The sequence below is a fragment of the Lethenteron reissneri genome, chromosome 35, assembly GCF_015708825.2.
Source record: "Lethenteron reissneri isolate LAM-NWPU_2019-01 chromosome 35, ASM1570882v1, whole genome shotgun sequence".
Classification (NCBI taxonomy): Eukaryota; Metazoa; Chordata; class Hyperoartia; order Petromyzontiformes; family Petromyzontidae; genus Lethenteron; species Lethenteron reissneri.
This window is the reverse complement of record NC_083813.1, coordinates 9,998,580-10,059,527: the sequence shown is the minus strand read 5'-3', so window position 1 is coordinate 10,059,527 and position 60,948 is coordinate 9,998,580. Positions and strand designations below refer to the sequence as shown.

General features: G+C 44.9%; 2 protein-coding genes across 3 annotated transcripts; both read left to right on the top strand.

Moving 5' to 3' along the window:
* The first annotated feature begins 405 nt into the window (after positions 1-405).
* On the top strand, positions 406-17,634 carry LOC133350920 (DNA topoisomerase I, mitochondrial-like). The gene is made up of 21 exons (XM_061565761.1): positions 406-519; positions 907-934; positions 4,073-4,472; positions 4,771-4,840; positions 5,030-5,073; positions 5,666-5,839; positions 6,504-6,579; positions 6,698-6,777; positions 8,319-8,434; positions 8,873-8,994; positions 9,979-10,101; positions 10,773-10,960; positions 11,093-11,237; positions 11,738-11,881; positions 12,346-12,531; positions 12,794-12,862; positions 13,061-13,175; positions 13,606-13,733; positions 14,540-14,634; positions 15,200-15,349; positions 15,880-17,634. Exons 1-21 carry the CDS (start codon positions 490-492, stop codon positions 15,980-15,982), a joined length of 2,586 nt encoding a protein of 861 aa, XP_061421745.1. The 5' UTR covers positions 406-489; the 3' UTR covers positions 15,983-17,634.
* A 6,519-nt stretch (positions 17,635-24,153) lies between these two features.
* On the top strand, positions 24,154-51,580 carry LOC133350918 (receptor-interacting serine/threonine-protein kinase 1-like). 2 transcript variants are annotated; one of them, XM_061565760.1, is made up of 14 exons: positions 24,154-24,311; positions 30,110-30,294; positions 30,690-30,846; positions 31,121-31,261; positions 32,121-32,355; positions 32,728-32,892; positions 33,489-33,571; positions 37,130-37,199; positions 37,799-37,925; positions 39,339-39,877; positions 41,821-41,919; positions 42,382-42,552; positions 44,320-44,522; positions 45,683-51,580. In XM_061565760.1, the coding sequence occupies exons 2-14, from the start codon at positions 30,131-30,133 to the stop codon at positions 45,821-45,823; spliced, it is 2,295 nt and encodes a 764-aa protein (XP_061421744.1). In that variant the 5' UTR covers positions 24,154-24,311; positions 30,110-30,130; the 3' UTR covers positions 45,824-51,580. The 2 variants fall into 2 exon arrangements, with proteins under 2 accessions (XP_061421744.1, XP_061421743.1); XM_061565759.1 differs by having other exon boundaries at positions 24,154-24,330; positions 44,320-51,580.
* The last annotated feature ends 9,368 nt before the right edge of the window (positions 51,581-60,948 follow it).

Genomic DNA, 60,948 nt, shown 5'->3' with positions numbered 1-60,948 from the left:
CCCCCGGCTCCATCCCCAGCTCCATGCCCAGCTCCACCTCCAGCTCCACCTCCAGCCCCCCAGACTCCATCCCCCCCGGCTCCATCCCCAGCTCCATGCCCAGCTCCACCTCCAGCTCCACCTCCACCCCCCCAGACTCCATCCCCCCCGGCTCCATCCCCAGCTCCATGCCCAGCTCCACCTCCAGCTCCACCTCCAGCCCCCCAGACTCCATCCCCCCCGGCCCCATCCCCCCCGGCTCCATGCCCAGCTCCACCTCCAGCTCCACCTCCAGCCCCCCAGACTCCATCCCCCCCGGCCCCATCCCCCCCGGCTCCATTCACAGCTCCACCCCCAGCCCCCCCAGCCCGCGCATGCGCAGTGTCGGCGCCGCCGCGGCCCCTGTGGAGCCCCGCGCCCCCCCCACCTCCACCAGCCCCGGCCTGCGCATGCGCAGTGCCGTCGCCGCGCCCCCCCCAAACCATTGTCGGTGCCAGGCTGAGCTGGGATATGAGTGCGCTCTTCTTCCCCGACATTCCGGTAAATCGACTCTCGCTTATTTTCCCCGCGCTCAACGTTTATTCGTCTCGCTTCGCGGCGCGAAACACTCTTCGCCTTTGTTTTACGTTTCGTTTAACTTTGACGGCGCTCGCACCGCGGTGCGTTGCGGTGCGGCCTAGCTCGCTCGGGGCATCCTCGGCCTGGCCTGAGTCGCCTCTGCGGGCGAGGCTGCGCCTACCCCCGGCCGGGTTGGGTCCCGGCGTACCGCTGTTTAAATGGTGATGGCGGTGTGAGGGTGGTGGTTGGGGGGGGGAGTCGGTAATGGTTGTAGCGGGCGACGCGGACCATCGCCACACACACGAATCGACGTCGCGTCTCTCGGCGCCCCGGTCTAACGGATGGATTGTCTTTGTCTCTTTGTTTCAGGCCAAGTCCTTGTCCAAGTCGGCCGCCGGTAAGTGGCGTCTAGACGCGGCACCGTGAGCTCCCCCTCCCGAGGAAGGAGGCCATTTTCTCACCGCTGTCTAATGGCGCAGAGACTAAGTCCCAAAGCACAAACAGCCTCGCGCCGGCCCCGATTTAGCGGCGATTTAGCGGCCGCGGGGTCGGATGAACGCGGGGTTCGGATCCCCGGTACTCCGGGAGGGGGATGCCGCCGCGAGAGGGGCTGTGCGCTGCTCGTATGACGAGATAGGCGGCCTCAAAGAGATGGCATTTGTGCCGCCGCCTGAGAGATTCTGACTTAGCCTCCAGCGCCATTTTCTGCGCCTGGTTCACCTTGGAAGAGGCGTCTCGAGGCCCTCTCTGGCCACGTTTGTGACCCCCACGGCCCCGTTTTGGCCTTTTTTTTCAAGCGGCGTGTCTCGCGACGCGGTCCTCGGCTTTGATTCGTGTCCAGTGGCCACGTTTCAGTCGTGGCAGATGAGCGGCGGTGCGGTTTGTGGGAATGGTGCTTGCTCTCTGTGTGTGCTCCCCGTGTGTGGGGGGTTTTTGTTCACCCGAATGGAAATGTGCTCGTTTATCTTGAAAGTTTTCATTTGGTCGGGTTATATCATTTTGTTGTTGTTGGCAAATGTGTAATGTAGTTAATTGGATATTAAATTTATTTTGTAAGTTTTTAGCAGTTTTTTTAAAATATTTTGAGTTATTATTGTCAACCCACAGCAAACTTCATGCTTGTGTTTAGCCGGCTTTACACTTTTATACAATTACACAAGTTTTGAGCATCTCGTGCAATCTATTATCACATTTTGACCTAGTTTGTGGTGAAGTACGTGGGGTTTTCTGCCACGTGTTTGTCTCGTGTGTGAACGCGGCCCTTTCGCAGGAGATTCGCGCAATTTCACTGCCCTTCTCGCTAGTTGTTATATAAGCAACTAGACAATGCAGGACTGGTCTGCATTGACAGATCAGGTTAATATGCGTCTGCACATTAATCTTTACATTTAACCATTTGTTTTATACACCGCACCTCGTATAATTATAGTGCATATTGTGGAGTAAATTTTTTACTTTAAATGTCCACATCGATACAATTTAAAGGTACAGCTTTCGTTTACTGCAGACTAAAAAGTTTGTGCCTCTACATCTGTTGGTAGGTAATGTTTTCACTTTTAATAAAGTTAGGTTATTTTAATGTTCATGGAATTTTCTTTGTAATCTGTTGCAATTTTTAGGATTAACGTAATTGGTCCTTTACTTGGGTACTTCCAGTAGACCAGCTATCGATAAGTGACGTGTCTAATGTGAGAAAAACATAGCAGTAGAAGTTGCGAGCTCCTTCCTCTCGCACAAACCACCCAGTCCTTTTATCTGGACAAAGGTATTTATTTCCACGTGACAGTAATGATAAGAACACTTATTACTCATGTCGCTTTACCACCTGTCCATGGGCTAAGTTTACGTCGTAATTTCCAATAATGCTGCAATTCTTTTTTCTCTTTACCATTGTTTTAGCATTTTTTTTTCAATGTGGTAGATTGGTCAATGTTAAATTTTACCATCATTTGTACATTATCGGAAGTGATTCTGGATAAACAATTTCATGAGCCGCTTGGCACGCTGAGTTTTGAGGCTGATTATATTGCCATTGTAGTCCAGACATATAAGCTATAGGGAGGGGCTATTAATAAATTGGGATTTCATGTTTCAGACGTTTTAAATCATAAGCATAATTTACTGGTTTGTGAGAATCTCCTTTGGATAGTGTGTATTTAATTTGTCATTGTTAAAACATCTCGCGTGAAAGAGGTATTGGTGTGCACGGTTTATACTTAAAATTTAGGAACATGTTGGAGCGCATGGAAAATAATATTGCTTGGAATGTATGCGAGAAAGCACTTTCATTGACTTATTTGGTCCAAAGCCTGAAATTTACTTGTGTGTTTGTGTTCAATATTTCAAGTGGTTATTTACTTGGTCATAGTCAATCAAATTAACCAAAGTTTCAAGAAGCTTGGAGGTCACAGCACTGTGTTGGCACCTCTTAGATCCTGGGTTTAAATCCAAGAATCTGCTTGTGATTAAAGCAGCTTCTCAAGTGTAGTCGGTTGACGATCACAGCTGAGTCACCAATGACTGCACTTAAATAGCTTGTTTGAAAGTACTACCCCCTAGTGTGGATAATAGGTAACTTAAAGGGATCTCAGAAGTAGTTTTGCGATAACCACTTTCATGGGATGTTCTTGGCAGTTTGTACAGAGTTCTGAATGGATTGGTATTTTCGTGACATGACTAATTGTACAATTTAGATTAAATTAGGGAAAGACAATATATTTTAAAAATCTAAAGTTCTAATTGACAAACAAAACATTTAATGTTGATCATCAAAAAAGGGGAACAACCTATTCTTACATTTAATATTGATGTTTAAATATTCTCTTTACTTTTCCTAAAAGTTTAGATTTTATTTCATACAGAGGGCATAGCTGTAACCAAGTTGTGTTTTTTTTAAGGCACAGTAGTGTCATAAGTGGCTGGCCACGTGTGTTGACCTATTTGACGTAGTGCACCCTTGTTATTTTGAATTGAATCTCTGCGTTATAATTGTGACATGTTGGTAGATAAGAGAACCACAGTGCCACATTATAGCCTCTGTCCTGCGTTGTCACAGAAGGACATCGTGTACACAGTTAAAAACGGCGAGTAATGAGTTACATATGAACACTTAGTGACAAGGATGTTTTTAGGGTTTTGACAGCTTGCTGTTCCATTGTCAAATAAGCGCCTTGTGTATTAAGGACTTGGTGATATTTTTATTATATTGTATAGGCAGTGAATACCACATCAGTGGTGCAAAGAAAAAAGTACGTGTCAAAAACCCTACACCATAGTGAATGGCAAAAGTGCTCGTACATATAACGGACACTTTGTCACGGGTATACTTTGCACAGTGATAATATGACAATAATAATTGGTCTATGATACGACATGTTGACATATATTTAAGCTAGGAGGAGGCCAGTTCTCATGAGGGGCTGTGCATCCAGCAACTATTAAAGCATTTTTAAAGATTGTCAGAATTCCGTGTTTTCTTTTTGTATGTTGGTAGCGTAATTACTGATTTAGATTTTTTTGCCTGTTTTTTAACTAGCTGGCCACAGGGACTCCCACAAGAGTCACAACCACGCATCGAATAAGCACAGGGACGTGGACAAATACAAGCACAAGTCCGAGCAAAAGACTGACAGTAAGGCTGACAGTAAGGCTGACAGTAAGGCTGACAGTAAAGTTGACAGTAAAGTTGACCGTAAGACTGACCATAGGTCTGACCACAAGTCTGAACACAAGTCTGAACACAAGTCTGAACAAAAGTTTGAACACAAATCTGACCACAAGTCTGAACACAAGTCTGAACACCGGTCTGAGCACCGGTCCGAGCACAAATCTAAACACAAAGACAAGGACAGAGAGAAGGAGCGCGATAAGGAGCACAAGTCCAAGCATGGTGGTGGTTCGATGGGTTCCAAGGAGCACAAGGAAACTTCCCATACGTAAGTTCTCACCGACACATTACGGCAGAGGTGTCTTGTTAGGCTGCATTGTAATTAAGCATTCATATTTTTGTTGGTAATGCAGAATGTAAGGAAGCAATAAAATAAAAGCACTTAAGTAAATAACTCAGCACCGGAGCAAGCCTTTTTTTCCATCTTCCATGTTGTCCCTCATATCACTGCACTGTCCCAGCATTGCTTTATCATGCGCTTCGTGGATAGCTTGTGAAAGAGTTGCCTGTGTGGGTTTATCGAGGGACACCGTACCTGCCTGTTAATTGTGGGTGTCCTGTTGCAGCAAGCATAAGGAACATTTGGACAAAGAAAGACAGAAGGACAAGGAACTGGACAAAATCAAAAAGGAAAAGGTAAGTTTGAATAGCGTTTATTTTGTCTTTAGCGACGTTTAAGTATGTTAAAGGAATTATTTACTTAATCTTTTGATAACTCGTTTTAGTCCATTGTCCTATTGGTTGTCCAGACCAATATTATTTAACAGTATTTGTTAAAGAAGGTAAACACTGTCTAATCAGGTGATGTGTGTATCTGTTTCGCAGCCTTTTGTAAATGATGTGAAGATAAAGAAGGAGAATGGCTTCAGGTAAGTAAAATTTTAGCGTATAGTACACGTGCATTTGTTATCTTTAGACTGCAAATCTCAAGTGCTTAAAAGTACTTGGTGTCATTGGTTTATTTCTAACCAATCACTGAATTTGGTGCTGTCCATTCTTCATCTACAATATAGGTTTCCCTCCCTTTGTGGATTTGTGCAACCTTTTTCAACCCAAAATTCGCTGTATGCGGTTCAAATTCACCCCTCCTGCAGCTTTGTGGTGTGATATGGGACAACATTGTGTGTGTACCTTAGGTGGTACTCGGCAGGCGACTGCCTCGTGTGGTTTTGCTTTCTGCGCCCTTTTCATGGAACGCAGTTACCGCGTACAACGAGGGAAACTTGCATATGCTGCACACAATTTGAATAATTTTCTCTGTCAAACACCCAAATTATTGGATAGTGTGCATAGGATGAGTGCGCTTAATGCAGTTGTAGATTGTGGGCATGATATGCTCGTGAGACAAGCTGAGATTATGAAACCGTATTAATTCTTAGTCATATCTGTGGCAATCAGTCTCGCACTTTATTGCTTTTTGGGGAGTTTGACTCATTTATTTTCCTGTGCCATCCCACGTAGTTCCCCAGTCATTAAGCTGGAGGAAGACGATGGCTATGGGTTTGGAGCCGCTGTGACGGCGCCAGCACGTGCCAAGCAGGAAGCGCGTGCTCGTGAAGATCGCATCAAGAAGGAGTCAAAACCGGAGAAGCGCTTTCGGGCCGACTCCGATGATGATCAGCCGCTGTCCAAAAAGTGAGTTGCTGAGTTTTTGTTCTTGCTGTAACTTTGTACCCTGAGCCACCGTAGTCGTCTTCATGGTATGGGTTCCTTGCCCCGCTGGTGTTGCAAGACATCCAATTTACCCCTTCACCTCTGGCACACCGTAACAAAGTCGGTGTGGAGCCATGACCAAATTGATACACCGGGCCACATTTAAATCTACATGGTAGCCTAGCAGGGTTGGGCTAATTACACTGTCCATTGTGTTTAACATCAGTCATTAACAACTTAACCACAGTATCACTACGTTATCTACGTGTCTCTGCATCACACGTTGTGTGCGACATTTCGCGGCACAGCTTTGATTTCTTTAAATGGAGAAACTGCTCGCAACGGCCTTGCTCTGCACGGCCCTGGCATAGCTCAGATGCACCAGTGGAAACCGGGTTTAGGTCTCAATGAGACTAATGAGCTCTTTCCAGTTTATTTGCCATGTGTCGGCAATTTAATTTATGAAAAAAATATCTGCGGACATTTTGTTTGTCCCCGAATTATGCAAATGCACTAATCTTTTTGTTTCCAGTATATTAACTTGAGAAAAGCTCTTGACCCATTCAGTATATGAGTAGAGGTTTTCCTTGAAAAAAAAATATATGCTTTTCATTCACCACTTTTCTCCTTTTCATTCTGCCCACAGGCTCCATATGGTCAAGCAGATAAAAACTGAGAAAACGGTTGACAGAAAATCCACAAAGAGGCCACATGACAGCCAGGTGAGTTCTCCGCTTTTTTGTGGACGTCATCTTGGCTGCCACTCGTTCGGGCACACACTTGAGAACTAAACCGCACTGACAGTTGCTGACCGCTGGTGCTTTTTGTGTTACGTGGCAGAGAAAGTCAACAAAGAGAGAAAAGGATGACATTCCAAGCAAGAGAAAGAAGAAGGATGAACCGGAAGAGAAATGGAAGTGGTAAGGAAACTGTTTGCTGAGACTGCTTCGTGGGTAGACTACATTGCGTTGCTCAACTCTATGGGAGCAAAACATTAACTCTGTTGCTTTTGGAGTAGTCTGATGTGAATTGTCCTTTATACCTAGATCATGTCCGTTCAGATTCTCCAGTGTGACGTCTGTGTTGTGAATGCTGCTGGATCAACACTCAATAGTCATAATTTAGAACCACTGGACCCACCCTCCCGTTCTCCTGGAAGTATATCTTTCAGACATGGGCCAGGAGGTGGGGGTGTGAGGTACACAGCGTAACATGCAAGTACCGTTAATTTTGACAGTCTGCAGGCGCACGTCGTCAAATGTGCTCGTTGAGTGCCTAGAGCATTGATCTCGGTTTAAAACCTTGGGTCGTCCACAGCAGCGTTCAACTCTGTTTAAAGTTCTCCCAGGCAGTGTTGTAAAAGACCCATCCCAGATGCTGACCTGCACCCTAAACACTGCAGTCCCATCCCACCTCCAAATCGGTGCCAGATCGCCGTGCACGTCACGCCCCATGCCTGTTGTGGGAGTCTCTTTGCCGCTCCGAAGCTCGTTCCTGTGCCCCTGGGGATTTTGGTGGAAAAGTGGCGTTTGTCACTCATTAATGCGTAATGAGCTGTTTCCTGCGCAGCAGGTTTGTTTCAGCTACACGGACCGCGTTCCCCTGGGCTTGTATTAGGTAGCGGGCGCGGTGGTTGTTGGTGATCACAGTGCCGGATTTAATTTTTTATTACTTTTCTGCCTTGCCGAACGGTGCGTTTCATTTATGACGCAAACAGCTATCCCTCGGCATATGAAGGCACGCGATGTTATGGAACGTTTTTGGCAACCTGCGGAACGATGCGTTTGGCAGAGTTGTGCACCCGTCGTGAGAAGTAAAAAAATATTTGCTTCAGGAAATTACGTTTTGCGGTCATGGGAACCATGTAAGATGCTGCGTTTAAAAATTACGCCAGGCTTGTGAAAATTGCCATTTCTAGCTGAATTGCACAGGTATCATGCGGAGGCCCAAAGCTGGTTGTTTTCCACCCTCTGTTTTTATTTGGAATGTTTTATTTTGTAATGTATACAGTCATATTGGGCCTCACATTTGTTTTAGAAGATATGCTTTGTAGGATTTTTGGGTTCAGCACTGTTATGTGTTTTGTGGCATTCCTTGCTGTCTGAACAAGTTGTCAGTGCACATTTAGAGAAAATTATTCTTAAATTCATGTAAAACGCTGCCTTTGGTTAAGTGTCCATACATGTGTATGGCGTAACATCTCTAGAAGGTTCGAGAGCTTGGCCTTGGAAGAGTTGCGACCGTGTCTTAATAGTGATGCCACTTTGGTGGAGATTACATCTACATTGGCCCCCAAACACGGGTCAGGCAGAGGGACCTCCAAGTGTGCCTCGGTTCACGCACATTCAGGAAAATAAAGCGATGCAATCCCTGAATGGGACGCCCGTTGCCAGCATGCGGTTGGGCTCAGCGCGGTTTTTGGACGCATGTGGGTGTGTATTGCTTGTGCCTGGCGCTCCAGGTGGGAGGAGGAGCGCTACACGGATGGCGTCCGATGGAAGTTCCTGGAGCACCAGGGCCCTGTGTTTGCACCGCCTTACGAACCGCTCCCAGACGATGTGCACTTCTACTACAATGGTTGGTCACACCGATTCTCATAACATCTTTTGGTAGATGCAGCAATATCGATGTGTTATTTACACTCGCAATACATGCATCAAGTTGTGTGTGCGAGATTAGGTTATAATTACATGGGCTTCGGCCCATGGGGTCAGGCAGAGGACCAACTGTGCCTCTTCTTTTGAGAATGACTTTTGAGCTATCTATTTGTTACAGAGCAGTGGTATTTAATAGCTTGACTACATGCTACAAAAAAAGTTGACTTTATTGTGAATGGAGAAGGTGGTGCTTAATGCCTTTTTGGAATGCGCAGCGCATGAACCAATTGCCAAAAATTATTTTGAGTTTGCTGTTGACACACTGCCTTTGGCATTATCTGCTGTCAATGGGTAGCAATGAAAGTAGCAAACATTTCCCCCCAAGGGGAGTACTAAAAGGCTGATGGTGTGGTCACAGGCAAGCCAATGAAACTGAGCGAGAAGTCAGAAGAGGTGGCTACCTTCTACGCCAAAATGCTGGACCACGAGTACACGAGCAAGGATATCTTTCGGAAGAACTTTTTCAAGGACTGGCGAAGGGTATGACCTCTAACTTGTATGATGTTATCTCTCCGCTTGCTTACCGCCTGTTTTTTAAAAATATACAGTGGTACCTCGGTATACGTCGTTAATTCGTTCCAGAAGGTAGGAGGACTTATCCCATAAGAAAGAGGGAAAGGAAATAATCCATTCCAGAGTATAATAAATGATATTGTATATGGCATATCATACATTAATGGGGTTGTATAAAATAATTTCGACACTAATTACTAAAATGCATACATAAATTAAAATAAATGCATAAATAAAAAAAAAATGTAACGTCAATTTACCTTGCTGAGAGGAGTTGAATGAATTTGCAAAAAATTCACGTTAAAATTACAAAAAACACGTGAAAATTCACAGATTATAGCAAGGGTTGTGCACTGAACGAGTTCTAGTGTACAGGCAGACTGAGGAGCGGCGCTTTGTTTCAGTCGTGAACGGGGTCTACGCGGTGACCCATCCTGATCATACAAGTTCTAGCAAGCGCGTCCTATCGCAAGCAAGACGTCGTATCCCAAGACTTTTTTCGCGTTAAAACACGACGTATACCAAATTCGACGTATTTCAAAGCGGTCGTATACCGTGGTATGACTGTATATTGAGCCTTTTTATCCCAATTATATTTAAACAGTTCTGTAAGTTTATTGTTTATTCCTGTATACAGAGGGCAGTGCAACAAAATACATGGTTGTACTGTGCTCTGCTCACGTCTATGCTGCCTGCCTTCAAACCCGTACCCACAAGCGTGTCGACGTATGATAACGATTAGGGTAACGCGGTTTTGAAAATGAATTGTTTTCTTGTGATGTGAGATAAGGGTAAATTATTACGCAAGGGCCCAGTTTGCTGTTTTTTTTAAGCAACGCACTATAATCCGTTGAGCAGAATGGGGGAGCGCTTGCGGTGGTTTTTGGTTTGACACTGCGTGCGTGTCTCTCTCCCTGCGTGCGTGTCTCCCCGCGTGTGTCGACATAACAGGAAATGACGTCAGAGGAGAGGAGCATTATCACCGACCTATCAAAGTGCAACTTCAACGAGATTGATGAATACTTCAAGGTCAAAACGGAGGAGCGCAAGAACATGTCCAAGGATGAGAAACAGGTGCAGTCATTGGTCCTCATCCCTTCAGCGCAAATGCTTGGCCACCAGCAGCTCCCAAATAAATAAAAATGTTTACAATTTTCAGGGTTGAAGGAAAGCAAGTTGCTTTCATTACTTGTGTGTTTTTTTACCGCATGCGTAACAATTGTGTCGGCAGTATTAATCACTTAAAAGTATCTGGGAATGGTGCGTTGGTCGTCGGTCTTTACACTTGTTTGAAACTAAGCTGATGGCATTATCGCTGTATGATAACACGGAGTGTTGAGTGTCTTTTCAGTCTCGTATGTTTATCAGGACGGTCCTATGAGTGTTTCAACAATATTTTTTAATGAGCATTTTATTTGTGGAAGAAAACCATAGGGTACCTGCAGAAAACACATTTATTCTAGGAAATAACACTCAAAATGCGTACACAGATCGGCCATGATACCTTTGGCTGTGCTGCCATTTTGCGATTACCTTGCAGCTTACCGATTAGTACGGTTGGCTACGTACTATGTGAAAGAAGTTCAACATATATGCATAGTGGGATTGGGAGTCTCCTCACTCTGCATGAATCCCTAACCTTTGGCTCAAAAGTGCTGGATTACAGGCATAATATCCAACCACTGAACCATTGTCCACATGGGTTCCTGGTTGCTTAGCCACTTGTGTGCGTGCACTATCGACAGATGCTCAAGGAAAAGAACGAGAAAATGACGCAGGATTTCGGCTTCTGCCTCATGGACTCACACAAGGAGCGAATCGGCAACTTCAGGATCGAACCTCCGGGCCTTTTCCGTGGTCGAGGTGACCACCCGAAGCAGGGCATGCTGAAGAGGCGTGTGTTGCCTCAAGACGTGATCATCAACTGCAGCAGGTGAGTGTCGCACAGCGCGCATATTGAGCAGCCGCACCTAATGATGTATGCCCGTCTCACGAGACATCTCGTGCCCCACACTGGTGGATTGTTACCAACGGGGTGCAATTGGCGCACGCTTCCTTTTTTAAGGGACTCCAAAATCCCAGTGCCGCCACCGGGCCACAAGTGGAAGGAGGTACGACACGACAACAAGGTGACGTGGCTCGCCTCCTGGACCGAGAACGTGCAGGGCCAGGTCAAGTACGTCATGCTCAACGCCACCTCTCGCATCAAGGTGAGAGACCCGTAGTCCTGTATTGACCACCCCCCCCCCTCCCCAACCTGTTACGACGAACCAAATTAATCTCAGCGCTTGGTTCCATCAGCCAAAAAGCCTCGAGTACCAATCGTTTTCAGCAGCAGGCTTTAAGCAAGGAAACCCTGGACTGGTTTTCAACTTTCTCATTCTCATCAGCATGGTTGTAGCCAGTAAAGCAATGCTTCGTGGCTATCCTCTGTTAAAGGCAAATGTCACGTGAACACTGAGCTCCTGTGAAAAGTACAACAACATTGTACAGATGAGAATGAATGTAATTCACAGTTCATACTCTTAGTTGTCATCATTGTGACACCACCACTGGCAGTGGTGTCCATATACCAGTGTATGAGAGCTTGACATTTTAGATTTGATAAAAATTGTGACTATATACATCAAACAACTTTGAATGTTTGCGATTTTTTTTAAATGTTACACGTGGTAAACGTGAAATCATGTGAATGTTTTGCGGTGAGCAGGGCGAGAAGGACTGGCAGAAGTACGAGGTGGCTCGTAAGCTGAAGACTTGCGTGGAGAAGATCCGGAGCCAGTACCGCGATGACTGGAAGTCAAAGGAGATGCGAATTCGCCAGCGAGCCGTCGCACTTTACTTCATTGACAAGGTATGTGCCGCTGATGGGTCATTGGCATTAATTGACCACACTTTGCCACATCAGTCGCTGCAGGTTGAAGCTGGGATGAATAAACCATGGAGCATGGAAGTACATTACAATAATACATTTTGCCTGCAATTTCTTGCACTGCCTGCAAAGTAAACCTGCAATCCCACCGCCATATAACAACACCTTTTATATGGTTGTTGCCCATCCAAGCACTGTACAGCCTTATCCTGCTGTGCTTCTGAGGTCTGATGAGATCGAGCACATGCCACCTGACTTTGACATAAGCTACAGAGGTGATAGATATAATAAATATTTAGTATATGATCTAGAAAGTAAAGACAGTAAAAAAGAGTGGGCAATACCGGTGTAAATTTTTACCTAATGTATTTTTAACAAACGTATTTTTCAAGTGTTATTAAGGGAGGGGGAGACACTCTGCTGATGATGGTGAACCTGTGTTGCAGTTGGCGCTGAGAGCAGGTAACGAGAAGGAGGAGGGCGAGACGGCGGACACGGTGGGCTGCTGCTCGCTGCGCGTGGAGCACATCAAGCTGCACGAGAAGATGGACGGCCAGGAGTACGTGGTGGAGTTCGACTTCCCTGGCAAGGACTCGATCCGCTACTACAATAAGGTCCCCGTCGAGAAGAGGGTACGTTGCGCGGGCGCTCGTGCAGTTGCGTCGCAGATATGGGAGAGAAATGTTTCTTTTTAACGTTTTGGCGATGTGGGATTTGGAGTGAGGTGCACAGAAAACTTGTGTTAAGTTCGATTTGGTTCTCCTTTGTGAAAACGCAAATAGAATTTGGACTTCGGCAAATTGTGAACGCTCGCTAGAGAATTTCTATGTCGTGTAACCAAAGATTGTTCAACGGCTTCTATATACGTGTGTCCTTTGTCTTGTGTGCGAATAGGTTTTCAAGAACCTGCAGCTCTTCATGGAGAATAAGCAGGGTGGGGATGATCTCTTCGACCGTCTTAATGTGAGTAATGTCCAGTTTAATTAGTTGAAAATATAAGGTTCCACTTGTGCAGTAGCGTTGCAGATATTATGCTATCTCGTAGTATTTGCTGCCACATTGAAAGCATGTTTTATTTTGTGAAGCAAGCTGCCATCTTTTTATTTTTGTGAAGAGGTGCTAAATCTGTAATTTTTTTCCCCACCACGCCATTCTCGACAGACGTCAATCCTGAACAAGCACCTTCAGGAGCTGATGGATGGACTGACTGCCAAGGTTTTCCGAACCTACAACGCCTCCATCACCCTGCAGTGGCAGCTGAAGGAGCTCACGAGCAGTACGTTCGATCCCTGCCCACTCCTCCCACTGCCCATTTCCTTTACTGCCCCCATCAATAAGGGATTGTGGGAAAATGCTAAGTTAGCAAAAAGATCTACATTTTTTAAACACAAGATCGCCGGCTTGACATCTCAAGTAAAGGCAGCAACCCTCCGTGTCAGCTACTCATGAATACATTTTTCGCAGCCGAGTAATTATCCTACCACCACTCGACTTAAGAGCATGTCCAGTTGGCTCATAATTTCTCATTGCTAGCAGGGATCCATATTGCCCTACTAAGTTGCACTTGTGCATATGTGACGGCTAGCCAAATTTTATTTTAAACGATTGGAGTATGGCTATGTTTGATTTGTGAGATTGCTCTGGAGAGTGAGATTTCCTCGATTATAATCGTGTGTGGGTGGTTGTTGTGTTGACGTGGTGTGCAGCGGATGAGAGTGTCCCTGCCAAGATCCTGTCCTACAACCGGGCGAACCGCGCGGTGGCCATCCTGTGCAACCATCAGCGTGCCGCGCCCAAAACATTTGAGAAGTCCATGGCCAACCTGCAGGGCAAGGTGAGCTACCATGGAGAGCAGGCAATTGTACTTTGGTACATTTGTGCTCTGAAGAGCATTTGAAGCATGGAATGGAGTGGCCCTCATTTAGCAGTTGATCGACAGATGGGCTCTGCGTGTACAGTAATAATATTGTTCACTGGAACTTTTAGGTGCCTTCAGCAAAATATAGCTTGATCATTCAAACTTGATGTTGATAGTTGTGCAAGGACAGTGAACCCTCCATTTAACGGACTAATAGGGGGGGGAAGGGGTGTCCGTCGAATCCGATTGTCCATCAATGGCCAAATGAGGTATTTTGAGCACTAAATCGCACCCTGCCACACGCACACTACTTAGTGATAGTTCAGTAATGATGATTATAAAATATCATCGTGCTTTTTTATGTATGCGATACTGTACTTTTAAAGACCAAAGTACTGTAAATGTATTGTAGAACTCATTTTCCACTTTTATCCTATTTTGACCTATTTTAAACAATAAAACACGTGTAGTGTAATAAATACTGTACCCATTAAGGGGACAAATCTAATATTGACTGGACTGATTTCCCCATTACTGGACTTAGTCCATTGTTTTGTTTGGGGCAAAGTCCGTTGTCTCATCTCTTTGGACAAAACTCTGGATTCAGCAGATTTTGTCCATTAAATCCGAGGTCCGTTAAATGGCGGTCCGTTAAACCGAGGGTTTACTGCAGTGACAAATATGATTTTAGAGCCTAACCGATAATGTTTCATGTCGTTGGGTGACTGCGAGTTTCAAGGAAACTGGACCCATTTTTGATAAAAGTTGCCCGTCTTGTACAGATCGACGGCAAGCGGGAGCAGCTGGCTCTCGCCAAACGCGAGCTCAAGTCGGCCAAGACTGATTTGAAGGTCCGCAAAGACATCAAAAGCAAGAAGTAAGTCAAGTGGCTCCACGGTACACACTGCTTCACAGGCTACCACAAGTTGTGGCGCATCTGGCTTCCTGAGGATCGAAACTCCCAATCCTCGTTTGCGTTGTGTTGAGTTGCTTTTAGTGGCTATCGGCACTTACACGTGTAGAGTCCCTCTGGGTCTTATTATGTATGGCTCATGCTGCTCTGGCCTGGTGTGCAAGTCTCATCATGGGGCAGCTGACGATTAGAATTAGGTTCTTCCACTTATTTCTCTGATCAAGGGTGTAATCCTTTTTATCTAAAGTCCTCCCTTTTACACTTAATTCACATCTTGTGTGAAAAGCCACATGGCAGTGCCAGGTACACTGATAGCAATCTGTTGGCCTCCATTCTTTGAGATTTTCTTTGTACATTCCGTTGACACTTGGGTGGCGTCGGTGTTCCACTTGGCGGTGTTTCACGTACGTGTGCGCTTTCGTTTTCGGCGTTCGTCTTTGTGCGTGTAGCTCGCATTCTCACCGTGTTCTGGCATATTGGTGGTGGATGTGCTGTGGTCACCGGTGACATTGTCGTGCGTTTATGACAGGGTTGTCGAGACCCGCAAAAAGGCAGTCGAGCGCATGGAGGAGCAGCTCATGAAGCTGGAGGTGACTGCTACTGACAAGGAGGAGAACAAGCAGATCGCACTCGGCACCTCCAAACTCAACTACCTGGATCCTCGCATCTCCGTCGCATGGTAATAAAACATGATAGTGATGCTAGTGTCACAAATTATTTCTATTCGTAGAATATATGAAGTAGAAGTGTTTAATCGAGCGTCTTTGGCCAATAAATACACTTGCATGGGAATACTGTCCCCTTTTGGGGTATTTGACTATACAGTAAAACCTTGGTTAGCGAGCATAATTCGCTCCGGAAACGTGTTTGTAATCCAAAGCGCTCGTATATCAGTTGTGATCACGTGACGCTCTACAGACAAAGCGTATACCTACTACTCGTATTGCAAGACCTCGCTCGTTTATCAAATTCATATTTATTTAAACAATTAGCTCGTCTTGCAAAACACTCGCAGACCAATTTACTCGCAATCCAAGGTTTTAAAGTACGTTCAAGTTTCCACTTCCCCAGCTGCCTTAGCCCACAATTAGGAACAGGGCTTCCTTACAAAATGACCAGATGTAGTTGAGTCGCCCTTGTGTGTGTGTGTGTGTGTACCTGTGGTGCGTGTTGCAAATGGTTTCGCATACCTGTTGCGTGCGAATGCAGGTGCAAGAAGTTTGGTGTGCCCTTGGAGAAGATTTACAACAAGACTCAGCGAGAGAAATTTGCCTGGGCCGTTGACATGGCCGAAAAAGATTTTGAGTTTTAGACGACATGGATTTTATGAAATGACAGCGGTTTTATTGATCGCACCGATCCGTTTTAAACCTTGAGCTTTTTATATATATATACACCCTGCTTCGTCTGGAGATGAATACTGCTCAACCCCATAATTGTACTTTTGCCACAGAACCAATTTTATGGGCTTGAGTGGTGTTTTTATAGATGTCACCTAGCCAAATTTAAAGACTCAAAATAGTCTGAAGTTAATGACTTTAAGAACAGCCACACACGTTAATTGCATTAACCTGTGTGACTTTTTAAAGGTCGCATAAATTAATTGCATTGTTTTTAATTTAGCACTGTTAGGAGAAGCTTTTGTTGCTTTTGAAAACAAAGTTGGATATACATTGGCATTAAAAACCTAAAAGTCATTTCATTTGAAAAACGCATTAAATAGTTCAAATTCATTTTTAACATTTACTATAAATTACAAAATCCACGGTAATTAATTTTTTCAAGCATGATTTAATTCAATAACCCTCTTAGCGATGTGTTAGTGCTATTTAAGTTTTTTTTTTTTCAGACTGTGAGCCCTATGCGAGTTTATGGAATATTAAATGTTTTATAGTTTGCCGAATATTGTACAGTTTAAACCTCGATTGTCCATAAACTGGGTCTGGGGGTTTGTTTGGATTGTGAACTTTCTTTGCAAATACAGCTTGTTAAACACTTTCAAGGATTTTGAAAACATTTTTTTCCTGTTTCTTTTCAAATCAATTGTGTTCAATCCACTTGATGCCGAACACGAACCGCCATTTTGGAGAGCACCAGTTTCTGCATGGATGTTCTCCTAAGACGTATTAAGTACGCCCGGCAGACGGACAATACTTGGAGCACCAGAGAGGAGCATCTTGTCCTGTGTTCACGAGATGTACAACAAGCTTAAAGCCCCCCCCCCCCACCGTGTATAGGCGCGACAGAAATCTGCCTTACTTCACTTGGAGATTATGCCTGCCGATTGCCGACTTGAAGCACAGGTGGCTGGTCTGGCTTTGCCTGGTGCTTGTTGAATATTAAAAAAGGCAGGTGTGGCCACAATGGTTTGGCGAGGAGCTTGCTACGTGTTGCTATGGTGCTGGTTATGCGAGTCGAAGCGTGCGTTTTGTGTGTTTGCCCATTTTGGCCAACCCAGCCGCAGCTAAATTGAGCAAACTTGGATTTGGGGAGATCATACACGCAATTAATTAATGTTGAACATAAATCCTCCCTAGCTCTGTAAATATTGCTGCAGGATCGAAACAACGGTACACAGAGACTGTCCTTTAGAGCTCAAGGAAGACATTAATGGTAATAGTGTGTTTTCTAAATTGTGTTCCACAAGATGAAAGTGCTATCGTGCTATACACATGAATGTTGGTCTCGTGGGGGGGTCTATACATTGGGCCTTTATCAATGAGTGTTGTCACTCCGGCTGAAGCTACATTAGCATCGCTTAAGAATTTGCTGTACCGTTTTCTCATTTTACAATTTTATAAAGTTTACGGTGGTCGCCATGTGCGTAAAAAATATGACGTGAATTTGACTGATGCCCGGTGTTCAGAACAGGCGGGGTTGGGTCACCGTATACATATATAAACATCACTGCTAAGATTATTTTACTGTCATTTTGCTTTGAATAAAAAAGCCAGTGCGAGCGAGTCATGCGTATGGCGTTGGTCGCATGAAACCACAATCTCAAGTATGGTTTTGGCGTGCGATAAAAAAAAGATTCTTGAGGTCCAAAAACAACCTACTTTCCTCTCACGAACCGTTTTAAAATACACGCCACTTATGAGTGGTGTTGTATGTTATTTTCGGTGGGGGTTTCTCATTGCTATTTTTTTGTGATGCTCCCCCACCCCCCAGATTGACAAGGCGCAGTTTTGTGGCAATCTGTCGCTGGTCGCAGAAAGCGTTTTTTCTACATTTGCCTTTTGGCGGGTCGAGAGAGTTTGGGCGGGTTTCATCTGCTGGGTCTCTTGGTCACTCGCAACGGTCGCAAATTTTGATCTCAAGTTGGACAAATTCGGGGTGGATACTAGACTGGCCGTCGCTGCAAAATTGCACGGAGGTGGGGGGAGGCCTGTTTTTTCGATTTTTTTCAGTCTGGATTAATAACCTTCAGGTATTCATGCGTGTGGACCCCCGTTTGCTCGTGTCTCTGGGATTGTGTGTGTGTGTGCTTGCCTATGAAGAAACGATGCCTTGTGTTCGCAAAAGATGCACGTTTTGGATGTGGGAAATAATATCCCCTTTTATTTATGAGATCGAATGAAGGTGGGCAAAATCGTCGGTGGCTGTTTTTCATTGATCATCTGTTTAATGAGTGCGTGGTTGCTCGTCCCCCTCATGTTCCCCAACCTAAGAGGTCTTGCTGTCCTGGGACGTGGCTGGATTTTTTTTGTAGTCCCTACTTACTGTCTTACGTTTTTGAACCATCGGAGTTTCGTGCGAGTCCCTTTTATGTTCCTGTATTTCTAAGAACATCCCCTCACCCCCCCCCCCCCTTTAGTTTGTGTGCCTGAATGATTGCAATGGCTCGGCACGATTGAACGGTGATGCGGTGTGGTTGTGATTTTTACAGCGAGAGGTTTGATACGAGATGACGATTCTGCCGCGAGAGTTTGGCCAACTTTTTGTTTGACGGGGTGGGGGGGTGGGTGTCGACAAGACAGGTCGACACATGGACGGGACTGAGCCAGTTGGCCAACTTTTATTTTTTTACAACCGGCTACACAGCTCATGAATTGGCCATATTGGCGCGCCATTGCAAGAGTAGTACGAGCTGCTTTGGTTGTCATTCACACGCCCCGAGCCCCTTTGCGACACAAAACCGACATTGTCGGACCGCTGTGGGCCATTGTTAATCCACTGCCGTCAGTCATGCTTGCCGTCGTTATGTATGTAGCTATGCAGCTCGTACGGAAAGCGTTGTGTGCGAGTGCCACGTGCTGCCGGCGATGATTCTGAAAACGTCTTAACGTCAATAATCACTTGCGTGTTTCACCACTTGCATTTTTTAAGCCCCCCCGCATGGACTTGTATGCAAACACGTTGCGCGCCAGGGTGCCCACACAGCTTTTACTTAACACTGGACCAATGTTAGTGAGAACATTGTTAATTCCAAAAGTTTGGCCCCTCTGCAGCGCGTTTTGACCGAGCTGTAACGGTGGGCACGTTGCGGCTGGATGAGTGTGGGATGGGTGGAGAGAGCGCCTCTGGTCACAGTGTGTGGTTTAAAGTGTGTTCCAATAGATGCTACCGAGAGAGGCACAGGCTAATTAAATACTGCATACTCTATAGGTGATGCGCGCATTTTTAATAAATAAGTACTGTGATCAAATCCTGCTGTTGTCCTTAACTGCTGGTGACATACACATTTCGGTAACAGCAAATACATCCATTGTTTCTCCAGGTTTGTGTCGGCCTGTCGCTTTTCCCGTTCCAATATCGAGCAGCAAGTCTGGACCGATTTCGACTTTCCGGGTCTCATTTGGGTCGTCATTGTCACCGTTTATCAATCCGCTGCTGGATTGAAGGCCTCACCACGCTGCGTCGGTCCATCGGGGTTGCTTGGCCATACCTCACCACGGTAGTCCGTGCGGGTTTGTGAAGCTGGAACTGTTGCAGATATCACTGGCCATAAATATTCCCCGTGGCTGGGATTTTATTACATTTTATTTACCCAGGAAAGCCTCATTCGAGTCCCAAGGCTTGTTTTAAGGAGACTCCTGCTTTAGTTTTTTTGTAGTTGCGGACGACAATCTAATTGTTTCCCAAAAAAATAATTGGCGAGTCATTTTTTAAACAAAATTTTTACCACGTTGACGACAATGGCTTGCTCCTCTTCGAATTGCGTCACGGGGCCGTTAATGTCCACCGTGAATCTAGTGGGACGCGGGTAGTGGTGAATACACCCACAGTGTTTTTGCCAATCTATTTTAAGCTGAAGGTTACTTCAATAAACATTGCAAGGTACCGGCGGCCAACTGGTTGTATATGTAGTAAGAAACAGGTCAAGCCTGGCTGACGTTCTGATGGATAGTGCTCTCACCGTAGAACCATTTTGGACAGATTGTAATGTTTGTGGTTTCTGTCGAGCAAAAACAAACTGAGAGGATCAGGCCCTGACGGTCGTGGCACGATACTGGATCAGAATGTCGTTTGATCATCACGTGCAAAATATAGTAAAGTCATGCAATTTTCATATCAGGGCTCTACTACACATTTCACCACTATTGAGTCGTGACATAGCCAACACGGCGTGTAGCGAAGTATCGACAAGGCTCTATTATTGCATCTCACTACGGGACGTCTGGCAAAAAAACATTACGTACCAAACTGCATGGTGTACACAGTTGTCTGGCACATGTGACGGGTGCTGCAAGATCTGACCATGTCCGTCCAGTGCTCGCCAAGCTGCATTGGTTTCCGGTTGCCAAGCAAACACATTATCAGGTCGCACTCGTTAACACACAGTGTTTGGCACAAATGAACCACAATACCGTGGTGATCTTGTCAAAGAGCATAAACCATCATGCGAACTCGCAGCGGCTTCTGGCTGGCCATCGAACAAAGACGGTCACTGCATCGCGCGCTCTCAAATGCGCTTCTGCAGCCGTCTGGAACGCTCTCCCGATGTTAGGAATCCACTGGAGCTATGCGCTTTTAAATCTAGATTTGAAACTCATTTCTTTCGAACTGCGTTCTGTGTGTTGGTTTGTGGTCCTGACCCGCACCTCCGATTAGCACTGGTGGCTACGTATGGTGCAACAGAAATTCAACATACATGCGTTTTTGAGCATTGTGCGCGATCAACTGGTGTAGAGGGTGGTAAGGGCTCTATGACAGGCAATGGACAGAGTCCTCGAGTGCTGGTGTCCTCATTGAAATTGTAAATTGTGATAACATCTGAGGTCAGGAATATGTTTTCTACACTTTTTAACTCTCGCTTTTGTAATGCTGTACTATGACTGCAACCCAAGCCTGGCTCCAGATATTCTCGGATTGGGGGGCAGTTGACCTGTTGTGTGTGGGGGAGGGGGGGCTCACCGTAACAGTGGCCAGGTCGCTTCTTAAAAATAAGTGAACATCTAAGTGGGCTTTACCTGGTAAGATAAATATAATTTAGTTTTACGTATATTTGGGTGATTGTTTTACCTTTCCTGCACTTCGTACTCCTATCATGTGTTTGTATTGTTTGTTGCTGCGATGTTCTTACCCTCCCCTTTCTGGACATCTGTCTAAAAGAGCTGTATATCTTGTTGGATTCCACGTGCAGTATAAATACATACTATGGACGGGATGATGTGTCGCTTAGGAGACTGAGTTTGGGTGGTGCCAAATCGACGTTTGGTGGTGCAGGCCCCACCCCCAGAACCCCCTCTCGTATTGGACCTGCTGCACCCTCGAATACAATACACCTAGGTGTTGAAATAAGCACAGACAATAAACAATTGTCCGTATCCTACGTCTAATTTTGCTCGAATTGTTATGTATATATTTTTTGCGATTAGATGGCGGGATATATTCATTGATAAACAACTGATCAAATTATGAAGCTGCAATGTGGTGACAACTGAATTGTGGCGATAGTTATAAATGGTTATAATTAATTTGGATTGCATAAAATTAAGGAGGCACATGTCTGTGGTTGTACCGATCACTGAAACTTGTTCATTAAATTTTGACTTAAAATTGTCGTGACTGTAGGAATTCATATTCTTTGGTTCTTTTTTTACTTTTATTATTATTATTTTATATATCTACGTGACTTTTCCGCAAGAACCAAAGAATATGTTTATTGAATAATCTGCGACAAGTGGAACTTTCGAAGCGTGCCAAAAATAAAAAAAAATAACACAAGTAGGATTCTTGTCTGCTCCACCTTTTAATCCAGATTCCTAAGCGAAGGCAATCATACACTTTTCTATCGCATCATCACAGCCAACGGAACTTGGATCCATAATTCTAACCGCTCGATTAAAATGAAAATCAACTTGGAAGCTTCTTCTGTAAGGGTAACGATGGCACTCCTTTTTTTGGGACATGCAAGGTCCGATAACAGCCGACTTACATCAAAATTAGCACTCGCAAGTGCTTTGTTTGGTAACTGGGATGGAGTCACGTTGCATTGATGATGCCATTGAATGGCTAGAAACCTGAAATTAATCAGGTGATTGTCAAGTGTCAGGCGAGTGTCAAGGGAGCGGGCGAGCGGTGAGTGGGGAGTCAGTGTTTGATATGCGGTGTTAGGTGAGTGCTAAATATGTCGAGCGGTGAGTGTGAGGAGGAGTTTCGGTTGTATCTGGTGAGTGTGAGTGGTGTCAGGTGAGTGTATGGAGAGCGGTAGTGCAGTGGTCAGCGCCCTGCGCTGCGAACTTGGCTATCCGGGTTCGATTCCCGCTCACGGTCAACTCACAGCGAGTGGGATGCAAGTCAAACAACAACCGCATGACAAGTTAGATTAAAGCCATCATTCTAACTCCGTACTACAACAAACAAACATGGCCAAACCAAAATTGTTTTTCGAAATCACCAAAATAAAGCCATAAAAGCAATGTAACAGTGATCATAGGAACTGTGACCGAAATTTCACAATAAACGACATAAACAACATGTACCACCAAAACCCTGTAGCCATAGCTGGCTGCATGCGTCACTCCACACCATGAGCATCAAGGCTACACGGGAGGTCTTTGTGGTGAGTGCAGGTGAAGGGACACGTGGCGACACGTTACCATTGTTATTATTGGGACGAGTGTTACCGCCGTGTAAGACGAGCTCTGTTCACCGTGGCTGACATCATCCGTGTGTGTTGGTAGTTACAATGCAAACGTGGAATGAGCTTTAGTTACAACTTTAGACTGGGCAGACACTAAACGAAACTTTCTATTGTACCAGGTAAGATCTCACTGAGTTATATAGCTCTTTTTTTCAGAAACGACGACTTGGCTATCGAAAATGATAGCTCAACGAAGTGGCTTATCACGTAACAATTTATAGCAGCTTAGAAATGTAGGAGGTAAAAATCGGAGGACCGGGGAAAATCCTCGCGACCACGGGGAGGGAGAGACATTCAAACTCCAAATATACAGCGGGCGTCGGGGTCGGGATCGGACTCACGACCTCCTGCACACCAGGCGAGGTAGTTAACATCTCCTAGCCACCGTAACGCACAAGAAGCACTGATACTGTAACAGCGTGGTCCAGATGTATTGTAACCCCCCCCCCCCATTTAATTTTCTAAAACGTAACAGAAGGGGCCGCCCATAAATGACGTCACGCACCTAGGGGGGGGTGGTCAGACATTTGTCACGATGTCTGACAAGGGAGGAGGGGGGTTGAGAAATGTGACGTCACATCAAAATGCGCAACTTTTAATAGATATAGACAACACGTTCTACTTAATTAAATAGACTTTGAAATAAATGTTTTCTCCTACAACATCAGAATGCAGCGCCACATTAAACACGCACTACAATGACAATTGTTTAAAGCGATTTGAAGCATGTTTTATTTGGGGGGGGGGGGCAGAGCTTTGTGACGTCATATTTGAGGGGGGGTCTGACTTTTTGTGACGCCGTGTGACGAGGGGGGGGGGGGTCAAAAATCGTCCAAAATCGCGTGACGTCATTTGGACGGCCCCTTAGTGAGTGTTCCCCTTCATCCAGTTCAGGGGGCTGCTGCTGATGATGCTGATGATACTCTTAGGTTTTTTTCGGTAAAGTCACGTTGGTAAAAATAATAATAAATAAAATATAAAATAATAAGAAATTTAAATAAATAAATTAAATCACGACGTTTTGGAGGCAACACATGCTTCCTTATTCTTGATTCTTTCGGTAAATTCACGTAGAAGGGGAATAATAAAATATTTTATTTTGAATCCCTGCAGTCACGGAAGCTTTAAATCAACAAGCTTCCTTCATCAGGTGTAAAAACGTCGTGATTTAATTGATTTATTTTCATACATTATTACTATTTAACATTTTATTTTAATTTTTTATTTTTATCTACGTGACTTCACCGAAAAACCCTAAGAGTCGTGAATCCTTGCAGTCACGAAAGCTTCGAATCTCGAATAGATGCTGATGACGATGACGACATTGATGACGATTCACTTTCAGGAAATTGGGGATTTCCCATCAATGACGTCACGGCGGGATGACGTCACTGCGGGATGACGTCACACGACTTACTTCTTCAACCGCCGTCGAGAGTTGAGAACGCGGCCGCCGTTTTCGTTGTTGTCAAGCAGCGAGAAGCAGCAGCGAGAAGAAGCAAGCCATGTTCTATCCACTGCTGGAGTAGCGACACGGCCGTCTTCGCCTCGGGTACGTAACGAGGACGTGGGTGAGTGCCCCGAGACGTTGGCGCCAAATTCCTCGCAGTTTTTGATCGCGAGGGATGACGGCGGCGGCGGCGGCGGAGGGAGCGAGGCCTTCATCGAGCAGTGGATTGAGCATGACGAATGTTGATGTTGACTGTGAAGATGATTGTGATCGTGGTGGTGACAGGTTAAGGTTGAGATGGATGCGGTTAGTCGCGACATGGCCGGTGAGAGAGGATCGTGAGATGTTGCGGAGGCTTTGGGGTGAGGGAAGGCCTTCCCTTGGCCATCGCCGTTTTAGTTTATTTTGTTTTTTTTCATTCCCCCCCCCCCCACCCCCCTGGGTTTTACTTGAGTTTAAATAAAACTTCGTGATCACTTCTGCCACCACGACCACCACTCGTAATAATAAAAAATATAAATAATAACATTGCCATGCAACAAGAATAGAATGTTGGTGGGATTTCCCTCCCCCCTCCCTCCCCTCCTCCAGGTTTGTTCCAAACCAGGAGTGTCGTCTTCGGTCAGAAAGATCATAGATTTGAAGCTTTCGTGACTGCAAGGATTCATATTCTTAGGTTTTTTTCGGTAAAGTCACGTAGGTAAAACATTAAAATTAATAAAAATAAAATAAAAATCACGACGTTTCGCAGGCAACACAAGCTTCCGTCTTCAGGTGGAACCGTCACAGCCACGACGGCTGTATCAAGTAAATGAGAGATTGCAAGAGCTACCACTCCGTTTATATAATGGTTGGAGAGGGGCGAAGCAGCAAGTACAGCACACTTTTTATTCACATGGTAAGGTGAGGCTTAAGAGGGTGAGCCTTTGTTATGGAGAGGTACGGTTTGTGACTCAACCTGTGACAAGGAGAAAACAACTGAACATGGTAAACCTGTAATAGTTGTCTGTCAAATAAGATTGGCCAAATAAGTGTAGTAAAATCTTGTTTGCATGGTTAATCACATCTTTCCAATGATTACTCAGTTTGTAACCATCATCACGGTTGAAATTATGTCTGTGTTTGTATATTGTGTTGCCTCCGAAACGTCGTGATTTTTATTTTATTTTACTTTTATTAATTTTAATGTTTTACCGACGTGACTTTACCGAAAAAACCTAAGAATACAGAAAAATCATCTTAAGATTCCTCGGATAACACGAGGGGCATCGTCAGCCACGCTCAGTCCACAGTTCGATGAACGCCTCTTGAAATCGCAGTCATCTCACCGCAAAATCTGCGAATTGGCGTTTACTGCGTAAAGTTCACTACGCAATCTCACGTCTTAAAGTTGTTAGTTCAATGGGGATTAATCGTTGCTACGGTCGTTTTAGTACACACAATAGGAAGGACAAGGTCAAAGGGCTCGCATAATGCACACACGTTGTGTTGTGTGCTACAAGTGTGGTCACCACATCGACGCCTCTGTGTGAGGAACGAAACCGGTGGACTTGCACACAAATCTGGCTGTCGCCTGATGAAGCTGGTTGTAATTACTGGCGAAACGTCGTGCTCGGATTGTAAATGTTGTGGCTTGGCTCTCCAACACACCGGGGGTGCAGTACTAGCATACTACACTATACACTACACTATACACTACACTATACAGTACACGATATACTACTATACACTACACTATACACTACACTACTATACACTACACTACTATACACTACACTACTATACACTACACTACTATACACTACACTACTATACACTACTATACACTACTATACACTACACACTACACTACTATACACTACAACACTATACACTACAACACTATCCACTACAACACTATACACTACAGCACTATACACTACAGCACTATACACTACACTATACATTACACTACTATACATTAGACTACTATCCACTACACTACTATACACTACATTATACACTAGTGCTGTACTAGTGACGAATTGGCACGTTCTGTTTACGTGACAACCCTTACTAGTTGGCTGTGTCGGGTGGTGGCGGGTTTAACGACACATTTATATATTTACGCGATATAACCCAAACAAAAAAAACACTTATGGATGATATTTGTCGCGAAAGCCTATGTGTTAAACCAATCTAATCCAAATTTTCTTGCTGTGGATTTCACACCTGATGACGTTTGCTTGTGTTGCAGTCGAAACGTCATGAGAATTTTATTGTTTAATTTTTTTTCCCTTCTCCGTGACTTTACCGAAAGTACCAAGAATATGAATCTAATCCAGTTGACTTATTGTCGTTGGTACAATAGACGATGTTTGGGGAAGAGAGAGGTGTGTTTTTCCGATGTAGACACCGCTGGGAATTTCCCCCTAGACTTGAGGAACACTTCGTTGTATTCGTGTGAGCCGATACATGCACACATTAATATATGCAGTTGTCAATCATCAAAGCGTTGACTTTCAAAGCGTTTACGCGTCTTTCGACAATCTCAGTACCGCGCACTTACTCATCCTTTAAAACGTTAAATGTTCCTCTGCAAGATAAGGAGCCGTCGCTTTTACAAAAACAAATAAATCTATCAACTGTTGAGAAATAAAAGGATCTTGTTACTGTAAATCACTCTCGTATCTATATATATGGAGCAACCTTTACTGCATTTCCTCTCTTTATACAGGATGGGAATTGTTCCATACTTTCTCCAACTCGAAATCGCCGCTAGGGGAGACAAAGGCGGTCGGGCGTGGTGCTGGCCACCCACCCCCTCGTGTACCGTTCCGGCCTTAATATGTGCTCGCTAACAGCACTTGCCCCAACATGTTAAGGCTATACGGGGGCTCTTTTGTTGTGTGCGTGACATTGTTATATTTTTAGCTGCTGAATCGATCTACAACTTCCTGGTTGGGCCTTGTATTCAGAGATGCTTCAACAACGCCCCCCCCACCACCTTTGGCTTTTAGTCCAGGAGTGAGCAACCGAAATAACCACAATAAGATGCATTTTTTGTTGTTCGAATTCGGTCAAAGAAAACTCAGTATGTCCAACAGCCGCAATGCATACCTACGTGACTTTACCTAAAGAACCAAAGAGTGTGAGTTTAGTCTGTTAAGTTGGTATTCTACGCATACAGACAGACCTTTTTGTCAATATACTGCTGGATGAGGGCCTCCCCACACTTATGCATGCCACGGGGCTACATGACCATACGGTAATGAACTTCGATATTCTGGTCTGTACCGTTTGGTGAAGGAGTGGTACAATTCTGCTGGAGCATAGAAATAGAATACTGTCCACATTTTTTTCCCTTGCACTGCCATCTGTTGACAATGTAGCGCCACTGCAGCTTAGAACACCCGTTGTAGATCGACTCAGCCTGGTCGTTGCCCATATAAGCTCAATCCCGGCTAAACTTTACTTCGTTGCCGAGATCTTGGGCACATTCTGGGTGATTTGACCATAGGCGAATATGTCTTTTTTGTTAGTAGATACTCCCAAGACGGGGAGCAGTGGCGTAATGGTTAGTGCATGGCACTATGAACCCAGAAACCTGAGTTCGAATCGTGGATTGACTAGAATAGTCTATGATTCTAGATTTGAAGCTTTCGTGACTGCAAGGATTCACACTCTTAGTTTTTTCGGTAAAGTCACGTAGGTAAAAAATGAAATTAAAATTAATTAAAAAAATCACGACGTTTCGGAGGCAACACAAGTCTCCGTCATCAGGTGGGACCGTCACAGCCAGATTTGCTGTATCAAGTGAGGCAGGGATTCCAAGATGCAAGTTCTTAAATACAAGTTAAGGAGGAGGAGAGGGGGGGGGGCTTATCAGAATGTGGTAGCCAATGAATGGAACGTATTGGGAGGGGGGGGCGGGGCTAAAAGAGAGCACGAGGTGCACGTAGACGTGGACGTGTTTGTGCGCAAGTCCCTGTTGGTGCGCATGATGACGTATTGGAAGGGGGGGGGCTAAAAAGAATAGTGTAGTATGGTCAAATAACCCCCATGGCACAGTGTTTGGAAGGCCTTAGCAGATATCATAAATTGTGTAATCCTGTAATCTGTTCTTTGTGAAGAAGTCTGAGACCAATACAACTCTCCACATTAATCATTCGCTTGCATGACAGCAAGTCAACAAGGCAACCTTTCTTCCAACGTCAAACTACAAGTGAAACCTCGATGGAAAATAAAGTACTGAAACTCACGTATTGATCTTCACAACCGCTGAGGCAACAGACAAGTCATGATACCATCAGTGGCGTCACCTTTGGTCACGAAGGGCAACGGCACGATCGACAAATACAACGTGAAGTGTCATCGGCTATTGCTTCCAGGAACAAGTCAAAATCTTTATTTGAGTGAAATATCGGCAGTCCTTAGGTTTTTTTAAAAAGAAGAATGTTTTAATGGGAGCTAATACAGATGAGTTTAATGGAATGGTTTTGACATAAACAAAGTATCGACTAATCTGCTTGAGGTGGTCTTAGGTTTTTTCGGTAAAGTCACGTAGGTAAAATAAGGTAAAATAATGATAAAAAATACAGTAAATTTAGCTGTCACGGTCCCACCTGAAGATGGAGAATTGTGTTGCCTCCGAAATGTCGTGATTTAATTGAGTTATTTTCATTTATTATTGTTTCATTATTTTTTACCTACGTGACTTTACTGAAAAGAACTAAGAGTATGAATCCTTGCAGTCACCAAAGCTTCAAAACTAGAATGCTTGAGGTGGGTTATATTTAGCTTTTTTAGAAATCGTTCTTTATATGAAGGGTTTGATCGAATCAATGATACAAACCATTTCATGGTGTAAAATTGAGGTCGGTTATACAGTGATCCCTCGTTTATCGCGGTTAATGGGGACCGGAACCCCTCGCGATAGGTGAAAATCCGCGAAGTAGGATTTGCCCCCTATGAATTTCCGTATATGTGTGTGTGGGTACCAGAATGTTTAAAATATGTATATTTGTACTTTATATGTATATTTTACTTAAATCTATTTAATTATAAAACCTTAATATTATACATTCACTCTCTCTCTCATACGATGCGTATTATGGTGTTCTACACTCACCAATGACAGTAGTATCTTAAGACTTGACTCCAGTAATGACGACGACGACAATGACGATGACAATGACAATGACGACGATGACAGACCTGTGCAGTTCGATGAATGTGATGATGAATGATGATGATGATGGTGGTACCGCACAGGTATAATGAGGCCTTTAAATCAGTTCGAAAAATCCGCGATGCACTGAGGCCGCGAAACTTGAACCGCGAAGTGGCGAGGGATTACTGTAATTAGCAATGGAATGAGAAGTAGACTTTTTGACGTTTTATATGAGGAGATTAGTTAAATAATCTGGAGTAAATAGATTTTAATTACAAAGGGCCCTTGAGTTGGGTTTTAATGTCCAGTGTTGTAAACCTTTGTTTAATTCGATTTTACATGAATGGTTTAGTTAAATCTATGACACTAGACAGTTTTTTTTATTTCCTTCATATCATGTGTCAAATATTATTGACAAAGGTGTTGTGTTTTGCCAGTTTGTTATTGGTGAATGTCAGCCAAGTAAATAGATCTGCCAAAAGTGGCATAAGTTTCGAACTGTACCGATTTAAGCAGAAGGTCGCCCATGTTTTAGCCCCTTTTACAACATACCAGTTTTCAGAGCTAATCAGTAAAGCGTGACATTTTTTGAATATGCCGACGCGATTTTTGCTTTGAAAATCGGTGTGCGGCAAATAAAGAAAAGTGTGCAGGGTTGGTGGCAGTATTGAGCGGGCCCAGAGGTAGGCCTCAGCTGCGTGACACCTAACAATTTAACTTGCATGGCCACTGTGCTGTTTTTTTTCAGGTGGTCTTTTGATGACTCACCATGGAGGAGGCTGGCGAGTTTCTTCTGGACCCTAAGGACTTTGTAAAGAAAAAATCGTTGGGCTCAGGGCGGTATGGCGAAGTGCATGAGTGTACACACCCGCATTTCGGGATTGTGGCCATCAAGCAGGTGTTCAGCGGAATGGGGTCATCCAGCCAGTATATGTAAGTGGTGCTTCATCTGTTCGTTCTGTTTTGACTGCAAATGGGTGTCTGATTCATCTCACGTGCATTATGGTGATAGGGCTGTAGAGTGAGACTGGTAATAGACATTTGAATTGATAGATACATGTAGATATACAAGAGCGCTTCTCCACACCATGTGAGTCGTGGGGGTTATATGACCATGCTTCAACACACTGATGATTGAATGTTAATAAAGGTGGGGTCAGCTTTATCTAATCTAATTTATATGTGTATAGTAGCTCGGTCAAGTTGCTTGACATTGCTTACAAAACGGTGATGGAATGGAATTATTTAGATCGCAGGGGCGTACAAAGGTTGATAATTTATGATAATTTGTATAATGATGATGACAATAATAATGATGTGCTCGACAGGCAATTGGAGAGCCTCAAAGATGAGGCTAAGATCTTGCGGAAGCTGAAAAACCCATGCATTGTGGAGCTGTTTGGCGTCATTCTACAAGAGGATAACTACTCCCTCGTTTTGGAGTACATGTGCCATGGAAATTTGTTGGACTTTCTGCATAAAGGGGTATGCCTGATAAGTTTCTTTCAGTGCAGTATGCTGTACAAATGTGTTTGTATTAACTAAAGAAACAAACGTTGGTTTACAGACGCAGTCCGTGAGCGGCAGCACTACAGACTCTCCTCACTCAGTCTCGTTCTAAAGTACACTTGTTTCAGGATCCCACAGTATTATCAAAGTAAATAGTAAAGCTATGATAAATATTAAAGCTATGACCTGGATTTAGCATTTTCGGTGTTTTCTATAGAAACTTTATTTCTGGCACTGTTTTTGTTTCCAGAAGGAAAAAGTTCCATGGTGCCTACGTGCTCGGATCATGCTGGACGTGATTGAGGGCATGCTGTACGTACACAGCCAAAAGATTATTCACCAGGATCTCAAGCCTGAAAATGTGTTGGTGAATGGCGATTTCCATGCAAAAGTAAGTGTGTGCCATCCAGCCCGTTGGTGTGAGCCTCCTTCTTCCTAGCGTTGTTCCCGCTGTGGCGCAGGGTCTGCTTTTCGGCATTGTCTTCTCCATTTGGCTCGGTCTAGGGCATCTTCAGGGGATGCGTTGACCGTCTTCATGTCTTCCTTTATTCGATCCATCCATCGCTTCTTCGGACGTCCGCGTGGACGGCGGCCCTCTGGCTCAATACGCACGGCAGTCTTGGCCACTGATGACTCTTCACTTCGCATCACATGGCCGTACCACCGAAGCCTTGCCTCAAGCATCTTGTCCGCAATGGGGGCCACACCAAGTCGCTTCCGAACGTCTTCGTTCATGACACGATCCCATCGAGTGAGCCCGAGGCTCCATCTGAGCATCCTCATCTCCATGGTGTGAGCCTCCATGAGGTCAAAATAATTTATGAAATGAGTATCCGCTGCAATGTGTGATTGACAAAAGAGCTATGGGATAACAACAATGGAGCCAGGAATTCTGCTGGCTTCACTGCCTACTGTTATTGTGTTAAAAAAAAAGCATGCATGGAAAAAGAAAATCCATTGCATTATAATTGGCTTTACATGTTATTTGGAACATTTCCGGCTCTGCAAATGTAAAAATCTGTTTGAATTGGCATGCAATGAACATTCCACTCAGTGGTAGAGTGGGTTGGTAGGTGCTGCTCTTTCTCTTTACTGTGTGGAACAGAGGTCATGTGAAGAAATCTCAGTGGTCGTTTTGTGAGATCTGCTTCCGTTCTATAGTACAGTCAGGATGTAAATGGGGGCGGGGAAGGGGGGGGGGCATTTAAAATGAAAAATTAGATGTTTAAAAATGTACTTTGCGTCTACAGATAGCGGATTTTGGAGTGTCCATATGTAAAACCTGGTCACGACTTGGCAAAGAAGAGCAGACCAGGAGAAGCAGTGTCTCTGGTGAGAAAAAGAAGAAGCTGGGAATGGGCACCACGGCGTACATGGCCCCAGAAAGGTTCAACAACGTCAACCTTCGTGCAAACGAGAAGACCGACGTCTACAGCTTCGCAATCCTCACCTGGGTCATCATCACCCAAAGGGAGCCGTACGAACGTAAATGCAGTCATTGCCCACACGCATTTTGTCTTTCGGGATTTCTTTGAGCAGCTAAAGTGCATCACAGTTACACGGTGCTTTTTTGAAATGTGCCCATGGTGGTCAGACCGCTTGACTCACAAACAGCCATTACGAGTTCAAATCTTCGTCCAGGATCGACTCGACCCATTAACCCTCTGGGATCGATGAAGTGAGTACCACTTTGTGGAGAGTTCAGAATGGTTGTCCTCTGGACAGCCTGTTCCCCACCATAGGAATATGGAATTTGCACCCCTGACTTGGGGCCACCTACAGAGCTGAACTCTATAGTGTATGCTGAATTAAGCATGGAGACGTTTTTTTAACAAAAGCCATCCGTTTCTCTTGCAGATTTGCAATGTGGGGATCAGACTACTTACGACGTGCTGAAGAATTGCACCGAGAAAAACCAACGGCCTGACATGGAGCTGATACCGCCCAATTCCCCTTACACTATGATCGAACTAATGAAGTCGTGCTGGAACCAGCTCCCTGAAAAACGGCCGAGTTTCTCAGGTGACTTGATCTGTAGGCCTCATCACTGGCTTCATCTCAAGATAGTGAAAGGCCTAGCTTTTTGAAATTAAACAATGTGTGGTAAAACCTTTTTAAGGTGGACACAGATTTGAGCTGGAATGTGGGGTGTGCTGTAAATGTCCCTGAAAAAAATTTAACTAAAATAATACTTTTCGGAACTTATCGTGCGCTAATTAAGATGTGAGTGTTGGGATATTCTGTTCTCTGGAAATGAATTAATAAAATACGTACAGCGTGCCCTCAGCCCAAAGATAGGCGTAGTTTCCAATGTCAGTCACAAATACGTCTGTCCGTTTTTGATCATTTAACCACGTTGGTTACTCGAACAACAAACCTCCCATAAATATTTCATGCATTTTGCAGCACGGTTTAAATGGTTGTGTTTTTGCCATCAGATTTATTCATTTTCCAGGCATGTTGATCAAGCCTCATAAACCAAAGGTTGAGATGACCACGGATTAACGTAATCTCTTTAATAAAACAAATAAACACTTCACCTTGTATTAGGTAACTTTTCAGATTAATTAACGATGAGTGCATGCTTTTATCGAATATTATTTCCTTTGTTTTTGCAGATTGCAAAAAAGATGTTGAGACTCTTTATAATAGTTATAAAGAAGAGATACCTGCTGCCGTGACAAAAATGCAAATGCTGCTGGTAAGAAATTAATAATTGTTTACAAAGATGTTCAAACATTCTCTTGTCACATGTGACTGGCGCTCTTCATCGTTATCATCACCATGACCCTCATCCTTCCCCTGGTGCAGTATATGTTTGGTATATCGACGTACAAATCTCTTTCACTTTCTTACATGACTTACATGGCTCGGTTTTCATCCCTTATAACAGTGGTGGCCAATACACTAAGCACTGTGACCCATCTTGGTCCATTTCAATGGGCTCTACGATCTTCCAGAAAACTATGACCAATATATTTACCCTGCTTTAACCCTGTAAGAAACAATAGACAATGTTTAACACGTAGGCTCTCGCGACCAATATCCATAATATATATTTTTTGGGTTAGATCGCTTAAATATAAATGTGGTGTTAAACCCGCCACCACCCGACACAGGCGATTCGTAAGGTTTCTCACGTAAATAGAACATGCCAATTCGTTACTAGTGTAATAAGAGAGCACACCGTCGGTCGCCGATCGGCTGGATAGGCTCCGCTGTATTAGCCAATCAGGTGGAGTGGGGGTGCCTGGGCCAGAGTTCAAGAGCGGAGCTCAAGGGTGCTCGTAGGGAACCATCGAGAAGGTTCTAGAAGGGGCGTGGCTAAATGTGGGCGTGGCTAAAGGCGGGGCTTAGCTCCGCATGGAGGGCTGATAAGGGGAAGCAGGAAGAGATAAAATAATAAAAATAAAACATAATAAAATAATTCTCACGACGTTTCGGCCACAACGCAAGCAGCCGTCCTCAGGTGAAGACCAGGTCTGTCGGGGAGACAGCGTCTGAATGAAACACCACCACGCTTGGAGCGTCTATTTAAGCTGGGTTGGAAGGGGGGAAGGGCGCCTTGACAAAAGAATTCACCTGAGGACGACTGCTTGCATTGTGGCCGAAACGTCGTGAGAATGATTTTTTTATGTTTTATTTTTATTCTTTTGTTACTTCAGAATCAGAAACGGTTTTAATCGCCATGTAAGTTTGCACAGACAAGGAATTCACTATGGCTGGACGGTGCATACATTTAACAAGTAGGAATCTTAAAAACTTATATAAAAGGTATACACTCTAACTATACTAACGTCACAAAGTTTAAGTAATACTAAAGGGCTAAAATCTAGAAAATTATGAATAAGTAGACCTTATAAAATGCGAAATGTAAAATGTTAATTAGCCGTATTAAACAATCTTAAAATACAAAAATACAAATAAGATTACTTCCCTTCTACGTTACTTTACCGAAAGAACCAAGAAGATGAATCCCTGCAGTCACGAAAGCTTTAAATCGAAAAAAGCAGGAAGAGGTTCGTGGTCACTGTGGGAAGTCTGAAAGCGAGACCACGTCTCGTGCCTTGGAATGCCAGCGGCCACGTGGTGATCCAGGGCTGCCTCCTAGCGCACCGTCAGCCAGCGGTGCGCAGGAGCGGGGAAGCGCGAGCGAGCCGTGTGTGCGGGACAAGGCCAACATACGCCGCCCAGCAGGGAATGTGCAGTGGTTACTGGAAAGGGAACTTGGAGCTGTCCAGCCAACAAAGAAATCAATAAAGAAGACACAAGTCCGAGATCGTCGTCTAAGTGATTTATTACACTAGTACAGCACAGTATTGGAGAGTAAATCCACAACATTTACAATCTGAGTATGACGTTTCTCCAGTAATTACAAGTAGCTTTATCAGGCGATGGCCAGATTTGCTCAGATTTGGCCACCGGTGTGCTGTACTAGTAACGAATTTGCATGTTCTATTTACGTGACAAACCTTACTAATTGCCTGTGTCGGGTGGTGGCGGGTTTAACGACACCTTTACGCGAATAGACCATGTGTCAGCATCATCTGTGGGTAGAAGTATTTTTTTACGTATTCGTTTGTAGTTCTGAGATTTGTATTTGCAATGGGCTTCGTGCAAAATAATAGTTTGCGTATGTCACTAGTTGTTTTGATCTGTGCTGAGATACATAAACAAATCTATTGTGATCCACCCGTGAATCGCCATCCATGTAATGACCAACGCTGCTTTACAATTAGGAATAACGGCATGACAACATATGCTCCCGTATATTTTTTTTTCAACTATAACACATGACTTTATAAAACCCTTCCTGTGTGTTACGTATTCTTTGGGTCTTTCGGTAAAAGTCAGGTCGATAAGTGCAAATTAATAACAATGATAAATATTAAATAAACAAAAAACTACGACGTTTCGATCACAACACAAGCGATCGCCATCAGGAGGAAAGAGGGGGGAAAGCTGTTGAATCCAGACTGTTTTATAGGATGGAGTCCTAGGGTCATAAATGAAGTGGGCGGGGCTAGTGATGTTAATGTGAGAGATTAGCATGTTAATGTGAAATCGCAGAGCCACCGCGACGTAGAGGTCGGAGTCCAGAGGTGGCCACGTTGGCGATGGGAACATCACAGCCAGTTATGACTTAAACTGGTTGACGATGTCTTTCCAATAATTGCTGAGTTTGTACCCATCCTCTCGGTTGAAATTGTGTCTATATATGGATGGCTTCATGAACGTATCTTTTTTGATAGCCAGTGGGCTTACAAAGTACCTTTGTCTTAGAGAAATCTCTTTCGTGTGAGCCAAACGCATTAAAACAATGATCAGTCACGGCCGACGTGTTGGTCCCTACTGTGTTTCAAATCTGCTTTATGTTCACGAACACGATCTGAGACATGTCTTTTTGTTTCCCCAATGTAACTACTGGTGCAGATACAGCTTAGTTTGTAGATGCCGGGGTATTGCCTATCAGGGATCACATCCTTCACAGATGGGGTCAGATCACAAATTTTATGTACTGTGTTAAATCGAGCCTGGATCTAGTGCTTGCTCAAGATTTTGGAAGTATTTTTGGTGACCCCTGCTATGTATGGCAAGGTGATGGTTTGCATTGGGTCCTCAGATGGTTCTTTCCCAACGGTTGGGGTGGTAGCTTTACGGATTATGTGATCCAAATATCCATTCATCTGAATTTTTTTGTTTATTTTCTATTTATTATTTGTATTAATTTGTACCGATCTACGTGACTTTACCGAAAGACCCAAAGAATATGAATTCCTGCAGTCACGAAAGCTTTAAGTTAAGGTGTGTTACATATATTCTTGTTGATCAAACATTCCTGCAGTCACGAAAGCTTCAAATCAAGATCAAACAGTCTTTGATTACAGGCATTTAGCTCTTCGTCTCCCATTGGCCAAGCCATCCTCTTCAGGGCCTCCCATGCAATTGGTTGTAACTAACCATCCTTTTTATGAGCCCCCTTAGCAGCACTTAGGCCACTGTCTGTCAGGTCTGGCTGCTGGACTTGTGAGCCCTGATGAGTGGTGTTCTCCAGGAGCTTGGCTTGGCCCGCCCTTGGTTAATTACGATGAGACGTTAGGAGGCTTTGATATCTGTGCTAATGTGGCTCGCTTAGAGAGTTGGCGGGTCGCTTATGCACAGTCGGTATACATGGTGTAGCTTGTTTGATGTGAAAGATAATCTGAGTTTCGATAGGTGGCAGCAGGACACACCCCATATCCACTTTGTCCTTTTTCAGGGGGTGGAGCCGAAGATATCAGACCAGCACCATGACATTCCACCACAATCTTCATTCAAGTCGCAGTCTGGTGAGCTGACGGCACGCTTGTGATTTGTGTGGCAAATCTTTTAAACGATTAAGCGGAAAATATGGCGATGTGCTTTTATGAATGTTCAGTGGTTAGTGAACATGTCCAGAAATAAGCGGTCACTGTTTATTTTTTATTTGGGCGTTTTTGTGGCCATCATCGCTTCCACCATGCCTGTGAAAGGATGTTTGTGTTTATCGGTCACTTTGCTAGTTAATGTCAATTGAGAAATTTCAGCAGCTGCTTACCTTTCCCAGTTTTTTTATTTCACATAAACTAAGGTAATTTGATTTCGTTTTCTCTCCCCATTCTCCAGTAAAATGGGATGATGCTTTATCTCGGTGGGCTTGACCGCTGTTTTAAAAGACCCATGGGCTTGCTGAATTTACGTATTTGCCAAGTGGCAGTTTGTATCGGGTACAGAATCCTAAAATAGCATTTCTCCCAAGTCTCGGTGCATGCCACTGGCCACTGATTGATGAAACGAAACCCCCATTCGTGTACACACTTGCCCCCCCCCCCCCCCTCCCGACAGCTGGGGAAAAAACTCTGCGGCTAAATGTGCGCCCTTGTGTCTCGGGACTTTGCGCGTTTGACAGACGAGCTTTTGGGCAGTGCCTCCAGCAACAGGAGCCTCGAGGACTTTGATCCCAAGACGCTCGTGGCCGATGACAGCCTCCTCGTCACAGACTGCGGCACGAAACCTATGGAGAATGAAGAGCCGCGGTGAGTGGAGCCCTTGGCTCGCTCGCTTATGCTTGATATAAATCTCAAAGGGTTGCCTGTCACATTGTGGCGGTGCTATGATGTCTCAACGTAAGGACGACAGCAAACGTATCGTCAGTTTTACAGAACATTGCTTGATCGTCATTTTGTTTCCTGACAATATTTATGAAGTAACAATAAAGTACATGATTTAGTAAAAAAACAACTAATTAGTATAATTATTGTTTTTTTACCCTTTTAGCTGGTAACAAAACTGACACCTTTTTTACAAGGAGTCATGTTTGCATTGACCACAATACCTGCGGTCGGAATGCAAACAAAAAAACACAACTCTGAGACTAGGCTTTAAGAAGAGCTGTCTCGGGTGTGGACCAATAAATTTCAAGGACCGTGCATACATTATCAGAGTTATGTTTTTTGTTTGCATTCCGACCGCAGGTATTGTGGTCAATGCAAACGACTCCTTGTAAAGAAGGTGTCAGTTTTGTTGCCAGATAAAAGGGTAAAAAAACAATTATCATATTTTGCTACTGGCAAAGAAGGTTCCAATGGTGGAACTAATTAGTACTTTGTATATTGTTTTCCTGAGTAATTAGCAGCGTGGTGGTTGCATGACACCATTGTTTTCTAACAGCATGCTTGGTTATACGCTTTTGTGAAATTGATATTATTGTAAGACTTATGGCATGCTTATGTTGTATGAACTTGATTATAATTATCTTTAAGCATCGTTAAGCAATATCTGCATTTTAAGTGCATCAACATATGAACCACATTCACAACATGATAAAATTTGAGCGAAAATCATCATCGAGAGAAAGTTAATATTTTGGTATCGCGAAAAATTATCGTGACAACCCAAATAAAGCCCATTCACGTTTATTGTTGGGTGCCAAGGCTGAGATTTAGCCACAACATAAGCACAACGCTGTGCTCATTAATGGAGATGTAGCAATTCATCACCTTGCTTTCCTCTGACCTCGGTGTAATGAATTTGTTTTGAGATCACCCGACAATATGGTGCACGTCATATAAGCTAAAGTGGTTGTAAGGTTTTCATGAATCCATAGCATATAATCGGAGTAATTGATTTATCATGTACGCAGTTTGAGGAACGTGGAAAAAAAGGATAGATTTTAATGAATGATTACATTCATGTTTATTAGTCTTGGCTGATGGTACGTAATTTATACATATATCGGCATCTGGCCAACACACGAGTAGGCCAAATGCTCATCAGTTTGTCATTGTCAGCAAACACAGAAATTTCATGAACGAAATTATTAACAATCGAAGGTGTTACTCACCCATATGTTGAAACTGACCTTGTACCTAACCCTGGTCTCTTTTAACACAATTTATTCTGAAATGAGTACCGAGCGCATTTTACAAATGCATTTGCTTCTATTTTAGGATTTCCTGCTTATCTGAAGATGAACACACATTGACAAAACTCCAAGATGAACGAGACTACCATGGAAAAAATATTTCCATGAACCAACATCTTCCCGTAAACAGGGACCAAGACCTCGCTTACGTCATGAACAGGAGGGTATCAAACATGCCTTCCGAGGATGCAGAAGAACCTCGCAGAACGAGGGCCGGGCCTGTGGAGTATCAGGCGCCGGAAGCCACGTCATCGGGTCGTGGAAATTCCGAGGCGCTTCGCACCTCACCGCACGCGTGTGGGGTGCAGCCCTCGTCAAGCACGTATCAGGAGCGGCATTTTTTTCATGATGGGTCTCGGCACTTGGAGGATTCGCCACGCCACCGCGATCCGCCCTCCTCGCTGTCGAGCACAAAATCCTTTGCTCCGCTGCCAGAGGTCAATGTTGCGGGCGGTCCGGCAAGTCAGAAGGGGGCGGCCGTCCCGAGCGGACGGTACTCCGGGCAGCCACCCGCAGGGAGGGCTACGTATCCAGAGCCCAGGGCGCAGCACCCTATGCCATCGGGTGAGTTCTCACGTGGTTAAACAAAATCAACTTGAAGCTGGAAATGTATGTCTCTTGCTTAATTTTGGATATGAATCCGATTGCTGTTTCTGGTCCATAATAGCAAGAGGTCTCTCCTGCTAATTTTGTTTTATTTTGGTTCCTCACCGCCACTGAGATGTAATTTTTGTAGAATACCATTTACAGCAGTTTAACACCAAAGCTTTTGTGACCAATATCCCGAATAAAGTTATTTTTTTCTGGGTTAGATCACGTAAATATAAATGTGTCGTTAAACCCGCCAACTCCCGACACAGCCAATTAGTCAGGTTTGTTACGTAAACAAAATATGCCAATACGTTACTAGTTCAGCACACCGGTGTATTGGAGAGTAAACCCACAACATTCACAATTGTTGGTTTATTCTCCAATTGTGAGTTTACGCTCCAACACACCGGTGTGCTACATGAGTAACGAATTGGCACGTTCTGTTTACGTGACAAACCTTACTAATTGGCTGTTGGGTGGGTAGCGGATTTAACGACACGTTCATTTCTACGTGATCTAACCCCAAAAAAAACCTATTCGGGATAATATTGGTCGCGAAAGCCTACGTGTTAAACTTGCTGTAAATAATGTTTTTATAAAAATTACATCTCAGTTGAAGTGAGGAGCCAAAATAAGACGAAATTATAGGGAGAGACCTCTCATGGCGAGCCTAACATTGTTGTCTGTAATATACGAGCAATCCTCGGGTTACGAACCAAATTCGTTCCTGAGACCGGTTCGTAAGTCGGAACAACAATGCGCTGTATTTAAATGCTCATACGGTCAGTGTTATGAAATATGTTACGGTTCGACAAAAAAGGGATGCATTGTTAAATTTTCGAAAAAATACTCTATAGTAAATAAAACTAAGACAACGTCAATAGAAAAAATAACTGATTTATTTTAACTTAGCTTGAGTCTTGATACTAGCTTGTAGTCGGAAGGGGGGGGGGCAATGAGTCACCACAATTGCACACACACGTGAGCACACAGATAAAAAACACCCCAACAACAACAACGATCTCCTGTGTAACCTTATCAGAATGTAGGAGCAAGTGCTGTTACCGAGCATAGCCTATGAATGCCTGCACGGCACACGAGGGGGTGAGTGGCCAGTGCCAAGCCCGGCTGCCCTTGTCTCCCCAGTGGCGATGTTTACATACCACACCAGTTATTCATTTGAGGCTGAGTCGACCTAGGGGAGGCCCAGGTCCCATTCAGATAATCGTCACTGGTGTTGATCGTGAGCGGGAATTGAACTTTGGTCGCCAGGTTGGTAGTACAGCGCGCTCACCGTTGCACTACCGCTTCTCCCCGACACACACGCACATGTCGCAGACAAAGACCCACGTATAGCCTTAACAGACTGTAGTAGTAAGTGCAGTTAGCGAGTAGTACTTATGAAGGCCGGTACGGCACACGAGGGCGTGGATGGCCAACACCAACGCCTGGCCTCTTTTGTTTCCCCAGTGGTGATGTTTACACACCGCACCGGGTATTGGTGTTGGCCGTTAGCAAGAATCAAACTCGGGTCGCCGCTTTCGTAGCGCAGTGCGCTAACCGCTACACTACCGCTCCCCACACTTTCACACAAACACTCCCAGCACGAGGCCGACTCATTACATCTTACGAAGGATCGCTTCTCTGAACAAAATATTTCCGCGGTTGAGTTTGAAATTGCGAGTTTGCGTTTTAAGTCAATGTCATTGTTTTGGTATTTGATGGAAGCTGGTTCGTAAGTACGGGTGTTCATAAGTCGGGCGTTCGAAGGATTGCCTGTTTATATGTACAATGTGAAGGCTGCTGTGTAGGGCAAGTTTATACATTTTACTTTGTGCGATATAACTTTCCTTTGTTTCTTTCTCCTCCCAATCATCTCCGTGCTTCTACACACTGTTGGATGGGGCGACTCACAGGAGTGTTGCCATCGCAAGTCATGGACGGCTGGCCGTTTAATGGGAAACAATTTCCTGGCATGGAGAGCCTGGGAGCTGCACTGTCAAATTCCACTTCAGGTAAGAGGCCCTAATTTATTCGTGTTGTGGAGTTGGTCAGCATTGCCCCTGCTTGCCATGTGTATTCGCTTGATGTAACATTTTCAATCAGCTAATTAAACTTGTAGGTCAACGACGTGGTATCTGGCTGGCATGCGGAAGAACACGACCAATGGAGGCAATGGATGGCAGCACCAAGGCCATCTGGTGGCTGCTACTGTGGAGCAATTCGTGCATTCTCCCAGTCGTTATACTCGGTGTGTGCCAATGGACCTGCGTGCTTGAGACCACAGAGAGGGCAGCTGGGGGCACGGCAGCAGCTTCTCTTCACCACCGTGCAGGGCGTGGAGATCAGTCTCTACAGTCAACATTGTTCTCGTTGGACAGCCGAAGAGAAAGAAAGAGGTTCCATGACTGAGCAACTCTTGAGCAGATTGGTTGGTACTCTTCACTACGTTTTATGTTTTTTTTTGCTTGTTTCAGGTTTTAAAGTTCACATATCTCATGGGGAAAACATTCAGATTGGAAACAATAATGTGATCAATCTAAACCCTAAAAGCAAACCAAGGTATCAGCCATCGCAGCGCGGCTCCTCCAGCGAATCACAACGCAGCGCTAAGCCAGACTTCAACCTCGAATCCTTCAGAGTTGCAGGTAAGGTGCATTGTGAGTAAGCTGTTGCAATGTGTCAAATTCTTATACACCTCCGTCACTTTGTACCGTAATTTCCAGCATATAGCCCACATACGCATATAACCCGCAAAAATAGCATTTTGTGTAAAACAAATTTCAGATAGGCCGCACCTCCATATACCCCGCATGCATTCATATCTTTATAGTCGTTACCGCAGCTTAATTCCATCAAATTAATACAAAGTTTACACTTGTAATATATTCCACTATCAATTGTTAACATGAAAATCATAACGTGCACAAAGAAAATAAACTAACTGGAAACGAGTGAACTTAAAACAGTAAATAAGTAACAAAAGTAAATATCCAATAATTAAGTAACACATAACTGGTAGATAAGTAAGTAAGCGTACTGTTAGGTTTACCAGCGTTGGACCTCATCATATGACAACTAGTTACCCCTGTACAGTTTTAGCACTGGTAGATTGCGCACTGCGCAGACAATAGCGGCACTACGGTAACGCCATTGCCTCCTGGCAACAAAGCCATTGGAAGTTTGAAACAAAGCTCATGGTCGCGACTGTATAGTGCTCAGCCAATAGCAGCGGCCGAAGGGACTCGGCAATTATGATTCGCTTCTGGTAGACGCTTGTTAAAGCCCTTCTTCCCATTGTGCAAACCATAGCCTCAGCTGAAACTTTCGCACCCCCCTACAGCCACTGAAAGTATTACGGTAAACAAAGTGCGCCCACTTCAAACATTGTCGTTTCATTGTACAAACAATTCTAATAATTTAAAACGTGTTAACACGTGCAATTTTAGTGTGAGTGGTTTGTTCAGCAGTGCTTTAGTCAAAGGTGGTAAGTGTTGCATAGTGGATAGTCCTACCATGAAACAATCAAACGAGTTATTACATGTCACACGTGTCAAATATTTTTGGGATAGCCCACACCTCCATATACCCCACAGGGTCTTGTTTTGTTTGTAAAAAGTGGTCTACCCCGCGGGTTATATGCGGGAAAATACGGTAACCATTTTCAGATCAACTCTTTTTGGAAGGTGTACATTCGGTTTCTTTATGGCGTAGGTGTTGGTGATGAGTGTAGGATTGCACATGAGTGATGATTCTAGTGTAATTGAGTAATAATTTGTTATACAGTAAAACTTTGGATTGCGAGCATAATTCGTTCCGGAAACGTGTTTGTAATCCAAAGCGCTCGTATATCAGTTGTGATCACGTGACGCTCGGCAGGCAAAGCGTATACGTACTACTCGCATTGCAAGACCTCGCTCATTTATCAAATTAAAATTTATTTAAAAATTTTGCTCGTCTTGCAAAACACTCGCAGACCAAGTTACTCGCAATCCAATGATTTACTATAGCTATGTAGTGTCTTAATACTCAGGGCAACTCTAGATGCTGTACCGGGTCAACTATATACATCAAATAATACCTCGCAAACATCAAGCAACTTGAATATTAGTGACTGACAGCGAGCACATATAACAGTTAAACATAAAATGATATGGTTCAAATTGGATAAATATTAAACTCAAAATACCCTCCAAATGGACTTATAAACTCTTCCTAGAAGTAGGAACCCATTTACCATATAGCCATGAGCATTTACAACCTCTTAAAATAGTTTTGGCAGGGCAGGTTTCACTTTCAGCACAGTTGACTATGTACAGTGTTACCCGCCGTATGTTTAGATGCATTTTTTTTTAAAAGCCCGTTTTAATCTTTACACGTCTCTGCCTGCATGCTCATTGCTGCCACCCGTGCAGGGATGACTCGGAAGATCGACGAAAAGGACGTGGACATCTTGAGGGGGAACCTGTTCAAAGACTGGAAGCACTGTGCGCGTCATCTGGGCGTGGATGAAAGCCAGATCTCGGCCATCTCCCACGACTATGACCGCGACGGGCAGCAGGAGATGATCGTACAGATGTTGAACTCATGGCGGCGTCTAATGGGCCGCCAGGCCACCGTGAATATCCTGGCACGGGCGCTCTACAATTGCGGCCGTTACGACATCTTACGGAAGTTAGATGAAAATTCTACATAGCGAGCGTCGTCTTTGTGTGTGCATGTTGCATGGGTGCTCATGTTGGGACAACAGCCTGTGCGGCCTACACAGTGGGGGGGGGATCTTTTTCCTTGCGGGATGTACAGGGCAGTGGTCCTGTCTTTGTGTATTGTCTTATGAATGGTTACAGCAGGACGTGGATAATCATTTATACGTGGTATCTAAACTCATCTTGGGTCTTCTCCAGGGCCACTGAGCTTTAATGAATACTTTGGTGCCATGTTCAAACATCCGAAACAGCGGTGGCTGTGTATGGTCCTGGCCACACCACCCCTTTATTTACCGTACTGGCTTCAATATATGCTCTCGCTAACGGCACTTTCCTTCAGCATGCTATCTTGGATACACAAGGGGCCTTTTTGTAGGTGGTGGTGCAATTTTTCACGTACTTATCTTCAATTCCAGCAACCAGGGATCGATTTCCAGCCCATGGTATGTGACATCAGTTATGTTTGATATCTCAAGCCATCCCATCTCTCTCCGCAGTCAACGTTGCCATAAATGAGTACCTGGTGCTGTGTGTTAACACCGACAATAGCGCGACCAAAGGCGGCTGGGCATGGTACTGGCCACACCATTTGTTTGTGATGCTGGCCCTTAATTGTTTCAACGAGAGTTCAACAGTCTATAAAGCTCAGGCAAAGTCTGTGTGCAAAATAGGGTTATTTTGTTTTTATCTCAAAGGGTTCTCTCTTGTTTATTAATTAATGTTCGTGTACGTTTCTATTGTGTGCTCAGAGTTTGCCGCATATCATAGTGGCTTAAAGTCAGGGCTCCTAACTGACTTTATCAGTTATTTTTTTCAGCAGATCTTATGTTTATCCACATCCGGTCAAGCTTTGTTGCTCTTAAAAGGGTTAACGAGGTTTACCTATTTATGTTTGAGGAGGGGCTGAAATACAACCAGTGGTGGCGCGTGTCACCAGTGTGAAGAAACAACAAAGTCCGCCTCGTGTGACATGTGCAGGTGGATTGTTCATTGAACATGATGTGCAGTGAGTGATGATGATAATAATTTTTAATGCTGATAATCGATGATTATTGATTCTGCATCGTGCCAGGTCTCCAACCCCATCAAACCCAGTTTTCCTGGGACGCTGCATCGTGACACGGACTCGGTTGAGCAAAAGCTGAATAAGCCACATACGGAACTCAATCCCATGCGTGCACATCGCATCGAGACTGGAGAATTGAAAGTGTAGTTTACGTTAAATCTGGAGCCGCCAGCCGCCACTAGATATAGCTCATCGGTATATCAGTATACGCCAGATAAACACATTCCTGCGGAGGGAGCTGGTAGGAACGTTGGGTTGCTCGGTCAATGGCCAGGGTCAACGGCGGCGTGGTGTATTCCGCAAATATGCCCGACTGTGAGGGCGGGCACAAGCCGGCGTGAGTAGGTTAAACGTTGAGTTTTATAAGGGCACCACGGGGTGACCAGCCCTTCCCCACCCAGCCCCTCCCCACCCTCCCCTCTCCACCCAGCCCCATCCCTCCCATTTTTGGATGCAGGACGTACGGACAGACACAATAATCCCCTGTGGGCTGGTGTAACCAGGAGGTTCCTACCAGTATGAGAGTGACCAAAGATCCCTGGGCCTCTGTGAGTCACTGATTGGTTGCCTGTATGCCAGGGCATGATCTATGCAATTCAATCATCGTGGAACTAAGTAACGTTCGGTACAATTATTTTGTCGTGGAAAACAAGCCTAATTTTTAATGGGTCTTCCATCGTGTAGCATTTTTTTACATTTACATTGCCATTGGCTCTGGTATATGGATTAACACCTACGTAAAAAAAGTAAAATTAGACATTATAAAGATTTTAATAATGATGTAGCACTTTTAGCCATACTTATATTTTTTATTGGGAAATACTGTAGGAATTTCAGGTTAAGGCATTTTGAAGTGATTATTGAACCGGTAATTACGACTTATGTCAACCGCATGTTTTATATCATGGGAAAGGTTCCGTACCTGTGACTTTGTTAATCTTGTTTAAAAAGAACTCAATCGTGACATCAGTGCCTTGAGCAACGTTAACAGCGGTCAGCTATTTTGAGTGCAGTAAACTACGTTCTCCAAACTTGGCCAGACCCACCCTTGTGGGCGCACACGCCATAGAGCTCGCCTGGAAAGATTTGATTATTCGTATCGTGGTAATTCCTTCAGGTTATTGGTAATGGACCGTCGGTTGTGCAGGAGGCGATCTCTGCGAGAGGCACGATAGTGCAAGGTGTGTTGCGTGCAAGTGTTTAACCACACTTACATTGACTGGGGCACTTTTTTTAGAAGTCAGTTCCTGCTGAAATGGGCATTGAGGAGATGGTCATCTACTGCTTACCTCGCTGAGCGAGTGGTGCAAATTCCACATTTCTATGACAGTGGCGAGTCTATCAATAGGGACAACCTTTGTTCACTTTCCGCCACACAAAAGCGGTGCTACTTTTGATCAACCCTGAAAGAATGATGTGCCGAGTCAATGCCCAACCAGGTTTTTAACCCAAAGCCCTTCGCATTCCCAGTCACTTGCCCTGCGCTTGAGCCGCCTGGCTGGTAATAGGCTGTGTTGGTCAAACGTTGCACTCACCACAGAGTCAATGTGGACTCATTTGAATGTGCAGATTGTGGTCATGTCTTCAGGTCACTGGAAATTAAATTATAATGTACAGAGGGCGGTCAGCATCCCGCCACAGGCGATATGTGGCCAGTTAACACGTAGGCTTTCGCGACCAATATCCATAAGAGTTTGTTTAGGGTCAGATCGCGTGAATATAAATGTCGGTGAATATAAACGTGTCGTTAAATATGTCCAAACGTCGTACTCGAATTGTAAATGTGGGTTTTACTCTCAAACACCGTTGTGCTGTATTTATAGCGAATTTGCACGTTTTATTTATGTGACAAAACTTACTAATTGGCTGTGTCGGGTTGTGGTGACGGGTTTAACGACACATTTACACGATCTAACAAAAAAAACCCTCTTATGGATATGTGGCAAGGTCGACGTGTTCCTGTGTATTGATCAAATGTAGATTTCTCGCAGCAAAAACTGCTGAATGTCAGCGGAGGCGTGGTGGGTCATGCGCCTACAGTGGTGGTTAGCTGTATGTGGCTTTTATCTTACTCGTGAAAGTATTCACTTGTAGAAGCCGCAAAAGAGTTGCTTCGTGTGATTTTATAAACAAAATTTATATCTGCTTTTACATATTTTTATACTGCCCAAACAATGTATTGAATGAACTTAAACATGTATGCTCCTTTACATTTTTACTCTGGATTTGTATTCTTTAATACTGGGTCATATATTAGCTAATGGTGTTAAAACACTTGTATGCTTGAATTATAATAATGCACGCAAAAGGTGATTTCTGGTTGACCAAAATGAATGATTTTGACTTGGGAGGGGTCCTCTCATCATGCCTCGCCTGTTATCGAGCATCTGAAATTACATACAATACAGCACTGTGAATATAATACACACATTTGTGGTTTAGACCACCTACTCAAAGGAATCAACACTGGCCATGCCATTTTAGACACCCAACAGTGAGACAATCGGACAACTCGATACTCGTTTAATTCGTGTGAGGAATCATCGCCACACTGGAGCTTTTATGCCGTATTACTGCCTTGTAACTAATTGGCGTGATGTAGACGAGTCTTACCTCATCGCTGTGGGGAGAGTGATTGAAGGTGGTCTAAACAACCACTGCTGGTGTATTACTACTCGTTACCAGCCAACACGCACGCTGTTCTTGCTCATGAGTTAAGGGGCCGCCCGTAAATGACGACACGCACCTAGGGGGGGGGGGGGGGGGGGTTAGTCAGGCATTTGTGACGATGTGTGACGAGGGGGGTGAGAAATGTGACGTCACATAAAAATGCGCAACTTTTGAATTAAATAGACTTTTCGATAAATGTTTTCTCCTACAACATCAGAGTGCAGCGCCACATTAAATACAGACTACAATGACAATAGTTCAAAGTGATTTGAAGCATGTTTTATATTTTTTTTGGTGGGGGGGGGGCAGAGCTTTTTGACGTCATATTTGAGGGGGGGGTCTGACTTTGTGACGTCGTGTGACGAAGGGGGGGGGGGTCAAAGATCGTCCGAAACCACGTGACGTCATTTATGGACGGCCCCTTATAATTTACAGAAAGTGGTTTGGTTTACTTGTGTATGCTGTCCAGCTAGAAATATGCGGTGGTTATTTGACCACTTTTAATCATCACGGGCATCCCTCGGTATAAGGACCAGTTATGTTCCTTAAAAACTGCCCACAAAGCAAAATTCTGTGTATCGCCGCATGAGGTGAGTGGTACACGTGGGGAGCGGTGGTGCAGCGGTTAGCGCATAGCGCTACGAACCTGGCCACCCGAGTTTGATTCCCGCTCACGGCCAACAACACCAGTGACAATTATCTGAACCGATCATGGGGCCTCCCCGAGACCGACTCGGCTTCCAAACATCGCCACTGGGGAGACAAAGGCGGCCGAGCGTGGTGTTGACCACCCACCCCCACGTGTGCCGTGCCGACCTTCATAGGTGCTCGCTAAACAGCACTTGCCCCAACAGTCTGTTGAGGCTATACTGTGGGATCTTTGTCTTGCACGCCTGGTTCTGCACAGTACAGGACCAGGCGTGATCAACACAAATCGCCAAGCTTAGCTTGGCCGGCATGGAGATAGCAGGGAAAACCAGGACAGTGTGACAATCGTGCCCTGCAAAACACGTGTACCAGCGTGAAATGCGCGCTCGGCCAAATGACTGCGTGCATTGTTTGATTTTACGCCCCAAAACGATGTATAATGTAGAGATTCAAAGTTTCATAATTGCGAATTTAACGTAACGTATAGCGAATTCGTTCCCTAATCGGTAAGTTACGTTGTGGTAAAATTGTGGTATATTGAGTTGCCGTATAACGAGGGATGACTTTAATAGTACACTCACGGTGCCAGCTGCGGTGATGTGGAACATGCCGGTGATGGCTGATATTTCCCCTGCAAGGATATGTGGCTGTGGATCTCTGTGCGAGTCTGTGGATCTCGCGATGTGCAGGAGGATGCTGTGCACGTGCTGTGTGGCTGCGAATTTTGCGCTGGTCTCCCCCAGAGGTCTTGTCGAGCTGAACTGTGCTGACTCTGAGACTACTAAACGGCTCTAGATAATTTGACTGTTTCAGTACGTTTAATATGATCTTGTTTCCCTACCCCCCCCCCCCCCCCCATATGCAGTTGCTACTTATACTCGAACATTTGCGTAAAAAAATGTTGAGTCCACATTGATTGGCCTCAGAATGCGCAATCTAACAGCTTGGTGTCTCACAAACATCAGCCGTCTTTCTAGATTTGAAGCTTTCGTGACTGCAAGGATTCATATTCTTAGATTTTTTCGGTAAAGTCACGTAGGTAAAAAATAAAAATTAATAAAATAAAAATAAAAATCACGACGTTTCGGAGGAAACACAAGCTATCGTGCTGTGACTGTTCCGCCTGAAGACGGAAGCTTGTGTTGCCTCCGAAACGTCGTGATTTTTATTTTACTTTTATAAATTTTTTACCTACGTGACTTTACCGAAAAAACCTAAGAATATCAGCCGTCTTCACTGCCACAGGCTCCGCTCGTCATGTCTACCAATCTTCATTTGCACTATAATCTTAACTGCACGCAACCATCAATGGGTAAACGGAAGAAGCTTCATTGGAGTGAGCATCGTCGCTGTTGTTTGAGACTGCCTTCTGGCATCTCGTATACTTTCTAAGGCGGGTAACAAGGAGGCAATTGTCGAGACTTAACAAGTGGCAGCCGAAGGACGGGAAACACGTCCGAGCCGACATCCACCGTGGAGATCGCGTGGAGAATTTGTCGCGCGTGCAGGAGCCACATGGATATCGTATCTGGAGATCCGAGATGGTGAAGCCATTGGGACGGTCTTCATCCAGCAATGGATATATCATGCCTGGTGATGATAGTGAAATAAAAGTCAAGGAGGATGTTGAAGGGGACTTAATTCATTATCCGGGGCTGAAACTGAGCGGTTGCCACCGTTTTATAAGTGGAAGTCTAAACCGGTTCCTTGGGTAGGAGCTTGGAGTCGTGTGGCAGGGTCTGGGAGGCAGGGTTATGCAACGTCACACTTTTGTAAGTGTTAATTAGGGAAAGTGTTTTTCTATCTTCATCGGAGCAATGTAGCCGATGGTTCGGACGCTGCGACAGCTTTGTTGAACACGAGCTGAAACAACCAGGCTTACTCGGCTCAGATGGGGTTTTTTTTAGATGTTAAAAGCTTTTAATCTGTCATGCTAATTATCGTGTGATGAGAATGAAGGGAGGTAGTAATGGTTATATTTATCATGAAATAGACCTCATCTGTTTTCTGAGCCTTTGTCCAATCCCCGTGCCAATCGTCTCGTCCCCCTTAACAGCGTCCCACTCCGCCCCAGTCTCTACAGGGCAGTTTACTCTAATACATACCATTGTCATTCGTCTACAGATAATATTGATCTGCCTCCCGTTTCGAATGTACATTGTTGCTCTCTCCGTGCGCCCTACAGCAGCGTCGTAGCTTGTTTCTTATTTTTTTATCATTTCATTTCGGCCTTGGTTTGTGGGACCTCGGATAACTGAATCGGTTTTCGCTCGGCTAATTGCCTTTTCGAAGTCGGGCTGCACAACGGAAGTTTTGGCGTAGCGTGCATTTACTTGAGAATATTTTCCTTCCACTTATTCTGTACACTTTCTGGAGATGTTATGCCAATCAACGTTGTAACTATAACAGTTTTTGATATCAATGAGGCTCGACCAGAATGTGATTTATTAAAGTACCAATGTGGTCGATGGTGGAGAGACGTTCCCCAAGGACTGATGTGTGCTCAGTTTGGGGTTCGTTGACCACGAAGTTTATTTTTTTCTGTTCTCGAAAATCTTTATAAACAATTTTGAATTCGTGCCACGAGAGTCTCGTCCGTTTGCAATTATTTAATTGGTTTATCACCTTCGTTTTTCTTCTTCCAAAATGTCATAGAAATAAAGGCGCGGAGAATATATTAACCATCTGAAATATGCAGGCGACATTCATGACAGCAACGGAATCGTACGACAGCAAGTGATCGAACTGGAAAACACATGGAAGTATGTATACATGGGGCCCTTATCGAAGCAGGCTCCAGATAAATATGAAATGAAGTGGACTACACAGCAGCAGTGGAAAGCTTTTGGAGAACAGCTGAAAAATGAAATGCAGTATGCCTGACAGAAACCCCGTTTTTAATCTGTATTATCTGCTGTGACGCCATGCCCTGTCACTAGATTGTGAAACGTGCCCCCGCGTGATAGGTGGGTGTGCTGTGTCCTGCTCAGATCCACTTCTTTATTTAGCCTGCGTGTGTGGGTGTCCTCTAATCCCTGTTGAAAACGAGGGTGCAGTGGTTAGCGTGCTGTGCTACGAACCTGATAATCCGAGTTCGATCCCCGCTAACAGCTAAACAATCGGTGACATCTGAACCGGTTCTGGGCCTCCCCTAGGTCGACTCCGTTTCAAATGAGTACCTTGTGTGATGTATAAACATCGCCACTAGGGAGATGAAGGTGGCCCGGGTGTGGTGTTGGTCACACTCCCTCGTGTGCTGGGCTGGCATTCAACTGTGCTCAGCACTTGCCCTAACAGTGTTAAATCCATACGGGGGAGCTTTGGTATTTTTACTGTCCCTGCGTTTCAGTCTGCCACTAAATGTAGTTCCAAGCATGCATCTCTCACATGAAGCAAATTACAAAAGCATACACGCCTTAAAAGCAATTCAAATAAACCCATACAGATTTTAAAATTAATTGGTTTAATAGTGAACGTTCAAAAAACAGTGCACGTTTATATTCCATTAACTCTACTCATAACAAATGCATACTCACAAAATTCAAATCAAGCTACGACTTGATCAAAGCACACGTCCTTAAAAATTCAAATTTTAAATGTGCTAATTAACACCCTCGCCGCAATTGTGAGTATAATTCAAGCTTTTTGTGTTTGCATGAAGTGTGGATGCAATGGTTGGCTCAGCCATTCAACTGGATGGCCATGAGCAAGGAAATGACACACGTGGGATGGTCTTTTAAAATTGTGTTGACGCCTGTGACCAAATCACGCTGAATAACAACCCAATCTCGTCGGATCTCGAAAGCCCAAGCACGGCTAGGGCCTGGAAATTGCTCAGGTGTCCGTAGGCTGCCGTGGAGCCATGTTGCCGGCAGAGATCAGTGGAGCGATATCGGCTGTTGTAATGTACTTCTACGCTTCCCATTTTCAACCAACACTGGCCAAAAATCACGGCGAAGTCGAGTCAAAATAATCCCCACGATCCACACGGTGTACTGTGTGGTGGGGGGAGGAGGTCCTTATTCACCAGTGTGTATTGGCAAAAGTGCCGTGCATGCTGTGCATCGAGGGGGTGTTTTGTTAAATCGCCCAGTGTTGTAATTGTTAACATTTTACAGATTGTTATTTCTGTGGTCTTCGATAGCAGACATAGAAGTCAGATGTTGTTGAGGACTATCCAGATGGCGTGCATCCTAGTAGTTAGCAACTGGTAAACGCATCAACTGTGCAGAGGTTACATTGGTTTCGAGCTGAATATATTTAATTCCATGTGGGGGAGCGGTGGTGTAGTGGGTTCGCGCACCGCGCTATGAACTCGACAGGAGTTGGGATACCAGCCACGGCAAACGTCAGTGGCGAGTTACATCTGAAGCGATCCCGCCCCCTCTCTACTTCAACTCCCACTGACAAATATGACTAGTTTGGTCAAACAACCTCACGAAGTGGGGATGCCTTTACCTAGCAGTGGATTGGCAGATGGGCTCTCCATGGTTTCATACTCTTAGGTTTATTTTCTTTCGGTAAAGTCACGTAGGTAAAAAATAAAATGTAAAGTTAATGAAGTAATAATGTAAATAAAATAATAAATCACGACATTTCGGAGGCAACACAAGTCTCCGTCATCAGGTGGGACCGTCGCAGCTTTTATTAACTTTAAATTTTATTTTTTACCTACATGACTTTACCGAAAAAAAACCTAAGAGTATGAATCCTTGCAGTCACGAAAGCTTGAAATCTAGAACTCTCCATGGTTCTTATATTGTTCGTGTGTAAACCCTCATTGCCTGGTTTTGTTGGGAAATGTGACAAGTGTACAGATCTGTGATACACATAGCAACTCCTTATTTCTGTTATTCAAACATGCCTCTTTAATTCATGAACTGTCCCTTTAATCAGCCACACGGAAAGACACTGCAGGGTGTTCATACAGGGGATAGGTTTAGGGTCTAAAAACCAGGAGCTCAATTGACACATTAATATTCCTGTAATAATTCATCCACAGTTAGGCTACACATTCACTAGCATACAAGCATCATGAGCAAACTGAACGGCACACGTTTTACCGCACTCGAAGAGGTTATTATGGGATGTCGATTTAACAAACGCTCGTGCCTACATTTCATAACAAGACTGCGTAGGAGGAACGCAAAAAAAAACGTGACGGGGAGACGTCGCACAATGTGACGGGAAACCTCAAACACAACCACCACCACCACTACCAACTACACCGTCATCATCACCACCACCGACACTGCTATCACCACCACATCTTCCTTCTTAACCCTTGGACCTACCAAAGACGTTCATATGAGTTAGGTGAGAACACCACAGATTTCTTTAGGTTTTTGTGCAATGTTGACATTTGACTAGATATAAGCAGGGAGAGTGAATCTCATGATGTGGACTATAGGAGACATATTCCAGTATATAGTAACAGTATGCTGATATATATAATATCCACGCAGTGAGTTTTATGTGTGGTTTAGACTTCGGAATGCCAGTCCATTGACTCCTCTAAAGCCAAATGCTGAGACCGTCACAGACACAATCTTAGTTTGCAAGCGAGACCAGGTTATAGCTACAATGCTGCACGAGGGATGGTGAATATTAGTTGGTGAGTGCATATACTTGTTACGTCTAGAGTTGCCACTTTAGTGAACGTACGCAATGGATGACGGCAATAACAGGATTTTTTTTTGTTGAGTTAGGATAGCTTTGCTTAAAAAGGCCAGTCAGCCAAAACCTTGCGATCTTGTTTCCTACCAATCACTGTGGGATAACAAAAACAACACACCCAGTCACATTTAATCAACCTGCTAAATTCTTACCCACCCTTCATATATATTTCCTATATACTGTTATGTATGTGCTCTCTTGTACTGTTCATATTCTGAATGAAATCATGCATCAAGCGAGCAAGCACAGCTTGAAGCCTAAACCCAAGATGACATTCTCCTACCACAAATACACCAAATACACGGGCTGAACGTGAATTAATTCGCAATGGTGGATATCTGCGTATCTCTCAGTCGTACTGCAATTTCCACTCGCGTGGAAATGCACTCTGGAGCGTGGGTGGTGAAACGCCCTCCGCCTCCCCTCACATGCCCAGGTGCTCTTCACCTGGCAGTCAGTCCCCCGCACACACCTGGCCAAGCCCCTGGGTTGAACCCAGTTCTCAATTGGCTTTGGTTTTTGCTTGTGCTTTATTTGAGCTGTTTTTTTTTAAATCATGCACACTCAACGACCCACTGGGTTTTTTTTTTACGCATGGGTCATCCATCACATTTGTCAACGCGATATTTGCAGCGCTGTCGCAAGTTCTCCCAAACCGGCAGCCCTTGCAACCCGGCACTTTCCGCCTTTCCATGTTGACCAAGCTTCTCTCCGTGCACCCACAAAATAAGTCGCAATGCGCTGATTGCGCCCGATCTTTTAAAATCACGTCCCGCGTTGCGCAGAGACCTTCCCGAATTTGAATTGGCGCTCTATCCAGCAACGTGCCATATATTTTAACAATCATCAGGTGCGTGCAGTGTGCAAGCACTTAATTTTGTTTTGATCGGGTGAAATTGGGAAAACGTGGAAATACAATACCATGGAGAGGGTAACGAGGAATGGCAATTCAATGGCCAAAGCTGAATTCCTGCTACGTCTTTCTGGGTTGGTGACCCGGATAAAATTTCCAAACCGGGCACACAACAACGAGTGCGTCTCTCACGATGGCGGCTGTGGCTTCTTCTCGCCATGTGCCACCGACTCCAGGTTTACCAAGGAGTCTGGAAAATATTCGGTGAGGAATTAGGGGGCCTGGTAAGGGCGTATCGTGACCCTGGGGCCTCCTCCGCTCATTGTTCAGAGCATTTTTGGATTTCGGTCGGAACAATCATCGGCTCTCATGCAGCCGCTTTGCAGGCAGAGTTGATTCTGCTGTTTCTGCTGCTGTTGGCGACAATTTTTGTCAATCCAGCCTGAGCTGTGGTATGCGCATTACAGCATGAACTATAAACCAGATAAGAGTAACAGTTCCTGAAACGTGGATATGTTTTAATTGAAATCTCCTGCGCCACGCCCTCTGTCGCAGTGGTCTTTAAAGGACCCCAGACACAAATAACTTGATGGTTGGTTCAAAATGCCAAAGCCATCCAGATGTTATCTCAAATTGCCCGACCCCCCCCCCCCCCCCCCATATTTAATTATCCACTTAAATCAAAACTCACGCATGCACGCACGCATGCACCCAAGATGAATGCTGGTGATGGGACTGTGTTCACAGGGGCTGTAGCTGCTCAATTATGAGTAAGGCTACAATTTTGGCACCGTAATATTTAGTGGAATTCCCGGCCGTGGTGCAGGAAAAACAACGATTCGTGGAAATGTGACGGGAGTAGAGGTCGAGGCTTTGCCCCCAGCTACTGCAGCTGGCTGCAGCACCCTCGTCGTCGTACGGCATTGTTGAAAGGAAATTAAGGAAGCGCCTAATCCAATGTTCCTGCAGCCCATTTCCACCGCTTTTCCGACTTTGTTCGTAGTCACAACGTCTGTGACCACCCGTGACCTCCGTGCCAAAATCGTAGCCTTAATTACGAGATCCCCCCCCCTCTCTCCGCCACACACCGACGTGCCCACGTAAAACTCAAAATTATTTTCTCGGGAATCACCGGCCCAGGCACCAAGTCTTGTGCCATGCCCCCATCCCTCCCCCATCCCTACCCCAACCTGTACCCCCACACCCCACCCCCTCCCCCCACTTTAAAAGTCTTAATTCCTCCATCACCACTCCGGGGATGAGTTGGACGCGTGCGTGGGGATCAGAGGTAGGGCCATGCTCCGTCCTCGCGTCGCGAACGCAAAGCCGTGAGCCACCCTGCGCTGACACTGTAAACCCGGCCAGAGAGCTGCCGCTGAGGCCTCGTTTTGGCCATAAATGACGAACGCAAGGAATTCTACCAAGCACCAAAAAAACTCTATGGCTTAATTATCAGAGGCATTTAGTTTGCGACTAATGCTACACAAACATATAATTTGTCTATATATATTTTTTTTCTCTACTTTGTGAAGTATAATTTTGTTTAAAATGGCACGTAATTTTAAGGAATAGCTCTAAATATAACTTCCACGAGAAACACAAAGGGTGGGTGTGTGTGTGTGTGGCATGAAGGAATGTGCTCTCGGTACGTTCCCGCATGCGGAGGTTCTAAACGACGACGCATTTCACCGAGACTCTGAAAAAGGTCCCTCTCCCCCTCCTCCTCCCCGGTCTCCAGTACCATGGGACCCCGACGTGACCGAGCCAGCGCCTCCGAGCAGCCAAATCGTGCTTTCGAATCGTGCTTTCGAATCTTCTTGCTTTCAACAAGCGGCCGGGCAGGCGCTACTTAACCACGGGCGACATCGACTGGTACGACGGCCGGATAAATGTACTTGCGGTGGTCCCAAGGGACTGGAGGTTCAAAGCCACGTCCGAACGAAAGCTCTCCGAATACATTTCACCTCGCTCGACCACCATCATTAATCACGCGTTGCCAGTGGCGTAGCGTGTTGGCATGGGCACTGGAGCAAGGAATAACATGCATGGGGGCATCCTCGTGTCCGTCTTCGCAAAACCCTGCACTTGGGCCTCCTTGGCCGTTGGGCCCTGGTGCAGTTGCAGCGCCTGCACACTCGATAGCTACGCCACTGTACACCCTGCCCTGTGCAGAGCATGCGGATCAGTAGTTCACGACAACACCTTGCGGTTTGACTTGCGAGACGCACGTCTCCCACATACTGTGACCAACAGGATATTTAATTATGCTCTCAAGTGCTCACGAATTCACGTACGATTTGTTTTCTCTCTCTCCCGTGGCTTGTGCATCACTTGTCTGATTCGTAACGCCTCGGGTTTTTTTGTCCTTTAATAATAATGAATCAATTTATAACGCGCGCAATGTTGCGGACCCGAAGATGCTATTCGGAGGAGCGGTTCCAGGGAGACTCGGTGGTTAATTGTCGAGCCAAAGACACGCGCCTTTAGATGGTTTTTGAACGAAGAAAACGATTGATCGTTAGGGGATGTAAATCGGGGGGGGGGGGGGGGTGGCATTCCAGATGACGGGAGGGACACTGAGAAACGCCGAGAAGCCATGACGGTCCTTGTCCTGGGAGTTTCGAGGAGGCTCTGCGACGCACTGCGAAGGTTTCTACGATGAATCGAAGTTTCAAGTGGGGAGCCGGATTTTAGGGCGCGGTAGCAGACGGCGTTGGTTTTTTGGGGGGTTGCACCAACGCCGCCGGCCTCGGTGCGCGCTTCTGCAGGTTCGACGCGTGGCCAGCGGGCACAGGCAAAGCGCGGGGCCGAGAGGTAACGTGTAACCTAAATTGGTTGCACACTTGCCGGAGAGCATAATTAGATACTTATATACTTTTTAGATCATCCTATCGGGCGTTGTTGGTTGAGCCCACGAAGCATTGGAAAAAAAACACCCACCACAATTCTGAAAATACAAAAGCACATTTTAGCGAGCGAAAACAACCAGGATCGTTCTTGAGAAATAAAACATGGCATTGTGGAGCTGCGGCATTGTCGGTGAACGCTCGCGCTGACCCCCGAAAGACAAGTTTTACGGCGTCGGTTGGAGATCGTTATTTGGTGAGGATCAAACAACGCTGCGTTGTTGTGCTTTCACACAACTAGGTTGTCGTGGCCAGATAAGGTACAACAACAAAAAAGTCACCACATTCGTACGTGTCGATTCCACACTGTGATAGCCAACTTCGGGGAACCGCAGTGTAAAGTAATTTTAAAATATAGCTCGGTTCATATTTCTGCTCTTCTGTTCCGAAGGAAGGGGCCATTGCTTCAAACAATGGTTTGCTATCGTCACCGTAAGCCACGATAAATCTACGTCTCGATGGATGCGTGCCAAAGCTTTCGCCATCTCTCGCGGTCCTGCGATGCAGCCAGCCATCGAGAGCATCTGTGCATGGGCTGATTTTATCACTCCACCTCTGCGGTGACCATCCAGTCAGACGTGTGTATTTAATGTTATCGGGTAATGTCGTTGAACATGGTGACACTTTTTGTATTTGTGCTTGTGATCCACCACCAATTCAGTCTCTTAAACGCCTTGACCCGCCGTGATCGTCTTCACAATGATCATCCTTCCCGTATACTCCGGATCGTAAGACGCTCCGGGAAAGCACAACGCATCCCAAAACTGTGCCCGGTGTCAACAAGGTTACACGAACCTCGTCACACGCACGCACGCACGCACTTCCGGTTTGTAAGATGCACTCGCCAGCTTTTTTCTTTCAAATACAGGGGAAAAGAAGTGCGTCTTATAATCCGGAGTGAACGGTGTGTTCACGTTGCCTCTACAGCTCGCGTGTCTCCCTTGCCAATGTGCCAACGTTTTCAGAGCCTGCAGTTCAATGCTGCACACTCCAGTGTAACATTTCGTGAGCATCGTTAGTAGCCCCCCTCCAGTGATTAAGAATAATAATCATATTCTAGCTCTCCTTTATTTTAATAAGCACCCATTGAGTTTCCATTTATAATATATATGCATTCCTATAATATAATTGTGCTGGGGTAGGGATTCCTCTGTATGACAAAGCCGTCGATAGACTTAGGTAAAAGTGTCGAGGACAGGGAACATACACTGTATGTGAATGTGTTCATTATCATTATTATCTTAATGATCGTTCCCTTCGCTTTCCCTGCAATCATCAAAACAATAATGAAAATGATAACGTAGGGCAAGTATGCAGGATAGTTTTCAAACGAGTGAATATTGCTCAAAAAAACACCATAACAGGGGTGGCCAAACTACATGCATGTATGTATGTTTGCACGTAGCCAACCGTGGCTCATCGGAGGTGCGGTGGAAGGACAACAAACTAAACACAAAGAAGCAGTTCTAAAAAAAAAAATGTGACTTTTCAATCCAGATTCATGACCCTGTGAGCCGCCACGGCAACATCCTCATTCGGGGGCCGCGGTGGTCGGACGGACGCTGTGGACATTTGAGTTTAGAAATCTGCGGAAGCGCCCCCCCCCCCCCCAGTGAGTATTCACGTCTGGCCCCAGTGCCCTCGTTTTCGCAGATTTCTTCCCGTCGGAAGAGTTGACAATTACTTGGCCGACCTGCACTCGGAACTTCATGGGATCCACGCGGTTTGGCCACCCCTGGATAAACGCGTGCGAAAGTGCACCGCGAAGCGTTGAAACGTTTTACCGGCCCGTGTCAGTGCGCTGGCGAGTGATGTCCCTGTGTGTTCAGACCCTGTCAGTAGTATCCCAGGTGGCGGGTACGCCCTGGGTGCGCGAATGATGTGGGGTTGCCCTTTCAACTGCGGGGTGAGCAGCGAGAGTGGGAAGCGGAGGGAGAGAGCGGGTTGGAGGGGGGGGGGGGAGTCGTTTACGGGCGAGGAAGAGGACTGCTGTCGTGGGCAGGAGGTTGGAGGGCGGGGAGGGTGAGGACGCAACGTAGGGCAAGGGGGTTTGCGGCTCCAGTTTCGCGTTAAGTGTCCGTCGCCGTGATATAGCGACGGTTGGATTAAAAAATGCGTGTTCCCGGAAGCAAGTTGCGCTGTAAAAAGTCATTCGGGATTATCATAAAGATCCCTGGCAGGATTTCAAAGGAATTTAAAAAGCTGTGCATGAGAAGACCCAGTTTTTACTTTTGTTTTCTTTGGGGCCCTGTTGAAAATCAGTGCTTGTAAAATGAGATCCAGCTCACAGCATACATAAGACGTCCTTTTATTTAGCCAAAGGACTTGGAAGTAATTGGTTTGTTTTGTAAAGGATATTAGGGGTAAATGTAGTTCAAAGAAAACAAATAGCAGACATTGTTAGCATTAAGAAATATGGTCAAATGTCAACCTGACCTCACCCCAGGATTCGTACAGGCCATGAGGTCATCGATCTGCAAGAGGTGAAATTCCCCACCGTCACCCCTCCCCCGGTAAGC

What these genes read in the sequence shown, in the direction of transcription:
- LOC133350920 (XM_061565761.1), top strand. Translation starts at nt 490, where the DNA reads ATGAGTGCGCTCTTCTTCCCCGACATTCCG. An exon ending in TTTTCAAGGACTGGCGAAGG is followed by an intron (nt 8,995 to 9,978) that starts GTATGACCTCTA and finishes TCGACATAACAG; the next exon opens with GAAATGACGTCAGAGGAGAG. An exon ending in ACGCCACCTCTCGCATCAAG is followed by an intron (nt 11,238 to 11,737) that starts GTGAGAGACCCG and finishes TGCGGTGAGCAG; the next exon opens with GGCGAGAAGGACTGGCAGAA.
- LOC133350918 (XM_061565760.1), top strand. Translation starts at nt 30,131, where the DNA reads ATGGAGGAGGCTGGCGAGTTTCTTCTGGACCCTAAGGACTTTGTAAAG. An exon ending in GCAGCACCCTATGCCATCGG is followed by an intron (nt 39,878 to 41,820) that starts GTGAGTTCTCAC and finishes GGCGACTCACAG; the next exon opens with GAGTGTTGCCATCGCAAGTC. An exon ending in ACTGTCAAATTCCACTTCAG is followed by an intron (nt 41,920 to 42,381) that starts GTAAGAGGCCCT and finishes TGCTTGTTTCAG; the next exon opens with GTTTTAAAGTTCACATATCT.